Here is a 54155-nt window from a genome sequence, read left to right on the forward strand (position 1 = left end):
GACATTGCTAATCAATCACAGTACTGTTTTTAATAAACTAGGATATATGCATTCTTTCCCTTCTTGCCTCCTTCCTTTCTTTTTTTTCCCTAAATTGTATAATCTTTTTCAACATTGTACCAACTAACTGGAGATGAGCCAAAATATAAAACCTATCTACCATCAGGGGCTAACACATCAATCCTTCTTAAAGTCTTTTTAATACATGTATTATTTTAATTGAGTTGAATCCCCCCTTCCTCTAACAACTTTTTACCTTATTAGTTTACTTATCAAAACCTTCAGTAAAGGTATTGCAAAGCAAAACTTCAGTCTACTCAGCTCCAGTGATCCCACATGCTGAATCAATGAGGTTTTTATTTGGCATCTGTGAAACCAGATACCAGAGAAGAGAAAGCATGAGTCATTGAACAGAGGTCGAGGCAGGGTTGGCTCATCACGTCCCATTTTAGAGTCTGACAGAGCATATGATGAGGTGGTGGTATCTCGTGATAGGCACCAACTATTCCTCCTGGGGCCTTAGGTGTCACTTAGCTATGGATGGACAAAGGATGATCTGTCATTTGCTTTGAAAAAAGTCTTGACCTTGTACCATGGGAAGGCACTGAACACTCCTTGTTTAGCTGCCTCTCCCCTGCCCAACCCTGAAAATAAAGACTTCTTGTTAATGGTGCTGGGGCTATTTGCCATGTTGGTGCCCAGGAACATACTGTAGCTTTGTCTCCTCAGGATCCAGAGCCTCCTGAATGGGGACTGGCCTAGTCAATGGCACCAATGCTGCCTTCCTTGTAACCCCAGGAGGGGCTGGTTTATAACAGGATTCACTTTTTATGACTTAGGAAAGGATCAGTGAAGAGAACTACCCCACTGCCCAAAGGGAGATTAAAGGACATCTCCTAACCTCCTCTCGGCCTGAATCTGCAGGGACACCGGTGTCCTCCACCACTGTCCTTGTTCTCTCTTCTTACTGTTTCTCCCTATTGTTCCTGTTGGAAAACTTTGGGGCAACATTCAGGGAGTGGGATTTCTTGAATGTTCCCACATTATTTGTATACATTCACCAGTTTGGAACACAGAAATAAACTGGAGTGAGTGACTACTTCTAACATATTTCTGTGACTTGGGCTGCTATTACTGGACTCTTTAGAAACAGTGTTGGAGAAAGAAGTTTCCTTATTGCATTTATCACAAATAGGGCTTCTTGCTCTGGCATTTACTGTTTTACTATTGAGAAAATAGTCTTGGTCAAAATGTGTAAGAATGCTTAAAAATAAACAAATACATATATACACACATGCGTGCACGCACCCACACACGCACCCACACCAGGATTCTTACTCTGAGTTGTCAGTGGTGCTTTTGAAATCTCTCTGCAAGGAGGAGGTACAGACGAAACCCATGGCCTCCTAGTTCTTGTGCCTCGAGCACTGCTTCATGCTCATGTTCCCCCAGAGGTAGAATAGCTACACTAACTTCACTTAGGCAAAATGGTAATGGTAACAATAACAAAAATCCCTCGAATATCAATGAAGCATCTACTTTAAGCTGGCTGCTTTCATATGCAGTCTCTCATTTGATCCTTACTAGAGCCCTCTGAGTTGGCCATATTAAGCCCTTGACCAGAAAACCTGACTGTCGATGAACTGCCTACTCAGAGTAATGCAGGTAATAAGTGACAGAGCCGGGATGTGAACTCATGCTTAAACCTGACTCTAAATCCAGTGCTTGTTCAGCATTTCTTGATATATAAAGAGGATATAACTTCCCTAAGACCACAGTGATGAAATGTGGATTTTTTTTTCTTTATTGGGACAATGGAATACCTGTAAACTTACATGAATTTCTTCTAAAAACAGAGAGCAAGAGAGAACTGGCAGGCACCATCTAGTCGGTTCCCACAGTTGATTACTAATGGACACCAAGGCAGAATAGAGCTCTAGCAGAGCCAGGACGTATCGCTCAATGTTACCAGCCCCTGTTTCCTCAGCGTGCCTCCTCTTCCCTACCCCACCATGCCCCTCACTCCATGACACCAAGTGCCAGTCCCTGGACCTGGCAGAAGGTGCCACTCCTTTGACCTCTGCACAGCTTCACTTTGAGAAATGTTCTCCCCTTCCTCCTTTCTAGGAGGCTTACTTAAATGTCCGGGTTTCTGAGTGCTTTGATGATTCCCAGGCCAAAAATCATCAGTTGGGTTCTATGCTTCCATGGCAATTTGACCATGAAATGTGTCATCTATCGCATGATATTAAAATGAGCTATTTTTGTTTCTTCCTTTTCTTGTTAGATTATGAGGTCTCTAGAGTCAGACAGCAGGAGTTATTAGTCTTTCTAAGGGCCTAGCACAGGTCCTTAATAGTGTTTATTTGGTTATTTGAACTGAATGGAATTCATTTGAATTGAACTAAACTGGCTCATTAACACAAAAATCATGGATATATTCCATGGTATGTATGAAAATTATTTGATAATTTCTCTAAGATATCAAAAGGCCAAGGAACAATTATTCTCATGAGCCATGTCCAGGCTCACAATCTGTGTGACTGAATATGTATATTGTGCCCAAGTCACCCACAGCTGAGTACACAAGATACGAGAATGTGTTCGAATAAGGCTATTTTGAAATTATGACTAAAATATTATGTGAGATGTTTAATGCAGACAACCAAGTTTTCACAGAGCTGACTCAAATTAGAGCTACAAATTCAGCCATAAGTCTGAGAAAGACTTTTAAGTAGGAATAGACTCAAGGATCCCCTCCAGGAGCCCATTCTAAAAGTGTTGCTCTCCTTAGTAATCAGCCAGCAGTCACACACTTCTTGAGGCTTGGCATAATCATCCCATACCACACTCCCCATGACCTTATGTGGCAGACACTGTTGATCTCCCCACTTCTTAAGATGGGAAAACTGAGGCAGCCTGAGGATAAGTAACCCACCCATGGGAGTAAGTGGCAGTGATGGGATCTGAGCTCAGGCAGGCTGGCCCCAGAGTCCATGCCCCGTTCACTCTCGGAGCTACACACCGTTACTCAGCCCACTGATCTGCCTCCAGAAAACTCCTCCTTAGATCTGGTTTAACCCAAATTATTCCATATTTACCTCTTGTTTTCAGTCGTGTCTTCTGTGGAAAGAGAAGAAGATACTCCACACTCTTTTTAGAACAACACCATGAATCTTTGAAGACAGTTTTTAAGTTGTTTCTGAGTTTTCTTTCCACTGTTTAAATAATTGAATTTAGCTTAAAATTTTCCCCAGAGATTTCCCCCCTCCTTTCATAAGCCACCCACATCCTTCAGGGCACACTTAATTTTTTTAGATAGACTTGCCAAATTATGAAGGCCCAAACTGGATAGGCGTGTTCCCCAGTTAAGGCCTGACCAACACCCTGTGTGGGAAAAGTATTCAGGAGTGCGGCTTATCTTTTCCTCATTAACATCCCAGCATCATGTTCTTTTGTTTTCCCAGTAGTTTCTCTATTGCTGACTAATTTTGTACTTGTGATATAGCTGCTAACTTTGAAAACCTCATGCCATTTTTTTTCCCGCTATAGCTCTTGTGAGCCATTTCTCATCTTGTGTTTGTGATACGGATCTTTTAATTTTTTTGTCAAGGCCAGTCTGAAAGGGTCATATTGAGTTTAGATCTCACTGTTTGGGATGTTAGCAACTCCACCTAATTTGGTATCATCCACCAAACACAAGATGCTTGTTCTTAATTCCATCATGTGGGCCACTGAAGAAAGTATTTATATAAACCTCTTTTTCCCATAAATAAACTTTTCTGGCTTCCAGATAGCCTGGGAGTGGTGAGCTGAGTTCACATTTTAATCCTTTCCAAGAACTGCAGTTGATTATCTAAGCTTTATGCCAATTTATGAAGAAATAATCAAGATTCATTTCCAAATCTGAAGAAGTACTGATGTTTGGCCACTGCTCAGTTCCTGGAGGACAACCAAAGCTGAATTTATTTTAAATACAGGGGTGACAGCAACGTTCCTTGGAGTTGCTTGGTGCAGTTATCTGGAACTTACTGAGAGGGCTCTGCCCCTCATCTTGCTTCTAGACTGGCATTCCTTTTGTTATTGCTAAGCAGAAAAGCTACAATCCGGAGCAAGCCAGGAGAACTATAAACTGAAGTATTGAACATCTTTAAACACATGTTTTTATATTTATTTTATATCTTGTGTCCTAGGAAGGAGAAAACAGGCCTTTTCTGAAAAAGAACATTTCACGGTTTTTTGTGTGCTTTCGTATTTGTAGGGTGAACTGATGCATTGTTTATGTTAATAAATCCCAGACCGGGCTGATGATCAGAACCACCTGGAGAGTTCAGAAAATTCCTATGGTCAAGCCCTCCCCAGACTTCCTGAATCTCCATCTTGTAGGTGGTGGTGAGACACGGGAGCATGGCATCTCTGCTTTTTAAAATCTTCCCAAATTGGTTAAATCATTTATCATTAATCATTTTAATCCATATAATGGAACACCAAAAAGCCATTTGTAAAGGAAAGTAAATGGACACGTGCTGATATGGAAAGATCTCACATTAGCCACAAAGAATCTGTAGTAAGTTCTCATTTGACATGAATTTGTCATGAACATATGTTATGGACATACTTATTTATACTTACATACATCTACTTACATATGTATACTATATGCATTTAGCTGCATCATCAGAGGCATCTGACAATCGGAAAGAGTGACACCAGTAGTACCAGAGCTGGTGCCTGGTGTAACCCCTTGAGTTAATGCACTGTAGGGGGGAGGTGTAAGGGGAGGGACCAAGGAGCCTGGGGTCTCAGGGAGCTGGGGGCAGGGCCTATTTACCAACTGACATGGAAGTATTTTAACATTTTCACATTGCATGAGGCTTAGTCCTGTATTTACATGCATAAAACAGTTCTGGAAGATTTCCTAAGAACCTAAAACTAGTAGCCTATCCATCAGTGTTTGATTTCAGCAGAAAGAGAATGTACTGGAGCATGTTGGGTAGACTCACCAGGAAGCCTGGGAAAATGGACAAGAGTGAAGGCAGAGTAGACAGCCCGCTGTAAGCACAGGCAAGGCTGTGCTGCTGAACCGGTTTAGTGAGCCCTTTGCTGCCACCATCACTGGTCACTGGAGGCTGCTGCTGGCACTTCTGCCACTTGTGGACTTTGGCATAGCACTTAGCACATCATCTCATGACTATTTATCTGCTTCTGCCACTGGACTGTGAGCCCCTTGAGCATAGGAACAGTATCTTATCAATCTCCCGACGTCCACCCTGCTCCCTGGTCCCTAGCACCAAGTAAACAGAATGCTGACTAAAATAAATGAACAAATAAAATTTAACTGTGAGATGGGACACTAATATAGGCAGTGAGAGTGAGAGCTGGATTACCTGCTGTGTCACTTGAGAACCTTGAAAATGAATAGAGTACACGCTCCCTCATCCTCTGTTCCTCCATTGATGGTTTGTCAGACGTGACCTCAACAATCACAGACAGCTTGGGGTTCATGGTGGAGTCATTCTGTCTCTTTCTCTGAATTGAGCATTCATTTTGGCAGAGATTAGTATAAAACCGTGGTTTCATGAGATGATTTCCTTTATTTCAAATGTTACATCCTGATGGAGTGGGTCTAGGCGTCCACCATAAGGACTTTGGTTTTAATGGCCCACGCACGTGAAAGATGCCCAGCCACACCTCCGGGCCTTTCCTAAGCAAGCAACTTGAAACTCAACACAGTTCCTGTAGACCAGGATTCTGGAGAGGAGAAACAAAAATAAACTATAGCTTGAGAATTGCAGTGGTTTTCATCATAGCCTCATAAAAGCCAGGAGTTGAGAACATGTATCAGAATTCAGACTCCACTGGGCCTGCAAACACACTAAGTGTCTCTTCTCAGTTTCATCTGCTCTTTTTCCAGGCCACAAGAGGAGTTAGAGACAGGCAAGCCATGAAGATGAAGGCTAATAGCACGCTAATACCACTCACGATACAGAGAAAGCAAATGGTCTCTGTTTATTTATGATTATATACTAACCACTCACAGAAGAAGACCTAACACAATTCACCATGAAAGGTAAAAGCTCAGAGAAATGAAAACTTAGGTTCACACTCAAACCTGTACATGAGTTTTGGTCTCTCAGATTTTGGTCTTTCTCATCCCTAACAGCCAAGCAGCAAATCCTGTCAACCCTACCTTATCCAGAATCCTAGTCCAAGTCACCATCTTCTCTCTCCTGGGCCCCCTCTCTAGCCTCTGACTGACTTCCCAACCCCCATTCTCCATCCCCCCCCCGACCCCCAGTCCATTTTCCACACAGTAGCCAAAGCAATCCTTTCAAAAAAAATAGGATCGTGTTACTCCTTTGCTTCCATCTGATTCCTGTCCCAGACAAAATCCCAGCATCTTGGCAAAACCTACAGAGCACAAACCATCCAGTCCCTGCTAGTCGCACCCTCTGCCAGGAGGAGCTCCAGCCACGCGGGAGGGCACAGACCACGTCTGCCTTGTCAGGGGAGTATTCTCAGAGCCTACAGAAGCAGGTACACACTAAATATTTGTTTGTGAATCAATAAACCAATGATTTAGTAAGACAAATGTACAATGCTAGACTGGCAAAAATAGCTCTGCACCTGACGGGTCTGCCTTGAAAATAGAGCAGCTATAACCACCACTCTTCCTGGTTTGCTGGGAACCTGAGAGAACTAATGGGAACAAATGTCTAATTCTAAAAATCCCCTCAATTGTTATTTAATGGGTCCGTGTTACAATGTGAGTCCTGTGATGACATTCAGGGCTCCACCTCACTTTATTGTGTGCAGTGACACAAGACTCTTGAGTCCTTGAGCAAATGCTCCACTTGTGCCTGTAGGTCTGCATCAGTGTGTGATTATCATCGCATGATAAGCGGTGTGTGAAGGGAGAAGTATGCATGTGGGGGAGGAGGTAATTACTCCCAAGTTAAGCAATAGTGTTTGGGTGGAATTAGCACATTTATCCAGAGTAGAGGGCTCAGAGAAGTCACCCAAAAGACCGCACTCCGCTGAAGTAGGAAGTGTGCCATAAACCCATGGCCAGACCCACCTGAGGCCTGGCAGAGTCTGAAGTTGATTCCAGTTGTCTGAGCACACACTGGATCTACTGCATTGCATTATTTCCTTTTTCTTGAGGGTATGTCCTGTTTGTTTGTCTACCATTCTCATGCATGCTTTGGTCTGTGCTTGTTGCAAAGTGAAAGGATTGGGGAAGAGCAAAATACTCACCAGTCCACCTGCAATCATGTCCAGGGGTTTATGGAGAGTTGATAAGTACTCATTTGTTCTCAGCTTCCTTTCCATTGCTTGCATTTTTTTTTCCTTCTGTAAATATTTAAGTTTTATGCCTCTATAATGGGTGGTGGTGGTGGTGGAAGGCTTACAAAACCACAGTAACGTTATTATGCCTAACAAATATAGTAACATCTAACCAACAATTCCTTACTACCAAATATCCTCTTAGTAGTAAATTTCCCTTATTGTATATCATATATAATTCATATATATATGAATAGTCTGTTCAAATCAGGATCCAAACAAAGTCCACATATTGCATTTGATTGATAAGTCTTTTCTTCTCTCCTTTCTTCCCCCTTGCTATGTGTTAAAGAATAAGGTAATTTTTCCTGTAGAGGTTTGATTTTTTTTCTGATTGAAACCCTATGGTATCATTTAACATGTTCCTCCTCCCTTCAATTTCCTATAAGTTGAATGAGTTAGAGATTCAATCTGACTGGGGTTTTACTTTCTGTCAGGAACACTTCATAAGTGGTGTTTTATATTCCCATCAGGAGACTCCTGATGACTGTTGAGATGTTAGCTGCCACTGATAATCATTGCCTAGACCCATTATTCAAAGGTTTTGCAAGGTGGTGAGATTCTAACTCTACAAATCCTCCTCCATTTATTACTTGGGATATTTCTATACAGAGAAATTCTCTCTCATCAATTATTTGGGTGCTCGGAGGTATGCTCTGAAAGAGTTCACTGCCTACCAGGGAAAAGAGGTGAACTCAGGTGCACTGGCTCTGCTCCATAATGAGACTGTTCATCACAGCCCCGGTGTGGGCGGGGAGGGCAGGGTGGCCAGCAGACATGAGATGTGAGCGCCTCCCATCCTGGGCCCTCACTACTTCTGCGTAGGTGATTATGAGCCAGCTGACTGCTGAGCCCTTAGTTCCCACTTCGGCCCTGAGCCTCACCTGCATGCTCTCCCATTCTGTGCTGAATTTTGTCCCGACTCCATAGTTCAGCTCTTAGGACAGGAACCCCTCCTTAAGCTTTCTAAGTCCCTCGTGGACTAGCAAGCCACTGAGCACCGAGTAGGCTTTCAATGAATGACTGCTTGTAAATTCAAGATGATCAATTAGTTACCTTATCATTATCATAATCCTCCTCCAAAGCCCTTCTGAAGTGTCTGTCTGGTCACGGGCCTGAATGGAATGACATAGTTTCACCCCTTAATAAGTCTTAAATCAATAATGGTGACACAGGCCCAGATCGACATGCAAGAGCCAGACATTTGAACCAACCTAAACCAACACACACATATGTTCAAAAGGTAATATGTTACTGCCAAATTGCCTTCCAGAAGGCTCACTCCAGAGTGTACTTCCCCGTGTGTGTGAGAATGCCTACCTCCCATCCACTTGCCAACATTGGACTTGGTCATTTCTTGGAATCTGTGCCAGTTCTATAGGTGAATGTGGGAATGCACGCTCTAATTTATACTCCCAATAACTAGTGACAATGAATAGCCCTTCATATTGGCCATTCGTATTTCTCCTTTTGTGGCTAATTACCTACTTATCTCTTGCTCACAGGCACTGAGGTCCCTGTGCACTGCTAGATGGGGTGGGTGCTAGATGTTACCACTATGCATGAACTCAGGGACACTTTTAAAAAATCTATTTATTGTAAAAAAAGAAAATACATGGAAGCAAAAATGTTTAAAGAAAAATCAATCATAGCCATACTTCTCAGAGAGAATTGTTAATAATTTAGTTATTTCCTTCCAGACTTTCTATACATAAAAGTATATGTATGTTTTACACACAAAGACTCTTTTCTATGTTCAGTTTTTCTGTAATCTGTTTTCTTCGCAGGAGCCTCTGCAATTTCTTCAAATAATGACAAGTCAATAAAGGAATAATAAATAAAGAGTCCATTAACAGAAAAATAAGCAAAGGCTATGAATAGGTTAAAAATCCAGTACTTAGAATTCGGATTGTTTTCTTCCCATCACTAAACAGGCTAGAAAGGAGTTGGTGGGTTAGGAGCTGCTGAGGCAGGTGGAACTCTTGTAATAAGTACCTAAAAAGTGTTCTGACAAGTTTAACTGGAGATTTTGAGCTAAAAGATGGACAAATGAAGTTTGTCAATTAAGAACAAACATCTAGAGACAATTTGCCCCCCTTTACTTACGATGAGGTGCTGTTATATTTATTATCTGTAATTCTATAATTTAGTTCCTTGAGTTGGGTAACGCATTTACTCCAAGAAACTCAAAACATTTCATGCACTATATCTGTGATAAGCCAGAAAAGGCGAAGCACAAATGACCAGTATGAAGAGGCATTCATCCTTACTGTTAACTGGGAGTATAGATTAGAACAAACATACTTTTTCACTACTGTAGTTTTGGGAAAGATTCAAAGGAAAGTTAATGCCCAGGTGAGGAAGAGAGCATTCTTGGACACAGGCAGAGGGAGTATGCTTTCGGGCTAGGCTCTGGGACAAAATTTGGCAACAATAAGTCTTGAGAACGAGTGTGTACTTTGACACTCGTCATCAGCAATATCATCAGCAAGGCTTTGTTCTAAGAAAATGAACAGTGATGACACTGTGGGTGTAAAAGGGGCGTGGGCAAGAACATTGTGACATAGTCATGCCATAAAATATTATTACAGGGCAATTAAAATAATGTTTTAGAGAGCATTGGCTGAAGTAGGAGAATGTTCAGGATGCATTACCACGTGAAGGAATGTGGTTGCACACAAGGGTGCGTGACAAGAGCCCATTTTTGTTTGTAAGTATGTGTACACAGATAGCTGAAGGATATTCACAAAACATTAACAATGATAACTTACCCTGTGTGATGGGATTATGAGCAATTTTTAAATTTGTGCTTTTCTAAGGTTTTTGTGCTTCTTTGTATTTTCTAAAGTTTTGTTTTGTTTTTTTACCCTAAGCAACGATTACTTGTGTAAATTAGGGGGATGATATCACTTAAAAATTATTTCTAAGAGAAGTATAGGTTGATAAGGGGCAACCACAAAAAGACTTAATTAAGACTTTGATTCTAAATAGCTGCAATGTTCTGACACTGGCCGGCGGGGGTGGGAGATGTGTCCCCCGCAAAGGGCCTAGGTTTGGTGGCCACTCTTGTGCCAGGTTTCAGTGTGGTCTGACTGCTCTGAGCAAGCACTGAGACCCTCAGCCTTGGGCGTTCTCCTTTTGCTTTACCCCGGCCTCTGGGTGAGAGATTGGTGAGGTAAAGGAAATGAGAAAAGAATCATTCTATACGAGGAGGAGGAAGGAGGCCAAGGTGCAAAAGGAGTGGACGTAGGCACCATGTGTCTTGGCATGGCTCGCCTGAACTGCTCAAGGCATCACCCACAGAGAGAAGGCCCCCAGCAAGTGCCCACACTCAGCCACAGAGAACAATGTGATGACCCCACCACCGGACGCAGACGGCTTGCGACACATTCTGCCAACACAGCCAGGGGACAGCTCACCCTGCGCTCTTGGCCCCCTGAAACCACTTGCTTTCTGCCAACTGAAACTTGTTCCAAGGGAGGGTTGCTACATGGAAATGGGGCTGGAGATGTCGTATTTATTTTTCTTTCTTGGTATAAAAATTAGCTGAGAGATCAGAATGCCATCTGCCAGATCCCAAATTGGATTATTTTTATTTGTGAAGCAAATGAAGCTCAAAACAAGTGCAAGAAGGAAACACTGACATAGTTGGGAAGAAGGAATCCAGAAGAGGGGGAGGATGCACATGTAGTAGGGCCCTGGGGTAGGCAGCCTTAATGGCCAAAGAGAAGAGTTCTGCAGCCACCAGCAAGTGTTTGGGAGCAATAGGCCCCATCTTTCCTGCCTGAAGGAAAAGTCTCCACTGTTCCCTAACCAACCCCACAGTCCCAACTCAGCAGAACAAGGCCTCAGTGCCCCCCACCAGGTCTTCAGATCTGAACCCTGGGAGAGCCCCCAGAAGCATTCCCCAGTGCCCCCCACCCCGTGTCTGCCTCTCCAGACCCTGTCATCTTCTATATAAGAGCCATCTTACATAGAAGAGCCATGTCTATATCCATCTCTCAATCCCCAACCCTCTGGGCTCTCTCCTTTAAGCCCTGTTGCCTTGCTCTGCTTGATGTCCGACTTCCAGCCTCCTTCTTGAGTATGTACTTGTCTTATCCCCTCCCTTCTTCCAAGCAGCTACTTGAATGAAGGACTACATGTTGTCCATCTCTGTATCCACATACCAGGTGCTACATAATTATTTGCTGAAAAAAATTTTTTAATCAATTTTTTGTTTTAGAACAGTTTTAAAGAAAATTGTAAAGGTAGTATAGAAAATTCTTGTATATCCCACACTATTTCCCCTATTATTAATATCTGATACTAATATGGTACATTTACCACAATTAACCAATATTGATATGGAACCAGTCCATATTTTTTTATTAAAGTATCATTGATATACAATCTTATGATGGTTTCACATACACCAAATAGTGTATGTGAAACACTATTCACCCATATTATCAACACCTCACCCCCTCCACTGTGGTCACTATCAACATAGTAAGATGTTATAGAGCCATTACATTCTCTGTGCTGTACTACTGTCCCAGTGACCTACCTATGTTGTGATTGCAAAGTATAGTGCCCCTTAATCCCCTTCTCCTTCCCCACCACCCTCCCCAACCCTCCCCTTTGGTAACCACTAGTCCCTTCTCAGTGTTTATGAGTCTACTGCTCTTTTTGATCCTTCTGTTTCGCTTTGTTTTTAAACTCCACAAATGAGTGAAATCATTTGGTGTTTGTCTTTCTCTGCCCAACTTATTTCACTTAGCATAATACCTTCTAGATCCATCCATGTTGTTGCAAATAGTAGGATTCTTTTCTTTTTATGGCTGAATAATATTCCGTTGTGTGTATGTACCACATCTTCTTTATCCATTCATCTATTGATAGACACTTAGGTTGCTTCCATATCTTGGTCATCATAAATAGTGCTGCAATAAACATGGGGTGCACATGTCTTTTCAAATCAGAAATTTTGTTTTCTTTGGGTAAATTCCTAGGAGTGGAATTCCTGAGTCAAGTGGTATTTCTGTTTTTAGCTTTTTGAGGAACCTCCATATTGCTTTCCACAACAGTTGAACCAATTACATTCCCACCAACAGTGTAGGAGGATTCCCCTTTCTCCACATCCTCACCAGCATTTGTTATTTCTTGTTTTTTGGAAAGTGACCATCCTAACTGGTATGAGGCGATATCTCATTGTGGTTTTAATTTGCATTTCCCTGATAATTAGCAATGTGGAGCATCTTTTCATGTGCCTGTTGGCCATCTGAATTTATTCTTTGGAGAAATTTCTGTTCAGATACTCTGAGCATTTTTTAATCGGGTTATTTGTTTTTTGGGTGTTAAGACATGAGTTATATATATATACATATATATTTTTTATGTTAACCCTTTATAGGATAAATCTTTGACAAACATATTCTCCCATACTGTAGGATGCCTTTTTGTTCTGCTGATGGTGTCCTTTGCTGTACACAAGCTTTTTCTTTTTTGGTATCATTAATCTACAATTACATGAGGAATATTATGTTTACTAGGCTCCCCCCTTCACCAAGTTCCCCCCCACAAACCCCATTATAGTCACTGTCCATCAGCATAGTAAGATGCTGTAGAGTCACTACTTGTCTTCTCTGTGTACACAAGCTTTTTAGTCTGATGTAGTCCTACTTGTTCATTTTTTGTTTCCCTTGCTCAAGATGCTCATGTTTATATTCAAGAGATTTCTGCCTATGTTTTCTTCTAAGAATTTTTTGGTTTCATGATTTATGTTCAGGTGTTTGAACCATTTCAAGTTTACTTTTGTGTTTGGATTTAGACAATAACCCAGTTTCATTCTCTTACATGTAGCTGTCCAGTTTTGCCAACACCAGTTGTCATGGCTCCTTTATCTTATATTAATTGACCATATATGTGTGGGTTTATATCTGGACTATTCTTTTCCATTGATCTATAGGTCTGTTCTTGTGCCAGCATGAAATTGTTTTGATTATATAGTCCATACTTTATTAGGATTTCTTAATCTCTTCCTAATGTTCTTTTTCTATTTCAGGATCCTATCTTGGATACTACATTACAGTGAGTAGTCATATGGCAGTTTCTCAGACTTCCCTGATCTTTTTTTTTTATCAAGATATAATTCATTTACCATAAAATTCACTTAAAGTATACAATTCAGTGAGAGTTGTGTAATCATTACCACTAATTACGCATTTTTATCACCCCAAAAAGACACTCTATATGTGTTAGCAGTCATTCTTCATTGCTCTCTCACTTCAGCCTCTGGCAACCATTAGGCTACCTTATCTTTATGGATTTCCCTACTCTGGAAATGTCATATAATTGGAATCATAGAACATGTGGCCTTTTGCACCTGACTTCTTTCATTTAACACTATGTTTTCAAGTTTCATTCACATCGTAGCATGAATTAGTATATCATTCCTCTTTAAGGCTGCATAATATTCCATTGTGTGGATATACCACATTTGTTTATCCATACATCTGTTGTTGAACATTTGGGTTGTTCCATTTCTTATCTATTATGAATAATGTATGTGTAGAAGTTTTTGTATAAATAGGTTTTTTACAAATATATCTAGGAGTGGAATTGCAAGGTCACATGTAACTGTATGCTTAAGTTTTTGAGGAACCAACAAATAGTTTTCCAAAGGGGCTGAATTATTTTGCATTCCCACCACCAATGTTGTGAAGGTTCTTATTTCTCCACATCCTCATCAATACTTGTTTTTGTCTGTTTTTTTGCTTGTAGCCATCCTAGTGGGCGTGAAGTAGTATTTCATTGTGGTTTTGATTTGTATTTCCCTAATGGCTAATGATGTTGAACATTTTTCATGTGCTTATTGACTATTTGTTTATCTTCTTTGCAATAATGTCTATTTCAATCTTTTTTCCTTTTTGAAAGGATTATTTGTCTTTTATTGTGAAGTTAGAGTTAATTATATTTTCTGAACACTACACTCTCATCACATATATGACTTGGAAATATTTTCTCATTCAGTGGATTGTTTTCACTTTTTTCTTTATAACAGCCTTATTGAGATATAATTCACGTAATACAATTCACCATAAAAGTATATAATTTAATAGTTTTTAGTACATTCAGAGTTGTACACTCATCACCCTCATTTTCTTCATAATGTCCTTTAAAGCACAAAAGTTATTAATTTTGATGAAGTCCAATTTATCAGTTTTTTCTTTGGTTGCTTGTGTTTTGGTGTCTTTCATATTGAAGAAACATTGCCTAACCCAAGATCATGAAGATTTACTCATTTGTTTTCTTCTAAGGGTTTTATAGTTTTAACTCCTACATTTAAGTGTATGACCATTTTGAGTTAAATTTTGTATATGTTGTATGGTAGGGATCCAACTTTATTTTTTTGCATAGGCATATCCAGTTGTCCCAGTGCCATTTGCTGAAAATACCATTGAATTATCCTGGCACCCTTGTTGAAAATCAATTGACCATACATACACATTTATTTCTGGACTCTTGATTTTATTTCATTACTTGAAATGTCTGTTCTTATACTAGTACCACACAGTATTGACTTCTGTAGCTTTTTAGTAAGTTTTGAAATCAGAATGTGCTAGTCCTCCAACTTTGTCCCTTGTTTTGGCTATTTGGGGCTATTAAATTTTCACATGAATTTTAAGAAACTTAAAGTAACAAACACAAAGTAAAAACTACTAAACTGTCTTCTCAGGTGGCTGCATCATTCTGATTCCCACCACAATGAATAAGAGATCCTGTTGCTCTGCAACCTCATCAACATTTGGAATTATCAGCTTTTTGAATTTTAGCCATTCTAATAAGTATGTTGTGGTATCTTATTGCTTTTTAAATTTGTATTCCCTAATGAGAAATGATGTTAAGCATCTCTTCATATGCTCACTTTCATGTGTATATTTTCTTTGGTAAGGTATCTGTTTATATCTTTTGCCCATTTTTTCACTGGATTGTTTTTCTTCTTTTTGTTGAGTTTTAAGAATTCTTTGTACATTTTGCATACAAGTCCTCTTTCAGATATCTGCTTTGCAATTATTTTCTCCCAGCCTGTAACTTGTCTTTTCATTCTTAATTGCTGAATATTTTGAATTAAAAAAAAAAACCGTCTTGGTAAGCTTTCACAATGCACTTGCTTAAACACCACCAAAGGGTACCCATTCAAGGATGCTGCTTTGTGCATTACAAAAAGGGACTCCCTCTGGAAAGATCTAGAACCAGGTTAAGATATGTATTTAGATTTCAGCTCTCCCCCCCAAACTTGGCTGGTGCCTTTGTGCAAGGCACAAACCGCATAGTCAGATTGCAACAAGTCACACTGATCATGAGTGTATCCATAATACACTTATAGAACCTTCCATGATAGGGCACTTACCTATTCTCCAGCCACATATCTATGTCCACAAAAGTCTTATTTCAGCAACTAAAGGAGCTTCCATCCTCAAGACTTTCATGTTTCCTCTGCTAGTGTGGCAGACTAGCGTTTAAGATGGCCCCCAGTGATCCTCACCTCCTGGTATTCATGGTCTTGTGCATTTCCTCCCCTTGAAAGTGGGCTAGACTTAGTGACTTGCTTCTAATGAATAGAGCAGTTTCAATATTAGGTTGTAAGTGACCGTAACTTCTCTCGTGCTTGCCTGGTCTGTCTTCCTCTCTTCACTCTGATGAAGCAAACTAACATGTCTTCAGCTTCTTATGGAAAGGATCACATGGCAAGGAGTGGAGGTAGGTCTTGGACCAATAGCTTATGAGGAGCTGAGGCCTCAATCCAACAGCCTGTGAGGAACTTAATCCTGCCAGCAACTCCTTGCGTCATACTGGAAGCAGATCAACCTCCAATTGAGCCTTTAGATTAGTTCAGCCTTGGTTGACACTTTGATTGAAACTTTTGAGAGACCATGAGTCAGAGGATTCAGCTAAGCTACAGCTAGATACATAACCCACAGACACAGATAATAAATGGTACTGTTTAAGCCACGTTAGCCATTATCCCACCATGCAGTAATTTGTTATGCAGCAGTAGATAACTAATAGAGTCAAGAATATTTCCCTCCTCACTTTCCCTTGCTCTAATTCCTATGTGTCTTCAAGTGTCAGACTTAAAGGTCACTTCCTCAGGAATGAGTTCCCCTAGGAATCCACCCCACACCAGCAAGTCTGGTTATACACTCTTGCAGCATTCTCTTCTCTTTGGCCACATGCACCATTGGAATTAGTTCATTATCTGAGTATTTGTTTCCTGTCTGTCTTCCCTCAAGATTTGTCAGTTCCAAGTCAGAGCTTGCTACATTTTTTCCACACTGAATTCCCAGCAACAAACATAGTACCCAGTATAGAGTGGGGATACCATACATGCAGAATTTTTAAAATGAATAAATAATTAAGTTAAGGAATTAATAAACAAAGTACACCAAAAGCCCACAGGTCAACAAGGAGGAAGAGAAAAGCTCAGTACCCTAGTAAAGATAATTACAAAATTCTCACAATTTCCAGGCTTTAGTTTTAAAAATACTGAACAAAAACAAAAAGCCTAAATAAAACCATGTCAATATGTTCTAGATAAAAATTTGTTATGACAGAGTGCATTATAACCCAAATCTACATGAATAAAAAGTCCAACAAGGATGAGTTCATAGTCTGGGATTTAGATTTAAATTTTGCATTTTTAACAGGAGTAACAGGAACTGACCTAGATAATAAAGGACGAGATAGTTAAGACAATACATGTTTAATGGAAGCTGCCCCCCATTTCCCACAGTCTGGAGCTAGTGCTCATCTGCTTTTAATATTACATCTGGGAAAGACATCCAGTTTCTTCTGTGAAATGAATGAATTTTTAGCTAAATGCTAAAAGGAGGATTGAAGTTTGCAAATAAACCTGTTGCCACAGGAAGGTAAATTTAGTCCAGTTGTTGTTAGCTAAATTCCTACAGGACTTTAAAACAGTAGTATGAGATGATCGGCAGCTCTGTATTCCACAGAGCGGACTGGTTTCATTAGTGATTCCTCACCTTTCCTGCCCACCATATAATATCCAATTCACTCCTCAGCGGGACACTACCAGCCCAGCTGACCTTTCCAGTCTGCTCTTCCCCTGCTCCCTTCGCAGGCACCGTGCTCTTGCACTTACTCCGTCACAGGGCACACCTTTTCATCTCTGTGCCTTTGCACATGTTCTTTCTCTGACTGGAAGTCTCCGGTTAGTGCCACCCAGTCGACGCAAACCAGTTCAAATCAGAATTTTCCTAGTCCCCCAAACTGGTTGCTTTTCTGCTCTGTCTCCTCAGGGCACTTGGTGTTTAACTCTTTTATGGCCTCTAACATATTCAGTATTGCACTGTAAGTTGGTATGTATTTTACTCATCTTCTCTACTACCCAGACCTTGAGGATATGGCCTCTGTCTTGATCTTTTTTCCCTATATAATCCAGCACAAGGCTTTGGATGGAGCAGAGACTAAGTACATATTTCTTGTTAAATGAATAAATGCAAGAATGAATGAAACATATATGCTGAAAGGTTTTTAATGAATCAGATATACTTTATATCTCAATGCCAGTAATAATATAGCCATAGAGAGACATTTAATGATAAAAATATTTTAATTTGCCTTTTTATGAAATTTTGTTTTCAAGTGTATGAAAGACACAGTCTCATAAAGTAAAAAAGGCACTTAGAAATGAATAAATAGAGTGTATTTCTTCACTTGCCTACTAGAACACTGGCTAAATGTTCTAATACATTACTCTAGATAGTTACATAGAAGCCAAAGAAGTAAATAAATAACAAAGCAAACTATTAAATATAGGAAAATGAGTTTTTCAAGAGATTTATGGAATTCTTTCATAGTTTATTGTTGAATTTTCAACAAAATAATTTGAACAATTTAAAAAATTTAATAGTAACAAATATTTGCCCTATATAAATTGATGAAATCAAAGTAGTTTACTTCAGATACAGGGACTTAAATTACAGAAATCTGATGTACCAGATTACTTAGGGAATGTTGTTTGAGAGGACAGTGTTCTTATGACTGAGTCCAGTGTATCCTGATTCCTCATGTTATTTCTTTCTGTCAGGGAAGACTTTCTCCCAGATGCTTTTGTGGTTTCTTCTGGTTCAAGAGGGAGAAGGGTATGGGGGTTGAACAGACATCGAGGTTCCCCCAAGATGCCAACTCTGTGAAAAGAATTATTGATGTAGCTGAAGCAGTGAGGCCCAAGACTGAGGTGTATGGCTGTGGTTATAGTTATGCTTGCATGTTTGTGTGTGTGTGTATAAAGCTGAGAATGGTACACACACATGCTCTTTTTTTGTTTTTGAAGCTTTCCCTATTTCCAGGAACCAGCACTATGGTCTTAAATATGGGTCCAAAAACTCAGCTCACAGCAAGATTTTGTACTGCCCTTCCCACATTCCCCAGAGAGAATTCTTAAATGGAAAACCTCAGCCTTATAAAGTCTGCTACTTACTACTCCAAATTAGAACTATTTGAAACCTAGCATTACTTTCTACCAACTTTCTTCTAGTCTAGATGGATGTACCAAGAGCTGCTCTGGAAAAGAAACAGGGCTAAGAGGAGGAGCAGGACTAGGAGGCCGTCAGTACATTCACCTTCCTTCAGCTTTCTGGTGGAGGGGTGCCTGAGCCCCTACCCCTCCAGGCCTGACCTAGGAAGCAGCACTATGGATCCCCTTTCTGTCTCCCCAGGCCACTTACACTGGCATGGGCACAGAGTCCAGACTTCCCATCTGCTTTTGCATCTGGGCTGGGAGTTCGATGCCCACTTGATGATACTTTCTCTCCAAGATATTCTGAGCTTTTTCTTGGAGAGATGGCAGCAGAGCAGACATGACTGGAGAGCGCATATTAATGGCTTTTTTAATTGCTGGGCGCTTTGCCATCATTCTCCTGTTTGGGGGCGAGGGAAAAGTGACATTTAGGTCATATGAACCAGTTTTCTAGAAATGTCCTTGTGTTTAGGAAAGTTAACAGGTCATACCTGAATTGTACAAAAGTCATGTATTTCTTTTCCCCTCCTGATTCTTCATTCTCATGCTTCCTTCGAGGAATGTTGAACATACTGGTACGAAAGAGCCTCCCTATTTCTTCTTCAATCTCTGTGAAGTGCTGACGTCGGAAGACAATCCAAGCTACATATGTGCAGAACGTATAAAAGGACTAGGACAGAAAACAAACAAGATTCACAACCCACAGCTCTGACATGGAAAACTCCCGCCACCTATACACTGCTAAGTTGATGCAAACCCGGATGGCCCAATTTCTCCACATCCTTGAAAAGCTGTGGAAAATTATACACATACTCACCTTTGCAGGAGAACAATGAGATTGAAAATTTGAGATGGCGTACAGCTTGTTAGCCTCCTTTTTAGAAAAGATATTCACTAAAATAAGTGCCTGTCAAATGGCTATTGGTTAATGCTATAGTTGTTTCATATCAGAGAGAAAAGCCCCAACACGTGACTCACCTCAAAGAATTTCCAGTCTTTTTGTGTATCTGATATTTTCTCCCTGCAATATAACAAATCACAACTATAGGTTGAGAAGGAAGTTCAATCTCTCAGTGATCTAGGTAAGCCTTTACCTTCAGGATCATGACCTGTAGCCCCAACACTACTTAGCCACATAAGTGTTATGAAAAGGCATTGATAATGAGTCCCAACATCTTTTTCTTCAACTTCTTAGGTTACCCAGGTCAAACCCCTGGAGTGTTTGGTCAGTAAGGAAATGTATTCTTCCAAATATTTTTGATGATGTGTGAATGGGGAGGTGAGGAGTTTGGAAAGGTAGTGAAGCAGTAACAGGAGGTGTCAGTAGGTATGGAAATAAAGAAATAGAGGTACATCTAAAATGAAGAAAAAGAATAAAAGTCTTAAGCAATGGTTATGGCTATGGGTGCCAAAAGAAATAGAAACAAAATGGATAAGTCCTGGGCCATGTGATCAACTGCCAGTAGTGCGCTTTTTCTTCTGAGGCATGAAGACTGAGCCTTGTCTCTGAGAGGCAGGGATTTGCCCAGGAGTCTTCACAACACAAGTTCAGTGTTAAGGATACTGTACTGGCGTGGGCGCACTTGGGGAGGTTGGACTCCCCTCCGCAACATGGAGCATTCTGATTCTGATTCCCAGTTTCTGGAAAGCAGGCAGTGCCGGGCAGCACTGGAAAGTTGACTGCAGTCATCTGATCAGTCTAGCAGCCAAGGCTAGACCTAGGGCAGTCTGAGGTTGACCCTGGGTTTGCTTCTGCTTTTGCTTGGGTCTTCCTCAGAGGAACCAACTCCCAGGATTGGTCCTGGTATCAGGTTCTCAAGGACCGTCTTGAACTCCCATGTCTGGGGAAGATGACTCCAACCTCTCAGGACCTCCAGCTTCCTCACAGGGACTTCATGATAACTATGGGCCCAAACTAGCCCTCCATTTGGGGGAACGCTGAAGAGGTGGTTCAGCTTTTACTGGGGCAGATCCCTCCCCTTCTGAAGACTCTTCATTTACACACTGGTTTCCTTGTGTGCAAGTCTTCAACAAAGAATTAAGGCAATAGTAATTATAGTGAACATTTACTAAGCATGGACTATGAGTCAAGTAGCATGCTAAGCCCTTTATACTTATTATCATACTTAGTTCTCGTAAGATCCCTCTGATGCATCCTGCGTTACTACTCCCACCTTACAGTTGAGGCAACTAAAGTTGAGACTGAAGTCAAAAGACATTTAATTAGGGTCAGAGTCTGTACTAAAACTCAAGCCTGTCAGATTTCCACATTTGTCCTCATAACCAGAATGCTAGGAAACAAACTTTCTCTTCAGAATATTCTGCAGATAAAAATACTAAACCACAGAGTCCAGCAGAAACTTTCCAGGACAAGCCTCAGTGTCCTGTGCCACCTGATATCTCCACCTGACAGGAATGTTTACATGGTATTTCCACTCTTCCCAGCTTCTGCCAGCTGAAACCAGAGACCCTTCAGACCTGCTAAGCTAAAGTGGAAACCGTCCAAACTCTGTATTTGGAATACCGAGGCAGCTTGCGTGCTGGGAGAAGGTTTGGAGCAGCACTTACATTGGCCTACCCCAAACCAGCACCATTTTAGCCAAGGTTTTGAAATGACAGACTGATAGCCCAGGAAACACTTTCTCTCCTGTTCTTTCATTCTTTTTTTAAACATTGGAAAAGAAGGTACCATGAACCTCTTTCCCTTTTCTTCAAGTTGCTATAAAACTGGGACTTCCTTCTCTCTTAAAGCCCAAAGCAAAGTGATGTAGCCCCCAGTGTGGAAATTAAGCACAGGATGTAGTGAGTTTCTTCTTACCATTCTTACCATTCTGATTTAGCTCTGCATGGGAAACTGAAATGAGCCCAGGGAATGGAGGTGGAGAATGAGAACATTTGGGAACTTCATAGTTTAGATTTAAATAAATGTACCTCTTGCTGGTGAATTTGAGTTGTTTTTCTTTTATTTAACTTTACAATTTTTTATAATGAGTATCTAATAATTATATATTGATTATAAATTTAGAAATTTACTGTGTATATATAATAAACGTACATCCCCCAAATCCTCTGCAAATTGAAACAGGGTTTGTAACAGCACAATCTAATAGAAATATAACGAAAGCCACAAATGTAATTTAAAATTTTCTAGTAGGCACAGTCACAAGTAAACAGATTAAATTAATTATAGTAACATATTTACTGTGCCCAAATTCCCCAAATATTATTTCATACATAATCAATATTTTTAAATTATTGAGATTTTACTTTACACTTACAGTGCATTTCAATATGGACAACCACATTCCAAGTGCTCAATAGTCGTATGTGGCAAGTGGCTAGAGGTTACCATTGCTAGTCAGCAAAGACACAGTACATTTCACCTGTAAGGGCAAAATCCAAAAGAGAGGGGAAAGCCAGCCCGGTGGTAAATCCAGAGATTTTCAGTGGCCTGTTATGATGCTTTCCTATTCCTTCTTGCTACATTAGACTCTTAGCTCTAAACCAAAATGAGGAAAGAACATCACTTTCAGTCATTCTTGAAGGGATGCAAAGCCTAGGGCCAGGCCATGGAGTTCTGGGCTGGAGAGAAACAAAGTTGTGTTCCCACTTGTCCACTGCTGCTTTAGGTGAAATCAGGTTTAAATGAAGGTCAAGGCCTGCTCTGTACAAGCAAAGAGACATTTCAAAGAAATGTGTTTGTGGGGAGGGAAAGAAGCCTTCAAGCATTTGATCTGGGGTAGGGGTGGGGATGGGGCAATGGAGCTTAAGGATGACTTGTATACCCTGAACTTCAAAGAGACTCCCTTCTCCCTGTCCTCCATCACCAGCATCCTCTGTTGCCCCGCAGGTGACAGCTGCACTGAGAGCAAAGGAGAGGGTATAAATCCTAGGGTGAGAGGTCGGGGGAGAGCTAGAATTGGCCACAACTGAAGAACAGATCTAACTCTGTGGTATGTGCCATGAGGAGGTTTTCTCATTTCTTCCTGGAAAAATGGAGAGCTTTTACAGAACTTGTGCATCAAAATTTTGCCAGAGCTTTTCTGGTATCAGGATTTCACAGATGTATTTAAAATAGAAAAGCATGTCTTCCTACTTCTCAAGAAACATGAAAGCACCAAATTAACAGCCCCCAAATTGCTGGTTCTACTGAAATCTTTAATTTAACTCCAGAGATAAATGATAGCATAAGGTGTTCTTGTCCAATATTAAGTGTGTATATGTTGGAACGAAAAGTCAGAAAATACACATGAAAATGTTCTCACGAGAATACCGGCTTATTCACAGTGTGAGGAAGTGAAATAATGGTATGCCCCGATCAGTTAACACTCAAAACTGGCCAAAACACTGTCCTCATCTTCTTCTAGATAAAAACAACCAAAAGAGCAATATAAACTTCCTTCAAGGACATAATCAATATCCATGGTCAATTAACAAACATTTACTGGCAAAACCATCCTGTAATCTGTTTTCCTCAATCTCCTTTGTTCAAAAGAAAAAACTGAAAGAACAAAATAGCAGCAGACTCACAGAACCCAAGAATGGACTAACAGTTACCAAAGGGAAAGGGACTGGGGAGGGTGGGTGAGAAGGGAGGGATAAGGGGGAAAAGGGGCATTACGATTAGCACACATAATGCGGGAGCAGGGCAAGGGGAGGGCAATATAGCACAGAGAAGACAAGTAGTGACTCTATAGCATCTTACTACGCTGATGGACAGTGACTGTAATGGGGTATGTGGGGGGGAACTTGATGATGGGGGGAGTCTAGTAACTACCATGTTGCTCATGTAATTGTACATATTAATGATACCAATATATATATATATATATATCCTTTGTTCAGTTCTTTGACCTGTATGGAATTTGTTGTGTGAGTGGTGGATGGTGACCTCTAAACTGATTATTCTCCAAACTATTATCCAACAGGCAGGATAAAAACAGATGATGGTGCATACAATAGCAAAAGGACCAGCATCTCTTGGAAATTATCTAGAACTAAACTGAAGCAATCACTTACTTTTAAACACAATGAGCTCTTTAAAAATTTTGTATAAAAATTACATTGTAATAAAAATGTACTGTTAAAAGTATAACAACACAAGTGGAAGTTCTATATCCAGGAAACCCAAAGACATAATCAACCCTCTAATTATGACAGGATTATTTATAGTTCAGCTTTTTTATCCCCAGATTAGTTTGCAATGCTTATGTGCTTTTAGAGATTAAACATTAAGTATGGGCAATGATTTTTTTAGAGTAGGTGGTTTTTTTAACCTTGTTATAGACTGAATGTTTGTTCCCCACCCCACAAAATTCCTTTGTTGAAGCCCTAACCCCCAGTGCGATGGTATTTGGAGACAGGGTTGTTGAGGGAATTACATTTGGATGAGGTCATGAGGGTGAAGCCCCCGTGATAGGATCAGTGTCCTTTTTTTTTTTTCCTGATGTCTTTTTTTTTTTGAGAGGGCATCTCTCATATTTATTGATCAAATGGTTGTTGGTTGTTAACAACAATAAAATTCTGTATAGGGGACTCAATGCTCAATGCACAATCATTAATCCACCCCAAGCCTAATTCTCGTCAGTCTCCAATCTTCTGAAGCATAACAAACAAGTTCTTACATGGAGAACAAATTCTTACATAGTGAATAAGTTCTTACATGGTGAACAGTACAAGGGCAGTCATCACAGAAACTTTCAGTTTTGATCACGCATCATGAACTATAAACAGTCAGGTCAGATATGACTATTCGTTTGATTTTTATACTTGATTTATATGTGAATCCCACATTTCTCCCTTATTATTATTATTATTATTATTATGTTTAATAAAATGCTGAAGTGGTAGGTAGATGCAAGATAAAGGTAGAAAACATAGTTTAGTGCTGTAAGAGGGCAAATGTAGATGATCAGGTCTGTGCCTGTAGACTAAGTGTTAATCCAAGCTAGACAAGGGCAATAAAACAACTACGGATGCAGAAGATTTCTCTCAAAACAGGGGGGGTGAGGTGTTAAGCCTCACCTCTGTTGATCCCCAATTTCTCACCTGATGGCCCCCCTGCGACTGTGCCTGTCTTAGGTTGTTCCTCCCTTGAGGAATCTTACCCGTCTCTGGCTAACCAGTCATCTTCCGGGGCCATACAGGGAAATGTAAAGTTGGTAAGTGAGAGAGAGGCAATATTGTTTGAAAAGGTTAGCTTTCTACTTTGCAGATTTATGCCCTGTGGCTTTTATGCCCAGTATTTGTCTTGAGGTATCTTTATCACTTGGGAGAATTATGATATTCGGTAAATTCAATTTGAGGCACGAATTCTATTTAAGGCTTGTAAGTAGGAAGGAAGAAGAAAAGCTATAGGAGTAGCAGACGGAAGAAAACATGGGAAGATTGATTATTTCTTTGACATATCTTCTTGTAGAGTAACTTCAGCATGTATAGGTTTTAAACTACTAATTAAATTGCGCACACACATTAACATAATAGGAATACAGTTACATAACCAAAGCAGACCTATAATTACCAGCCATCTCCAGTGAAACCAAGAAAACCAGTTAGGCACCCTAGGCATTTGTGAAAACTTATCTATGATATGATGGATATTGTTCAACCAAACTTGAACAGTCTGAGAGAAATCAGACAAATTAAAACAACCCATTCTTGGGGACTGTTCACATCCCATATGTTCTTTTAACAGTAGATAGTCTATAGTTGCAAGATTTTGGAGCGCTGCAACTTGCACTTCTCCTAATTCTTGGTTGAGTTCCAACAGTATAGATCCAATCTAATTTGTTGTTTTACTGTATGCACAGGCCAGCTTAGATATCTCCTTCTTCATTCCAATGGCAAGTCCAGGAACTGGTGGGATGAATGCAGCTACAACTGCAGCATCGCCTGGATCTTTGTTGAGGTTTTTTGATGATCATCTTTTCTGGTATGACTCTTCCACAGAGTGCTGATGTTGGAAGTTCTTCTTCATATTGTATCTTAGCTCATTTTCTGGGTAGCCAAATTAGGCTTTGAGGATCAGTGTCCTTTTAAGAGGAGGAAGAGGGACTAGGGCTTTCTCTCTCTCCTCTAGAGGATGGAATGAGAAGGCAGTTGTCTGAAGCCGTGAGGGTCTGGCTCTCACCAGAACCTGACTGTTGGCTCCTTATCTCAGACTCAGAGCTTCAGAACGACAAGAAATAGATTTCTGTAGTTTAAGCCACCTAGTCTCTGGTAATTTGTTATTACCAGTCAACTTGGCAGCCCAGGTTGACTACTACAAACCTCAAATTCCAGTTTTCTCAATTTGAAGTGACACTTTGAAGACAGAAGAAATTAGATTTAATGTTAGGTTGAGAAAAGGTGATATTACAAGTGATTGAGTAGGAAGCTGTAAATCTATAATTTTATCATAATAACTCTTGAAAATTTTTTCAAGAAAAAAGAAAATACCATTTCTTCCTAAATAATGGGGTCTATGGCAACCTGAATCTCTACCAACAGCTCCAGGGACCTACAAAGTTCTCCTATATTTGGACCACAGGAATGTTTTTTGATGCTGAAACCTCAATGTCCAATTTTAAGTATCTCTCTATTACATATATTACTATACCTCACCCATTAGAGTTATTAAAGGAAACAATTCCATAATTAATATGTGTTCTTATCCTTTGCAGTGAAGCCACCTTTGGCCTATTTAATTCCTATGAGTATCTAACAACAGCTAAAAATTCTCCACAGATGCTCAATGGTTTCCAGAATTGAATAAACAGTACTTTGAGACATTAGGTATTCCCATTCTCCCCCACTTTTGTTTTTTACCAAGATAAAGGGAAAATTCAATTATATATTCAAATGATCCTGCAAATTAACACAGCTGCCTACATAGAACTATTGCCTGACAGGTAATGCTATTCATTATGTAATGGCTTGAAAAGTTTGATCAAAAGCATTCTTATGAAAATATGAGAATTGATAGGCAGTGGCTTTCAAACTTTGTTAACTGTAACCCACAGCAAGACATATATTTAATACTGAGACCCCAGTACATACAAGATGAGTCTCCTGAAACAATATTTAACTTCACTTACATGTGTGCTCTGATTTTTTTTATTCTAGTCTGTTCTCTTCATGACATTACTAAATTGATTAAAAGATCCACTAATATGTTGTGATCTGCAGTTTTGAAAAACACTGATTTAGGAGTAGTATTATAAGAAATAACAGATTGTAGAAAGCTGAATGTGCATAAAAGATGAGGACTGACTATAACCTTAAAGGATATAAAATGAAACAATGAAGGCAAAATTTAAAAAAATGTTATGATGTTGGGTATGTTAGTTCAGGTCTCTGAGAAGCAAATGCCAAGATGGGATTAGATATGCAAAACATTCACTGGAGAAAACAACCATGACAGAAAATAAAGAGAGAGCTGGAGAAGGCAAGGAGAGCTGTCACACCAGGATGCACGTCTGATTGCTGTGAAGGAGAAAGGAAAGACGGCACAGGAAGAGTTTCAGACAGCTGTGCAGCTCTAAAAAAGTTCCGACCAGGCCAAAGGGAAGTCCTCAAACCTGAGTCATCCAAAAGAGGAGTCCATCTGGTAGGCCTGGACCTGCTTTTGCGTCCCTACTGCATTCAGACATTGGCTGGAGACAATCCATGAGAAGCACAGCCTCAGTGCAAACTTGGTGAATTCCCAGTGCAGCAGCAGGGCCACTGGTCAACTGTGCCCCTACGGTAGCAGATCTGAGTGGCATGTTTTCTTTTTGTGGCTGCCATGCTGGAAGACAGCTCTCGTCAATTCCATTGAAGAACTGATCACAGCAGGGAAAACTCTTAAGAGCAGAACTGATGTAGTATATAATAAAGGATGGATGCTGCCAGAGATGCATTAAGAAGACATCCCCATCAATGTAACTCACACAAAGTGAATCACAGAGATGGCAGGAAGCAGGCCAAATATATCTACCACTGTGGACAGGAGGGGTGCAAGAGAAAAGAAATAGCCAACAATGCCGAAATATAGCCAAAAACCAAAGAAAATGAACCTGAACTGAAAATATACCAAATAAACATCAAGTCCCATTTGAGAGAAACTTCGTATGCATTTTTGTTTTTAAATCTTATAGACCAATGAAGGTCCTTATAAATAGCCAAGAAGAAATGAGAGAACATATGCCTGAGCCTTAGACTGTGGAGAAGCTTGGAGAAAATCTACTCCAACTGAAGAATGAAGTTATTAACCCAACACAGTCTCTGAATGACCTGACTTTTCTTTTTGTAGGTAGAAGGAAAGGTTTCAAGACTCGGAAAAACTGAAAAAAAATTTTCTCTTAACCACATGCAATAGTTGTAAAGTTTACTACAAGGAAATCCAAGCTTACATGAAAGACATTAAAATGAAGATAAACATTTTAGTAAGGGTTAAGAGTAATGATAAAAAATAAAAGTAAAATAAATTGGAAAAACCAGGTAAGAAAAGCAAAGTATAAATACAGAATTTCATTAAGGGTTTTAGATTCTCAAATTACAACAAAAACAGGGACAAATCACAGAGCCCCAAAAGAGAATGGGAAAACAGTAAATATTTTTAAATCTCAAAATATTCAATAACTTGTTTGATAATGTGAGGCTTTTAAAAAATTACTCCTTCATTCTTAATATATTATCTGTCTTGCCATTTATTTCCTCTTTCAGGGTAACATCTGTTCTTGAGGAAGACTTTTCAAGTTTAAATATAATGTGTCATATTTAAACATGCATACTCTTTCACCCAGGAATTACATACTGTAAGGAATTTATCTTTAGGACAAATTAGACAAGTACAAAAAAAAAAAAAACAGGTGTAAGAAAGTCCATTGCAGTGTTATTCATAATATTTAAAAAGGAAACATTTCAACTGTCATCAGTAAGTCAAGTGCATTTGGATACCAGGAAGCCATTAAAGATGTTGTACAGCTATACTGACTACTATAAAAGATCAATAACAATAATAATAAAAATGAAATAATAACAGCTAACATTTACTGAGTACATACTATGTGCCAGGGTTTTATGTATCACTTAGTTTTCACAATCAATCTATGAAATAGGTGCATTATTATGTATATTTTACAGATGGAATGTTATGAAGAATAAAACTCCACTTATGTAAAATTATGTGTGTGTGTGCAAACAGAGATATCTGAAAGGATAATAAAATGTAGACAACAGCTATTTTGGTTATGGTACTTCAACAGATTTACCTTTTCCTTTTCTGTATTGTTTTAAAATTTTTACATGACTGCATCAATTCTATAAACAGAAAGAACAAAACTATATTTGAACATATAGGGAAACATTAACATGATGAATAATTAATTGTTTTAACTAAGGGTCAACACAATAAGTAAATATGTACTAGTTTATTCTTTTTTAAAACAGAAAAAAGATAAGGCTGACTTTAGTCACTTCTTCAATGGAATTAGAAATGCTACTATTATGGCAAAATAAAAATTTAAAATATGGCACTCTAGGAAAAAATAAAATCTGAAAACTACATTTACAGATTATATGATTATAATATCTAGAAAATCCAAAGAAATAAAATTGTGAATAGGTAAGAAATGTATTTAACATATATCATAGATTATAACATAAATCAATAAAACCAAATGCATTGTTTTGTATTTTATCATAAAAAATATACTACCAAACATGCATCAACAGGGGAATGGATAATCAGTTAAGTATAATAAGCCCTTAATATCCATAGTTTAAGAAGTATTCCATTCTTAAAAAGAATATGTGTATTGATATTCAAAGATACCCAAGATTTGTAAGTGAAAAAAGCACATTTCAGAATGACACCTATAGCATTATCCTATGTATATTCACAACAATAAGAAGGTAAGTGTATATGTATAGCTGGAGAGAAAGCTAGGAGGACATACAAAACCAGAAGTAACAGTACTTACTTCTAAGGAAGGGAATAAGACTGGAGGAAGTAGGAGACTTCCATTTTTAACTCTATATACTAACTATAAACTAACTATATATAAAACTATTGTTTGAATTTTTTGCATAATTAAAGGCAAATAAATAACCCAAAATTTCACATTGCTATAAAAAACTAAATATGTAAGTGCTAATCTAATGTAGGACCACATACATTTCTTTAAGGATTATTATGTAAAACTTTAATGGATAAAATAAGGAATGATACGAATAGGTGGAGAATATATCTTACAACTCTTTGAGAGGATTCAAAATAGTAAAGATGACATTATTTCCCAAGCTCAAGTATAGCTTTTAACACAATATACAACAAAAGATTCTTAGTAGGTATCTTTTAGAACTTGATTAATAGTGAAATTTATCTCAAACAGGCAAGACTGGACTGCCACACGCAAGATTTCTGAAGGTAACAGGTGGGACCTCTTATTTTCAGCTGTCAGGTTACCTCCTTTCCAGCCTGGCTCACTCCCTGAGGTCCTCACCTCTCCTGCTCTGGGTGTCCAGTCTCTGTCTACACCTTTACTGTACCTGTCCCCATGGCTGGTTTTCTCACTTGATACCTTCTCCACTAGTCTGTATACTCCTTGAGGGCACAGACTATTTTCTCTGTACCTAGCACATGACTACACAGACACTCAATAATGCTTGTTGAATAAAGCAAAGCAAAATATAACCTGTATAGTTCTGTGTTTAAAACAGAAAAACCGATTAATAGAATTCAATAGGAATTCTCCAAAATGGGTTAAAATATTAGAAAAACTCAACATCTAAGAAACAAGAAATGGTTTACAATAAAAATCACTAATAAATATTGGAAAGGTGGATATTATTAAAGAAAGATTATCTTAGATTAATAGGGCATCTGATTGATAGGCTGTAACAAATTTCAAATGGATCAAAGACTTTAACAATTTTTGAAACCCTATTTTTAAAAGCTATGAAAGCAAAATAAGAAGAAATCTTCCCATTTGCACAACATAGATGGACCTAGAGAGTATTATGCTCAGTGAAATAACCCAGGCAGAGAAAGTCAAGTACCAAATGATCTCACTCATTTGTGGAGCATAAAAACAAAGCAAAACAGAAGGAACAAAATAGCAGTACACTCACAGACCCCGAGAAGGGACTAGTGGTTACCAAAGGGGAGGTGTTGGGAGGGTTGGGGGAAGGGGGTAGGTGACTAAGGGGCACAATAATATGCAATCACAATATAGGTTGGTTACAGGGGCGGTAGTACAGCACAGAGAATTAATGATTCTGTAACATCTCACTACGTTGACGGACAGTGACTGCACTGGAGGGGGTGAGGATTTGATAATATGGGTAAATGTTATCTTGTTGTGTATTTGAAACCAACAAAAGATTGTATATAAATGGTACTCCATTTAAAAAAAAAAGAAAAAGAAAAGTAAGAACTTTAACCCAGGAATGAACAGGATGAAACAGGAATGCAAGAACTTGTATGACTATCAAATAGCATCAGAAGCAAGGTGGAAATATGCAAATAAATAACAATTTAAAACATTTGTACAATGTATAAAAACATAAATATCAAAAGGAAAGCAACAAACCATAAAAACAAATGACCAAACTTGCTATATGCAACATAAATTACACAAATTCCCAGTTTCCATTTGATAAATGGTTAAAACTAGATGAGGAACAGGCAATAAATTATTTTACACAGAAAAAGAATACAGACTCCACAGCCATGAAAGGTAGTCAAAGTCAAGTGAAATATCTCTTAAGTTTTTAATATAATTTTAAGTTATTTAAAATATGAAGCTAATAAAATATTAAGCTAGTAAAAATATGCTTATTGCTGAGAGTGATACAGTATGTTTTAATCTTTTTGGAAAACAATTTGGCAATGTAATAGGAACTAAAAAACTGTTCATGCCTTCTAAGTAAATACATTCTGGATAATAAGCCTTAAGTCAGGAGCTGGTGTGAACACAGAAAAACTGAAAGCACACAAATATACACAAAGGAATGATTAAGTATTATACAACAGAATAACTATAGTTGCTATTCCAAGTGGTAGGTGAAATTATGTAAGCAGAGTAACAGAAAAAGGTACATAGAAAATGTAGAACACAAAAAATATATATACAAATATCTGTATTGTGAAAGTGTGGGAAACGTGGAAAGAGTAAAATCATGTATTGGGTTCTTCTTTTCCTTTAAAGTTAAAAAGTTCTGGCCATGACCATGGTGTGGATCTTAAGCCTGTTGTGAATCTACTCAGGGAAGGAGATTTGGGGTTGAGGATTGGGGCTTTCCCTCCTGTGATTCCAAACTTTCCTATGATAAGATGGTTTTAAGTTTTAATTACAGTAGTGTATAAATTGTCATCCTAAGGTTAAGTTCTCTTCGCACGAACAGGGCTCCCTTAGAGCCCCACCTGCCTTGCTTGCACCCATAACTGTTGTTGCTGTAAAACAAGCAGAGCAGGGGACACACCCAGGACCCCTTAACGGGCCCATCGCTCGGCCTCCCGCCCGACGTGGCCAACCAGCCCTCGCGTGGCAGCCGGAAGCCTTCCTGGCTGAGAGCAAGGTCCCACGCTCTGATATACTCCGAGGGAAAGGTCATCTAAACACAAGCAGTGGAAAGTTATTAAAATATCAGCTCAGGTTCTGGATTCTTCCCATACTCACTCGGCTTTCTCAAGGCATCATACGTTTTCAGACAAGTCTCAGCTGAGCCAGGTTATTTCATACAACAAAAAAGGGAACTTTCTCAGGGGCATCAAAAGTCAAATTTAAGGTTCTTCAGGATGTGGACATACAAACACATGAAAGTCTAAAGACATCCTCAGCACGTACTTACTTCCCACAGCACATGTGATGCTTGTCAGGCATCGCCAAGCCCAGGACAAGGACACAGTACTTCTCTGCCAGGTATTTCTGTGCTGCTTCTAACTTACTTAGAATCAATTCTATCTCTTTTTTCTCTACAAAGCCTCTGAAAAGAAAAAGGATAATCTGGATTAATTTGGGCAAATGCCTATATCAATTAGCAAAAAGTCAGAAGTATAAACTATTTTGAAAGAAATACAAGTGAGTCAACACATCTCACTTATCCTTTCATTTATTTCATCCCGGCAAATGGAGGTCCTCAAAGTCCTTTAATATTTATCACTGTAATCAGCATCTCAAGCTTCCAGTGACTTTTCACATTTTTATAGATTCTTTATACTTTATGCCATGTATCTTTAATTTTATATATAGGCAGACCTGATTTACATAGAACAGCTCAACTAACAAATTACCTATACTGGTTTCTGAGGCAGCTAACAGCCCACTTTCCTGCTGTTTTGCTAAAACAGACATGGAGATTCTTTCCTGCCTCAGCTTCCCCTGGGTTCCTGTGTTACTACTAAGTTTAGCGGCTCAAAATTTAAACTACTCAGCATTTGCCTATTCTCAGTTCTGTTTGCTGAGGAGGTATGTGTGTACCACTATTCTAGGGACTTTAGCATCGATTATAGTAGCCTTGCTTCCCTGTGAAAACACACCTCCAGCTCCAATTGAACTGCAATAAACTTTTAAAAGGCAAAATGTTGTTAGGTTACTGCATGTCTGAAGCCCAATTTTACAAGTTTCTGCAGTATAATATAGTATAATATATTGCTGACAATACATTCCAATGATTGCTAGTGAAAAATAAAGTGGCATTAGCTTTTCTCTGCTTTTTAATTTTCAGGAAGATTGAAACCAAATGAAATGTACTCTAAACAATAGGGACAAATTACTGTCCCTTCTGGTGTTAATCACTAGACTGACCACATGAGGATATGTTGTGGGGGAAAGGGGTGGGCTTAAGTATAATACAGATGCTTCAAACACAGAACTTTATCCCGTGTGGTGAGAAGGCTTGTGAGTCACCGAAATAAAATGAGTTTTTGGAATTGATAAAAAGGGTTTCAACCTTAAATACCTAAATTTTATATAACCCAAACACATAGCCTCACACACTTGCCAGTGGCCATCACCATGCCTGCCTCCCTGTTTCCTTTGGCAACCCTGACCCTTACCCTTCACCCCTACTTTGCCAGAGCTTCCAGTAGCTAATACTCTTCTTTTGCCATTGAAAACAAAATAAAACAAACTTCAACAATCAAGACATGCTTTGAAACCTTGAGGTCAATAGTTCTCAAGATCTAAAATATCTAAGAATCACTAGGGTACTTGCTAAAAGAACAGATTCCCAATGCCAGCCCCCCTCTCCAAGATTCTGGTTCAGTAGGCCTGGGTAGAGTCTGACATTTAAAACAAACCCAGATATAGTCCTTTGGAAAAGAAGTTGATAATAATTTCAAGTGCCATACAATTGATCATAAACTTTGATCCAATAATCTCTCCTGAAAATTTGTTCTTTTTAAAAAATTGCCCCAAATTATGGGGCAAACCTAATGAAGATTTATTATTTGTCTATCAGGAATACTGGAAACTCCCCAAAATATAAAAATAGAGGAACAAAAGTAGTAGTAATATAGCCAGGTATATTTAAAAGCTTGACATTTATTAACCTAATATATGATTCCACACAGATTTAAGCCAGGCACCCAAGTCTGTACCCTTACCCATTATACTATACTGTCCCTTAGTAGGTAAGTCAACAAGTCAATAACATACATCGGCTTGATGGAAAATTATGCCACCATTAAAAATTACAATTATGAAGATTAATAACTTGAAAAATACTTATGATATGATGTTTAAAAGTACAGACATTATTGTGCCTTTGTTCAGAGTTGTAAATCCTAATGACAAATGGATGGACTCTGGAAAAGATGGCCTGATTGATTGGTAGTGGGTGATAGGCATACTGCACAGTGGTTTAGGCACAGGCTTTGGAGTTAGATCTGGACTCTAATCTCAGCCTCACCCCTAACTAGGCATGTAATCTCCAACCAGCTATTTAATCTCTCTGAGCCTTAACTTCTTCATATGTAAAATGGGGATAAGCCTCCTTCTTCTGGAATTAGGGCTTTTAGTTACCTAAAACCATAAAGTTCTGATATCCTTCTACATCCCTTTCTGCTCTTCTCTCATAGATTGTAAGCTTTCCTCCCAGATGCTAACCACTGGGCTAAGATAATAGAAATTGTCCAGTCTGGATGAAAACGCTGTAGACACCATCATTATCTGTTATACCTCACTAGTTCACTTAAATCAATTTCTTTTTAAAGTTATTTATATCCAGTTATCTCAATGCAATCTATATTTATATCTATTATAATAAGTAAATCAACTGACTACTGGAAACCTGAAAATGTAAAGTTACTATAATTTTTTAGAATTATAATAGAACCATATAATTATGAGGCTTTTATTTTTCTTTGTCATTTTGCAACTGATTCCTCAATACAACTAAGTTTGTTAAACTTTTTTTTCTCTGTTATTTATTAATATGAACCCAGAAATGAAGCAAATGTCTCTGCTAGATTAGCAATAATCCTCACCCTCAGAATTAGAGAACATGGGGCAAAATATAAGCTAATGTGCCAAAAGGTCTAATAAGTTTCTTTTGGTAAATAGTAAGACTTCTGAAACCTTCCGAGCCCAGAGTTGACTTGAGCCCTTTTGCTTGCCACCATAGAAACACTTCATGACCTCTGGCTGCTCTGTTGTCTAATGCAGCCCTGAAGTAACATGGAGGTTGCATGTTATGATGGCTTTTCTGGAACAGCAGTGTTTGATTTATTTATTTGGTTCTTTACAAAACTGCTTTCCAGATGTATTTATCCATAAAATATTCTTCAAAGGGCTTGGTTGTTTGCAAGGATTTTGCATTTTATAAACATTCTACAGCAACAATTTGGTGACTCTACCCAGCATTCCTAACAGCTAAATCACTGTACTAGGGAGGGCAGTCTGGGTGCTTGGAAAGTTCCATGGCTTGCAAAAGGTCACCAAGCCTGAGAGGCATTGTTCTGTTCTGGACACTGAGTTCCCAGATTCTTGCCCGGTATAGCTCTGAGCCACTTCTGCCTAAAGCAGTTAAATTCTTCATACATAGTCTAAGAAATCTTGTTTTCTTCTGTGATAGGGATTATCAGTTTGGTTGTATCTGTTAATTTTTTTAATTCTTAGTTTTTTCACTCAATGTTTACAAATGCCCTAGCAAGAACTTTGTAAGCACAAAAGCATAGAAACAAGTTATATCTGCACTGTCCAATATGGTAGCCATCAGCCACATGTGGCTATTGAGTACTTACTGTGACTCGTCTGAATTCAGGTAAAGTGTAAGTGTAAAATAGATACCAAATTTCAAAGACTTATTACTAAAAAAAGGACAAATTATTTCATCAATAACTCCCAAATACTGACTACCTGTTGCAATGATTACATTTTTGAGTCACTGGATTAAATAAAATATATTACTAAAATTAGTTTCACTGGTATTTTTTTATATTTTTAAAATATGGTTAGTAGAATATTTTAAATTACTTATATGGCTCTCATTATATTAGCATTGGGCAGTGCTGGGCTATATTGTTTGGAATATTGTTACCAGAATACCCATCTGGATTAATCAGTGATGAACTCAATTCAAAAAAAGATGACAGTGTGAGAAATGAGGCAAAAATCTCCCAAAACCACATATAAAATGAAAATACAATAAATGCAACTATTCCTAAAAGAGTGACCAGAAATAAGATTGCACCAGCCAGTTTACACCTAGGAAAAGAGAACATCTCATGGAAAAGAGTAAAGTAATAAAACCATAACCCAGTGGGATCCAAGCCCTCCCCCGACACCAGCTCACCAGTGGAAGAGAAACAGAGCAGGGAGGGAGTAGAAGCCCAGGACTGCTAAATACCCAGCCCTAGAAATCTAATCCGGGAGCACAAACCCACATTGCATAGTGCTCTGGATTTAGAGGGATTGAAAAGCAAAGTCAGAGGATGAGATTCCAGTCACTGTGGAGAACAGGTTACCAGAACCAGCTGCTCTGGGATAAAAGAAAGGTGGGTACTTTGAAAGACTTCCCAACAGTGAGAGGGCTGCTAAAGGGGCAAGGATTACACAGAGCTTGCTGCTCAGGAGTAGAAACAGGTGGGCAAAATCATCCTGGCACACTCAGCCCACCAGGTTGGGAACTTTCAGGAGCGTCAGGTGCTCCATGCCCCTGGCTGGCAACACAGCCCCAAGGCCCCCTCACCGTGATAAGCAGCCTACCGCTCCTTCCTCCTGGCCTGCACATGTGCACAAACCTGCTGCCCTGCCATCACGCCAGGCCAGCCAAAGGGCAGCCCCACTTATGGCAACTACACAGGCTTAATGAAGAGACTGCACCCTGAACGCACAGCTAACTGGCCCTGACAGTGGAGGCAGGCACTGCAGCCAGGAAGCAGGAAAGAGCTCTGTTCTCCCGGCAGGCCCAGGGCAGTTTTCCTGTGACCCCCACCATTGCTCCAGTCCAGCAGGATGGCAGCTCTGCCTATGGCAGCTTAGGGGCTGCTCCCTGCACACATGGCTCACTGGCCCTGACAGCAGAGGCAGGCACTGAAGCCAGGAAGCAGGAAAGAGCTCTGTCCTCCTGGCAGGCAACCATGCAGCTCACCTGTGAACCCCACCAATGCTCCAGGCCAGCAGGAGGGCAGTCTCGCTTATGGCAGCTTAGGGGCTTAACACAGATGCTGCTGCCTGCACACAGCTCACTGGCCCTGACAGTGGAGACAGGCACTGCAATTAGGAAGCAGGAAAGAGCTCTCTCTTTAGAACAGGCACTGGCACCACTTGACTGCAACCACTACCATCGCTCCAGGTCCTAGGCAGCTGTGAAGAGCAGAGCTTCTGGACACTACAGGGCACCACCTACACAAACCTAATAGTTCTCATTATCCAATAGGATTATGAAAATGCAGAGGAGCCTTAATACAAAATCCCTCAAACACCAGGAAGAAGGCTCAGTGAAACTGAAATCACTGATCTTCCTGAAAAAGAATTTCAAAATAAAAGGCATAAGCATGCTAATGTAGCTACAGAAAAATATTCAAGAGCTAAGGGACGAATTCAGGAGGGACACAGACATCTTAAACAATACAGTTGCTGAAGTGAAACATACAATGGAGAGTGTTAAAAGCAGATTACATGAGGTAGGGGAGATGGTAAATGGAATAGAAATTAGAGAACAGGAACACAAAGAAACTGAGGCAGAGAGAGAAAAAAGGAATTCTAGGAATGAAACAATATTAAGAGAACTGCGTGACCAATCCAAACAGAACAATATTCACATTATAGGGGTTCAGAAGAAGGAGAGAGAGGAAAAGAGATAGAAAGTGTCTTTGAAGAAATGATTGATGAAAAAAGTCCCCAATCTGGGGAAGGAAATAGTCTCTCAGGTGCAGATCTCCCAACAAAAGGGACCCAAGGAGGACAACAACAAGACAAATAATAATTAAAATGGCAAAGATCAACGACAAGGACAAAGTATTAAAAGCAGGTAGAGAGAGAAAAAAGATCACCTACAAAGGAAAACCCATCAGGCTATCATCAGACTTCTCAGCAGAGACTTTACAGGCCAGAAGGGAGTGGCATGATATATTCAATGCAATGAAACAGAAGGACCTCAAACCAAGAACACTCTATCCAGCAAGATTATCATTTAAATTTGAAGGAGGGATTAAACAATTTCCAATAAGCAAAAGTTGAGGGAATTTACCTCCCACAAACCATCTCTACAGTGTATTTTAAAGGGACTACTTGAGATGGAAGTATGCCTAAGTCTCAATAGCTGTCACCAGAGAAAATAAAACCCACAGTAAAGGAAGTAGACCAATTAATTACTAACCAAATGCAAATTAAATCAGCTACCTACAAAGTCAGTCAAGGGATACACAGACTACGGAATATGACACCTAACATATGAAGAGTGGAGGAAGAAGAAAAAGAAGGGAGAAAAAAAAAGAATCTTCAGATTGTATTTACAACAGCGTCATAAGCAAGTTACGTTAGATTGTTAGATGGTAAAGAAGCTGCCCTTGAACCTTTGGTAACCATGAATCCAAAGCCTGCAATGGTGATAAGTACATATCTATAGATAATCAGCCTAAATGTAAATGGACTGAATGCACCAATCAAAAGACAAAGAGCTACAAAATGGATTAAAAAGCAAGACCCATCTATATGCTGCCTACAAGAGACTCACTACAAACCCTAAGACATACACAGACTAAAAGTGAAGGGATGGAAAAAGATATTTCATGCAAACAAAAGGGAGAAAAAAGCAGGAGTTGCAATACTTGTATCAGATAAAATAGACTTCAAAACAAAGAAAGTAACAAGAGACAAAGAAGGAAATTAAATAATGATAAAGGTCAGTCCAACAAGAGGATATAACCATTATAAATATCTATGCACCCAACATAGGAGTACCTACATATGTGCAACAAATACAAACAGAATTAAAGGGGGAAACAGAATGCAGTGCATTCATTTTAGGAGACTTCAGCACACCACTCACTCCAAAGGACAGATCAACCAGACAGAAAATAAGTAAGGACACAGAAGCACTGAACAACACACTAGAACAGATGGACCTAACAGACATCTACAGAACTCTACATCCAAAATCAACAGGATACACATTCTGCTCTAGTGCACATGGCACATTTTCCAGAATAGATCACACACTAGGCCACAAACAGAGCCTCAGTAAATTCAGAGAGACAGAAATTGTAACAACCAACTTATCAGATCACAAAGATATGAAACTAGAATAAACTGTACAAAGAAAACAAAAAACCCCACAAACACATGGAGGCTTAACAACATGCTCATAAATAATCAATGGATCAATGACCAAATTAAAACAGAGATCAAGCAATATATGGAGACAAATGACAACAACAGCACAAAGCCCCAACTTCTGTGCGACGCAGTGAAGGCACTTCTAAGAGGAAAGTATGTAGCAATTCAGGCCTATTTAAAGAAGGAAGAACAATCCCAAAGGAACAGTCTAAATTCACAATTAATGAAACTGGATAAAGAAGAACAAATGAGGCCCAAAGTCAGCAGAAGGAGGGAATAATAAAGATCAGAGAATAAATAAATAAAATTGAGAAGAATAAAACAATAGAAAGAATTAATGAAACCAAGAGCTGGTTCTTTGAGAAAATAAAATAGATAAAACCCTAGCCAGATTTATTAAGGAAAAAAGAGAATCAGAAATGAGAAAGGAAAAATCACTACAGACACCACAGACGTACAAAGAATTATTAGAGAATACTATGAAAATCTATATGCTAACAAACTGGATAACCCAGAAGAAATGGACAACTTTCTACAAAAACACAACCTTCAAAGACTGACCCAGGAAGAAACAGAAAACCTAAACAGACCAATTACCAGCAATGAAATTGAAACAATAATCAAAAAACTACCCAAAAACAAAATCCCTGGACCAGATAGATTCATTGCTGAATTTTATCAGACATTTAGAGAAGACATAATACCCATTCTCCTTAGTTTTCCAAAAAATAGAAGAGGAGGGAATACTTTCAAACTCATTCTATGAAGTCAGCATCACTCTAATACCAAAACCAGGCAAAGACACCACAATAAAAGAAAACTACAGACCAATGTCCCTGATGAACACAGATGCAAAAACCTTAACAAAATATTAGCAAACCAAATTAAAAAATATATCAAGAGGATCATACACCATGATCAAGTGGGATTCATCCCATGGATGCAAGGATGGTACAACATTTGAAAATCCATCAACGTCATCCACCACCATCAACAAAAAGAAGGACAAAAACCACATGATCATCTCCATAGATGCTGAAAAAGCATTTGACAAAATTCAAAACCCATTCATGATAAAAACTGTCAACAAAATTGGTACAGAGGGCAAGTACCTCAACATAATAAAGGCCATATATGACATATCCACGGCCAACATCATACTTAGCAGCAGGAAGCTGAAAGCTTTTCACCTAAGATTGGGAACAAGACAAGGATGCCCACTCTCCCCACTTTTATTCAACATAGTACTGGAGGTCCTAGCCATGGCAATCAGAACACAAAGAAATAAAAGGCATCCAGATTGGTAAGGAAGAAGTCAAACTGTCACTGTTTGCAGATGACATGATATTGTACATAAAAAACCCTAAAGACTCCACTCCAAAACTACTAGAACTAATATCTGAATTCAGCAAAGTTGCAGGATACAAAATTAATACACAGAAATGTGTTGCATTCCTATACACTAATGATGAACTAGCAGAAAGAGAAATCAGAAAACAATTCCATTCACAATTGCATCAAAAAGAATAAAATACATAGGAATAAACCTAACCAAGGAAGTGAAAGACCTATACCCTGAAACTACAAGACACTCTTAAGAGAAATTAAAGAGGACACTAGTAATGGAAATTCATCCCATGCTCTTGGGTAGGAAGAATTAATATTGTCAAAATGGCCATCCTTTCTAAAGCAATCTACAGATTCAATTCAATCCCTTTCAAAATACCAACAGCATTCTTCAATGAACTGGAACAAATAGTTCTAAAATTCATATGGAACCACAAAAGACCCAATAGCCAAAGCAATCCTGAGAAGGAAGAATGAAGCAGGGGCTATCTCGCTTCCCAACCTCAAGCTCTACTACAAAGCCACAGTAATCAAGACAATTCAGTACTGGCACAAGAACAGTCCCATAGACCAGTGGAACAGAATAGAGAGTCCAGATATTAACCCAAGCATATATGGTCAATTAATGTACAATAAAGGAGCAATGGATATACAATGTGGAAATGACAGCCTCTTCAACAGTTGGTGTTGGCAAAACTGGACAGCTACATGTAAGAGGATGAAACTGGATTACTGTCTAACTCCATTCACAAAAATAAACTTGAAATGGATCAAAGACCTGAAGGTAAGTCATGAAACCATAAAACTCTCAGAAGAAAACCTAGGCAAAACTCTCTTGAATATAAACATGAACAACTTCTTCATGAACATATCTCCATGGGCAAGGGAAACAAAAGCAAAAATGAACAAGTGGGACTATATCAAACTAAAAACCTTCTGTACAGCAAAGAACACCATTAGCAGAACAAAAAGGCATCCTACAGTATGGGAGAATATATTCATAAATGACATATCCGATAAGGGGTTGACATCCAAAATATAGAAAGAGCTCACGCACCTCAACAAACAAAAAGCAAATAACCCAATTAAAAAATGGGCAGAGGATCTGAACAGACACTTCTCCAAAGAAGAAATTCAGATGGCCAACAGGCACATGAAAAGATGCTCCACATTGCTAATAATCAGGGAAATGCAAATTAAAACCACATGAGATATCACCTCACACCAGTTAGGATGGCCACCATCCAAAAGACAAGCAACAACACATGTTGGCCAGGATGCAGAGAAAGGGGAACCCTCCTACACTGCTGGTGGGAATGTAAGCTAGTTCAACCATTGTGGAAAGCAATATGGAGGTTCCTCAAAAAACTAAAAATAGAAATACCATTTGACTGGGAATTCCACTCCTAAGAATTTACCCGAAGAAAACAAGATCACAGATTCAAAAGGACATATGCACCCCTATGTTTATCGCAGCACTATGTACAATAGCTAAAGTACTGCAATGCCTCTTAATCTCCTCCTCCAACAGTAAGTGTCCATCAGTAGATGAATGGATAAAGAAGATGTGGTACATATACACAATGGAATATTATTCGGCCATGAGAAGAAAACAAATCCTACCATTTGTAACAACATGGATGGAGCTAGTGGGTATTATGCTCAGTGAAATAAGCCAGGTGGAGAAAGACAAATACCAAATGATTTCACTCATGTGTGGAGTATAACAGCAAAGCAAAAGTGAAAAAAACAAAGGAAGAGCAGACTCACAGACTCCAAGAAGGGACTAGCATTTGCCAAATGGAAGTGGGTGGGAAGTGGGGATGGGGAGGGAGGGAGAAGGGGATTAAGGGGCATTATGACTAGCGTACATAATGTAGGGGGGTCATGGATAGGGCAATATAGTCGAGAAGACAAGTAGTGACTCTATAGTGTCTTACTATGCTGGTGGACAGTGACTATAATGGGGTGGGGAACTTATCAATGATACCTTAATATACATATCAATGATACCTTAATTAAAAAAAAACCTGATGAACTCCCCCCATGTAAAATGTTTTACTATGCTCCACAATATAAAAATTTCCATCATCTATTAACCCTAGAGAAAAGTTAGTTTTAATACTGGAGTGGTAAAACTTTAAAGTGCACTAAATAATTCTACTTACACCATATAGCTTCTGGGTTTCTTTTCCAGGGAGATTTTTTCCAAGTAATGAGATAAATAGTACAATAATGCCATGAGGAAATTGTCAAGACTCTTACTCCTATGGGGGGATTTAAAAAAATAATGACTGCTAACATATTTCAAACATAAAGCTTTTCATAAATAATATACGGGTACACAACAAAGAATAAGTAGAAACATGTTATCATGCCTAATCACACAACTAATTTACATTTAAAATTCTGTCTACTATACTGCTGAAGATATAAGAAATATGATTTTTTAAACAAAACTTTTGGGGAGGTCACACAGTAAATTATAGTTTTAATTATCAGTTAATTTTCATTTTCTAAGTTTTTGTTATACAAGTAATATTGTTCCATTGTTTAAAAAATGTGCATGTACATAGCAAGTAAAAAGTTCTTTTCCTTCACCATCTTACTCCCTAGAGGTAGCCACTGTTAAAAGTTTGTCAAGAATCCTTCTTGAACTTTCTAAAACAGGCAATCACATATACATATGCATGAACACACGCCTTAAAATTGTCTTTAACAAACAGGATAATGCTTTATATTCAAGTCTTTGCAACTTGTTCTTGTCACTTACTTGTGTAGCCGGGACCTCTTTCCATGACACTACATATAGATTTTCCTCATTCTTTTAAATAGCTGAATAAAGTACTCTATCTCTCATAATTCATTTAACTAGTCTTCTGTTGATGGATATGTCGGTCTTTTAAAAATATTATAGACAGTGCTGCAGTATCTATCTTATAGCCCTATTTTTGTGTAACTTCCTAGAAGTGAAATTGCAAAGATGACTATAGTATATATGCATACTGAAGTCTGTAAGTTTTGCTCTCCAAAAAGAGTGCATTGACTTACAGTCCTATCTCATTTGTTTTACATCTAGAAGTCTTTTTCTTTCTAAGTATTCTTACAAGATTTGTGCTGCTTCCTTTCTAGCTGCAACTGGAAATTCTTACCCTGGCATACATGTCCTCACTGAGAACAGGGTGCAGGTGAGCATTTCCAGATTTTTTTTTCACAATATTAATAACTACCTGTCCGAGGTTGGATTCTCCCAGAAACAGACCCTGAGACAAAGATTTGAGAATAAGTAGTATACTCGGGAAGTAATCTCAGGAAATATCAGTAGGGGAGTGGGGAAGTGAGACAGGAAAGGGAAGGAAGCCAACAAAGGGGTGTTAACAAGTTCATTTTCACTGTGGACAAATATAATTCAGTCCCATGGAAGACTCTAGGAGACAGTGTAGGAAACTTCTAGGCATTATCTTGACAGATGGAAAGCAGGACACTTACCTACCAACTGCCCCTCTGGCACACCACTCATTAGAGGCTGCTTCTGGGTCACTGACGCCCTAGTGCTCCTAGCTTGCCCTGTAATCGGGTGACTATGCTCCTGCTGCAGAATAAAGCTTCAGGCACAGAATCTCGGGTGTTTGCCATAAGCAGCCTTCACAGACCACTGAGGGAATTTGGGAGGGCTGCCAATAGCGCTGGGGCCCAGCTCTCACTGAGCATCCATCAGCTCAGGCGCCTCGTAAAGCACCTTTCATGCTTAGACATATTGGAGACACCATAACTTCCAATTTTTTATCTGAGGAAAGTGACGCTTAGAAAAGCCCAGAAACTCACATAGTGTCACACACATAGTATTCGTTGGGGGTGCCAAACATACTAGCGGAGAAAACTGATCTTCAGTAAATGAGTATACCCTTTAACTATTGTATAAATATAGTACAGTCTTTATGGGACTCTGACAATGTGCCTGCCATACTCCTTGGCCTGGAACTTTATCTTGTGCTCCCATGACTTCTGGCTTCCTCTCTTCAGTCTCAGTCTTTGAGAATGAGTCCTGAGAGGGTGGCTTGCAGAGAGCCAGCCCCATGCCCTTTCTCCAAAATCAGATTCGTCATCACTTATCAGATGGAATTACTTCAAAACAAGGGATCAAAGATCTAAAATGTCTCTCAAGCATTACATACCTCATGAATGTTGTAAAAGAACAGATCCGCTGCATCTCAGTATCTTGTAGTAGAAGCAAAGCAACGACTGAAAGGAGAGAAGATGGACAATTGAAAGAAAGACAAAGAGCTGCCTCAGAGGTTCACACCAATAAGATACGTAAAGATGATGGGACAGTCACTCACATTTAGCATCATGCAGTGTGACGTTGCCCTGCTGACCTCGTTTCTCTAAGGCTTTAGGTGTCTTATCATCTTTTGAAGCAAACCTTTTATCTGTCGACCTGTTTTGGAATATAACAGTCTCTAGTAGAGCTTTGAAAGGTGTCACTTGTAACTCTATGCGGAGGTGCATGAGGCTTTTACTACAAATGAGAGCCTAAGTATCATAAGTGGGTTTTGTTTAATGCAGGATTACTTAAGAATGCATTTTAGCAACATTATCCTTACTATGCTAGGAGTAGGAGGAATGCACACCACGTAACATAAAATATAAATACTAACTCCGTACAAAAAAGATAATTTAAATCCCCTATTTACAGGGTAGCTACCCTGTTCAGAATTTTTTTTAAATATAAAAAGCTGAAAATTTGCTAATAGCCAAATTATCATAGGGATACATTTATAGGGACTACTGTACTCCCACCATAATTGTGAAATAGTGCATATCCTTTCCTTGGGAATGATATTATCTGAGTGTTTGGAAAGGCTTCTGCTGAGAGGTGCTGTTAGCAACGCTGTGACAGTTGGGAAGTTAAGATACCTGTCTGAAGCTGGACCATCAATTTCAGCAAAGTGGACTGCTTTGCCTTTCTTTCCTTTTTCCCTGAGTTCCATTGCAGGTGTAAAACTGTAACAGAAATGAGAAAATTAGGAACTTCCCTTTTTCCTAGGGGAAAACTAGTCATATCAGCACCTTAGCTCATGATTATGAGTGGAGCTTGAAAAGAAACTGAGGCACTGCAGTACTTAATTAATGTATTTATAAATGGATCAATCATCCAGAAAAAGATTAAAATTCAGACTTTATATTCAGCCTCTACATATCAGCAGCTTTCAAAACACCACCATATACAAAACATTTCCATCTGAAAATGTTGCAATCACTTCACCACAAAAAACAGAAAGCTCATGATAAGTTTGGAAGGACTTTTTGATTTATTGGGCATTTGTTATGTGCCAAGTGCTTTTAAGTACGATCTTAATTAATCCTCACAGCAACTCTATGAGGAAAATATTACTAGTATTGCCTTGTTTACATGTGAGAAAAACTGAAGCTTAGAGAGAAATAAAGTAATCTGACCAAGATCACTTAGCAGGTGCCAAAGTCAGAACTGGGGCCAGGTTTTAAACACTAGGCAATCTTGCCTGCCAAGCAGCCATCTCAGTTGTCACTGCTATGGCTTCTTCTACTGGCCTTGACTATCTCTAGAAGGTTTCAGGACCCTTTGTATAACTTAAGGTTTCTTAAACTCTATAGTCCTACAAACACTACTAAGTAATAATGAGCCTAACTAACAAGGGACCATAATTAAGCAACAAACAAATATAGACTGGGGCTATACTCTATGTCACACATTGCTATGACAGCAAAAATAATATAGTGTCTGCCTAGAGTCAGTACACAGACTCTCAGGAGTATCAGCAAATTTTAACAGAAAAACTGAGAAAAGTATTTTTGAAAACCAGCAGAATGTAGTTTCTGCCTGAGAAAGAGTACATTTTCCGGGAGAACTCTGCTGTATACTAAATACATTGGTTTGGTAGTCCAGTGTGGGTTACATCTTTTTATTTTTCTGTCTGAAGCAATGCCATGTTGATAACATGACCCAAAAGCTTAATCTCTGCCCACAGTTACATGTCTCTCTGTTAAGCATAAGTATAGATGTACTAACAGAAGCACTTTCCCCGACACTTTAGTCATTCTATCAAGAGGAATATCAATCATGTATAACCTCATTACCTCCCTGTCAACACAACAGTTTTGAAACAACTTCCTTTGACAATTTTCTGGGATTGATGTTGCCCACAAAGTAATCATTCTAGAGAAATACCTCCCCATGGGAATAGTAAAGTTAATCAGTTTGGTACTTTCTTCTTCCAGGAGCTTTTCCTGATCTCCTGGCAATATCTGGGTTGTAGAATACATTAGCAAATGTACAGAATCTCTTCTCAAGGGAATGACTTTTTAATATTTTTCTACCTTTATTTTTTAAAGACCACTGACATCAAGTTGGCTAGTGGGTGATTTCTGTTTTTCATTCTTTCTGATGCTCCTTTTATCATTGGTTTCCAAAGAGTGGCTATTTCATGGGGAGAGTGTGCTGAAATACTGAGAAGGGAATGAGCAGGAGAAAAAAAATGGGAGCACACCAAATGTTGAGGATGGCTATCTCCAAAAAGAGAAGGGGGGTCAGACAGGCAAAGAGGTGGGATGGTGAGGAAGAAATTAATCTTCCACATTTGCATACTTCCGTATTCTTTGATTTTCTTTATAACAGGAATATATTGATTTGTAATCTGACCAACTAAAACAATGTTGATAAAGATATAGAGGAAGAAACACTATGTGGTCAACACAATCTAGTGACAGACCATTTAGAGAGCCTTTAACTCAAACCCCCAAACATTCGAACATTTTCTTATGGCTCTTTAAAGCCTGCTCCGCTTTCTAAATCTAAAGTACAGATTAAGTCCCTCCTGCTTTAATATAATCATCCTAAACAAGAACACAAAGTCGCTTTCAGGTTTTTCCTTGGATCATCACAGTGTTTTGGCCATTTACAAACCATCAGCTGCTCCTTTCCTATCAGACTAGAGAAGTCTCAGGTCACCAGCTCTCCCCAGGGTTTCTCTTCTCCAGAAGATGAGAGAAGATAGAAAATACCCAATCTAAGTTAATTTCAAATGAAATTGCTATCTCCTATCCTCAGTCCCACCCTATAAATCAAAATTTCTTGTCTACTAGTTTGCTTGAGATGATCTGAGATGAGTCTTAAAATAAGAAATTTGAAAGGCTACATTGGGAGTATCTTGTAGATCAGGTCTATGAACTAAGTTAAATAATATTAGAATCATAAAAATCACAGAATTTCTGGGTGAGAGGACACCAAAAGTTCATCTAGTACATGGCTGTCACTTTACTGATGGAGCACTAAGGCTCAGAGAGGCTGACCCATGCTCAGGATTTGAAATTTGTGGCAGGCACTGCCTGTCCTTAGCTAGTAGTCTGGCATTTACTGCTAAACCTCAAGTCTTTCTCCTCTGATCTCGGACATGCGTTTCCTACTCCACACTTGCCTAAGTGCTTTTCATGTAGCTGGAGTCATTCTCCTCGTTGGCTGATGAGGTGGATTTCTCTTTGTGAGTGCCCTGCCATAACTCTAAAGGCAGCCTACACACACAGTACATTTGGAATCACTAAGAAGCATCACTAGTAATAACTGAAAAACTGTCTTTTGAATTGTACCTCTGGTGGGCTCCCAAAACACACTCTGAGCTAGGTCTGTACCCTCCTCCAGTCTCCACAGTCTGCCCCACAGTTTGGCAGCCCACTTAGAACCTGGTTTGTTTACAGATGCCATTTTCTCAGTGTGCTTTTCTAATATTACAATATAATCATGTCACTTACCTTTGCCTTGAAATAAATGAGAAAAAAAATTTTCCCCTAGAATCCATCACTAAAATGCTGAGAGCTGGACCACTCTTGGCTTCTATACAAGTCAGCTCTTCAGTAGTTCTTAGAGACTTCTCTTAGGCCACGATGAAAGACAACAGAAGTCCGGGGCTTCTGGAGGTGTAGCATTTCCTCAGTTGTATGTCCTTAGGGGAGCCAGTGACCTTGGTAAACACTTGTACAGGCTACTGGCTCTCTCCCAGCTGAGAGTAGGGGCTCTTGAAACAAGAAGGGATAGGACTACACTGATACTGTATCAGAGAAAATCATATGTCATGGGGCAGCCCAAATGTGGCCTGTGAATAAAGATACTCCCTCTTTAACAAATAAGAAAGAAATGGGCATGCATGGTGATGAATCATGCAACACCCTCATTTACTACTCACAAAGCATTATCATTTCATTTTATAGATAAGAGAATTGCTAATCAGTTAGGCCAAGAAACTTGACAAATGGTAACTACTTAGTAAGTGACAGAGCTAGGATTTGAACCCAGGTCTTCCTCCAAAACCATTCTTCACTGTCTCTTCCTTAATTGCCTATTAAGAAATAATGACCAACCTTCCCCTGTTTGCTATTGTGTCCATTTCCTGCATGCAGGTTGTGGATAGCCTGTTGTATTCTGACATAATGATCTCCCTCAGGATAAATCTGCAAAAGTAAGGCAAGACCTGCCTGTGAACAGGGTAAGATTCCTCCAAAAGGTAAGATTCCCAATGCCATTCATCCAAGAAGGATGCCAGAATTACTAGGTGGGTGAGAGGAAAGGGATCACTTGCTCTTGACCTGAACTTGAGAATACGTAGAAGTCTGCAAACTCCTGTTGGCCAGTGGGTGTAAAAAGTGGCATACCCCATGTGGAAGAAGACTAAAACCCCCACAGAGACTTCCAGGGTCTAAAATTGGTGGGATAATAATTGAAGGCCCCTAAGATCAAGCTGTTACTTTGCAAAGCAGATTATCTGGATTCATGACACTCCAAATATCCCCTCCCCCCATTTCTGGCTGCTCTCTCTTAGTCCCCTTCTAAAGCTCCTTTTCCTCAGCATGTTTCCTAAGTAAGGGCCTTTCTCAAAGTTTCATCTGGTTACTGTTCTTACTGTTCTTAAATAAATGTTATCTCCACTAAATTGATAACTCACAAATTTATACTTAAGATTCAGATCTTTCCACAGACCTGTGAACTGATACTTCTGCCTACTGGACATCTTTGCTTGGGCCTCCTGCAGACACCTCACACTCAGTATGTTCAAAACTGAACGCATTGCCCTTTAACTTGTATTCCCTCTGCCTATTTCCCCCCATCTCAGCAAATGGGTACCACCACCCACCGGCTGTTCAAGCCAGAAAACGGTGTCATCCTTGATTCCTCAGTCACCCTTAGCCCTCACAGCCCACTAACCACTTAATTATTTAATATATCTTGAATTTGTCTACTTCCCTCTCTTCCCATTGCATATCTTAGTTTTAACCATCATCCATCAATTGAATTTCTGCAAATGCTTCTTAACTGATCTCCCTGCCTCCAGTCTTACAACCCTCCAAACTATTCTCCACACCGGAGTCAGTTTTCTAAGATACAGTTCTAATCACAGTTTACTTTCCTGTTCAAAACCTTTCAATGACTTCCCTGTGCCCTCTGAATAAAGTTCAAATTCCTCAGCATGATAAGCAAGACCTTTCATGGTCTTGCCCTGGTTTAAACCTTCTATTCATCTTTTAACATTCACTTGGAATTCTACTACTGAACTCAATGCAGTCTCACATATGTCCCATGCCCTCTCGGGATGGGCCTCTGTGCATGCTGTTCCTTCTGCCTAGAACGTGCTCTCCACCCCAACCAAATCTCCCTTTGCTTTGCCAACTCCTACTCCTCCTCAGTCTTGGCTTGGATATTGCCTCTCTGGGAAGCCTTCCCTGTCTCTCCTGCCCCCTGGACTTCAGGAAATGGCCCCATTTGGGTACTGGCTCAGGTACTTGGGAGGACACAGTTCTCCAGTGTGGCAGTGGCAGCAGGTACTGATGAGTAAGCCTCAAGCACAGCAGCAACCTCAGCGAAGAGTTCAGGTCAGTAGCACTGATTCTCCTCCCAGCAGTGGCCCGGAAGGGCCTGGTTTGTTTTCAGTAAGAAGGGCAGCAATGATATCCCTCCTTGTACCTTCAAATTGCCCACGTTTTCCTGTCTGTATTACCTCTTTTCCACCGTGCTCAGTGGGAAAGTTCTTCCTATCTTTTCCAAGCCGATCTGTGTGCTCTTAATCCCATTCCTATCTTCTTTCTCTTCATTCCATCTCTTCTTTCTCCCCAAACAAACTTGAGCCACCCAATCACCCAAGCCAGACACCTGGGAATCACCTAAACACCTACTTCTCCCTCTCTCTTCACATCCAGGCACCACATTCTATCAACTCTGCCAAACATTCCTGTCAACTCCATCTCAAGTATTTGAGTCCTGCACTCTCCTCTCTGTTCCCACCAACAGACTTTGTTTTGACTCTTACTGTTTCTTACCTGTATGCCTATCTGTAATCCTCCTCCAACTTGCCCTCTAATTGATCTCCTGCCTCTAGTCCTCCTCTGCTTGAATCTAGTTGGTTTACTGAACATGTTCAATAAACATCTGGCGAAGGCCTACTCTGTGAAGTTCTATAGATGGCTCCAGGCACACAAGGATGAGTGAGATAGTCCCTGCCCATGAGGGACCTGTGGTCTAGTTGAGGGAGACAGTTTACATGGTGGAAAGGGCTTTGGCACCAGACAAATCTTGGTACAAAATGTCAGTTCTGCTATATAACATACAGTCATATATAGGCTAAATGACTTTGGTTCAATTAATCTCCCTGAGCCCTGTTTCTTCATCTGTAAAATGGGGATATTAATGCTCACTTTCTATGGCTATTGTAAGAATAAGAAAATATGCAAATGTCTGGCACATAATAGGTACACAGCAGACAGCGGCTAGTATTATTAATTCAGCTGGACACTCTTAAGAGCCAGTATTTTCTCAATGGAGATTAGTTTTTTCTAATAACTTTACCTTGTAGAATTTACCATGTATTGCAGTAGATATAATATGGTCCTACAAAAGTAAAAATATATTTCTATTAACTAGGCAATTTTATAAAGTAGCTAAGAATATGGACTCTGTGCTGAACAGACCTAGATTTAAATCATTGTTGTCACCTCTAAACTGTGTGATTTACCCAAGTCACTTAATTTTCCTTAGACTGCTTAACTATTTGATATCAGACCCTTCATTTGTGAAACTGGTTTAATATGCAGCTTTACCAAGGGTTGGTAAACAGTGTCTGGTACATGGAAAGTAGCTGATAAATATTATCAGAAAGTGGTATCTGCTTACCAAAAGGGGTATCTTTAGATACCCATTTCTAGATGGTGGGATTTCAGTAGATATTCATCTTATTCTTTATATTCTTCTGTATTGCTTGAATTTTTTTTTACACTGAGCAAATGCAATTTTTGCAAGTTATAAAAGGTTTTGTTAAATTTTACCTTCTGAATTCAAGAGTTCTGCTTTCATCTTTCCAGTACCAGGTCCCTAATCGTAATCCCAACTGCTGTAAAATGAAACGCAGCAGAAATTAAAACTTCTATTTTCAATCCATAGGTCACAATGAACTTTTAACAATAATTCCCACTAGGTGCTCTTTAACTCAATTCAATAAATATGTAGAATCTTAAAGTGTCTTTTTTTTTTTACTTGAAACGACTGTATCCTTTTGGTTGCTTTTAGGTGTAGTTTCAGTAGAAAGGAAGGAAGGGAAGGTAGAGGAAGAAAGAAGGAAACTTCACTTAGTCTGCACTATCTCAAAGCCCACCATTAGCAGTTTGCCGACTGACTGGGACTCGGGCCACAATGAACTGATGCCCGGGGGAGCAGCCTCAACCTTTCGGAGCAATTAGACATTCATAACCGGGGAAGCCTGCTCTGACACCGACCCCGCCCGTTAGAGGAAATCTCTAACAAGTTTACCCTTTTCAAGCAGTGACAGCTACCAACTCACCGGCCTATCCTCTCCCGGGATCGCACCCAGAGCAGGAAAGCTTGCTTCTTCCGCAGGGGGACTTTTTATTTTGCAAACAACCTATTAGGAGTGGGGAGGTAGAACTTTCATAACTTCCTAAGTATCTGAGAAAAGAGCCAGATTCAACTGCTATCGCCAGCGGGCTACACCTCCGGAGTTCCGGGGGTGGGCGGGGGTGTGGTGTCGGAATATGCCCGCTTCCCTTTTAGTAGCGCTCGCCCGGGCGCTGTTCGGCGACCGTCCAGAGGAGGAGGGCAGCGCCGCCGCAGGGGAAACGAGGGCGTCCCGGCCCCGCCACCCAGCCTTCTGGGGCGCCGCGGCAGGGCGGGGGCCTCAGGGCCGACCTTCCGCTGGCCGCCGGAGTGGACGCGACCAGGGCTGCACTTACATCCTGCTGGGAAGCTGTCTGCAAGTTCAACCGCCTCCTCCCGGAACAAAAATCCGGCACCTGATGCATGGCCTCACGCAGCGCGCCTCGGAGCGTCGCCGAGGCAACCGCCGGCGGGCGTCTGGAAACAGCGGGCAGGGGGCGGGCGAGGGGCGTGGACCCCGCTGCGCTGGTGGGCGGGCCCTGGACCGCGGGCGCCCCGGCTCTGGCGTTGCCCGGTGCACCCTGTAACGAGCTTTGCCCTGGTGGCTTATTGGCATGTCCACAGTAAAGCTGCCCAGGGGTTCTTTCTTTAGGGGTCAATTCTTCATGATCTTCCAATTGGAAAGTAAACCACTACTGTTTTAAGTGGAATAACTAGACTCATGTCTGTAGGGAAGATCCTTTGTTCCAAACTTTAAACAGTCCTAAAATAGGTTCAAATCCAGTTTGGGACTAAGTTGATTTGGGGGGAGTTCAAACGTGGAAATAAGGTTTTCAAAAGCTAGGACAAGACAATATTGATCCTGCGTCTGAAGATACCCAAATCAAGGATTCTAAGGATTTTTAAGGAGTAATGTGGATAAAGCACCACCCTTAGTAAGCAAAATTAGTGTTGCTCAAAGAAACTTGCTTGTGAGTATTCAACTGATATTTTACATTTACACTTTTTATTTTTCAAATCATGTGTCTTGTAATTCCTTCTTGCAACTGAGTTGATACGCAAATTCTGGTTGACATTTCTCTTCCAATACTGATGTAAACAACGTTAGATGACACTACACGAGGGAATGCCTAAGATGTTTTGCTTTTGCTTTATCCCCACAGCTTAAGAGTTGAGGTACTCAGTAAATAGTTAGTAAATGTATATTTCCATAAACTTAAAAAATGTGGCAACAGACATCCCACTGCTTCCCCCTAACCCCACCCTCCCAGTCTAT

At 39.6% G+C, this 54155-nt stretch overlaps 1 protein-coding gene and 1 long non-coding RNA gene across 9 annotated transcripts; one reads left to right on the forward strand and one right to left on the reverse strand.

Moving 5' to 3' along the window:
- The first annotated feature begins 7005 nt into the window (after positions 1 to 7005).
- Positions 7006 to 17797, forward strand: LOC130679494 (uncharacterized). The gene is made up of 3 exons (XR_008992471.1): positions 7006 to 7165; positions 13394 to 13419; positions 15068 to 17797. It is a non-coding gene; the product is annotated as an uncharacterized LOC130679494 (long non-coding RNA).
- On the reverse strand, positions 16929 to 53511 carry PPP1R36 (protein phosphatase 1 regulatory subunit 36). Of its 8 annotated transcripts, none has more exons than XM_036906062.2 (12): positions 53236 to 53440; positions 52827 to 52907; positions 52315 to 52379; positions 45889 to 45975; positions 45312 to 45409; positions 45147 to 45213; positions 43140 to 43238; positions 32693 to 32827; positions 19856 to 19898; positions 19369 to 19547; positions 19086 to 19277; positions 16929 to 17056 (listed from the first exon to the last, which is right to left on the reverse strand). In XM_036906062.2, exons 1-12 carry the CDS (start codon positions 53302 to 53304, stop codon positions 16966 to 16968), a joined length of 1206 nt encoding a protein of 401 aa, XP_036761957.2. In that variant the 5' UTR covers positions 53305 to 53440; the 3' UTR covers positions 16929 to 16965. The 8 variants fall into 8 exon arrangements, with proteins under 8 accessions (XP_036761957.2, XP_036761964.2, XP_036761959.2 ...); XM_036906069.2 differs by lacking the exon at positions 16929 to 17056 and adding an exon at positions 18100 to 18545 and having other exon boundaries at positions 53236 to 53511; XM_057488383.1 differs by lacking the exon at positions 16929 to 17056 and adding exons at positions 18106 to 18545; positions 48757 to 49019 and having other exon boundaries at positions 52827 to 53354.
- Positions 53512 to 54155: the final 644 nt, after the last annotated feature.

The sequence above is a fragment of the Manis pentadactyla genome, chromosome 11 (assembly GCF_030020395.1).
Source record: "Manis pentadactyla isolate mManPen7 chromosome 11, mManPen7.hap1, whole genome shotgun sequence".
Classification (NCBI taxonomy): Eukaryota; Metazoa; Chordata; class Mammalia; order Pholidota; family Manidae; genus Manis; species Manis pentadactyla.

What these genes read in the sequence shown, in the direction of transcription:
- PPP1R36 (XM_036906069.2), bottom strand. Translation starts at nt 53,304, where the DNA reads ATGCATCAGGTGCCGGATTTTTGTTCCGGGAGGAGGCGGTTGAACTTG. An exon ending in AGACAGCTTCCCAGCAGGAT is followed by an intron (nt 52,908 to 53,235) that starts GTAAGTGCAGCC and finishes CACTCCTAATAG; the next exon opens with GTTGTTTGCAAAATAAAAAG. An exon ending in AAGACTGGAAATTCTTTGAG is followed by an intron (nt 19,548 to 19,855) that starts GTGAGTCACGTG and finishes TTTCTGTCCTAG; the next exon opens with TCCTTTTATACGTTCTGCAC.